The 60,368-nt window shown below is 55.2% G+C and overlaps 2 protein-coding genes and 1 non-coding gene across 9 annotated transcripts; all 3 read right to left on the bottom strand.

Moving 5' to 3' along the window:
• Positions 1-1,140: 1,140 nt before the first annotated feature.
• On the bottom strand, positions 1,141-24,902 carry KIAA0513 (KIAA0513 ortholog). 6 transcript variants are annotated; one of them, XM_038148302.1, is made up of 13 exons: positions 24,750-24,902; positions 10,950-11,430; positions 10,217-10,316; positions 9,738-9,811; positions 9,555-9,625; positions 8,870-9,077; positions 8,436-8,476; positions 7,934-8,012; positions 7,397-7,474; positions 5,847-5,876; positions 3,496-3,576; positions 3,143-3,237; positions 1,141-3,034 (listed from the first exon to the last, which is right to left on the bottom strand). In XM_038148302.1, exons 2-13 carry the CDS (start codon positions 11,285-11,287, stop codon positions 2,985-2,987), a joined length of 1,245 nt encoding a protein of 414 aa, XP_038004230.1. In that variant the 5' UTR covers positions 11,288-11,430; positions 24,750-24,902; the 3' UTR covers positions 1,141-2,984. The 6 variants fall into 6 exon arrangements, with proteins under 6 accessions (XP_038004230.1, XP_038004235.1, XP_038004231.1 ...); XM_038148307.1 differs by having other exon boundaries at positions 10,950-11,433; positions 24,752-24,895; XM_038148303.1 differs by lacking the exon at positions 24,750-24,902 and adding an exon at positions 23,862-24,622.
• Positions 24,903-28,479: 3,577 nt separating this feature from the next.
• On the bottom strand, positions 28,480-54,158 carry FBXO31 (F-box protein 31). Of its 2 annotated transcripts, XM_038148078.1 has the most exons (10): positions 53,737-54,158; positions 46,262-46,333; positions 44,399-44,485; positions 40,261-40,337; positions 38,731-38,898; positions 37,997-38,071; positions 36,549-36,658; positions 35,736-35,889; positions 34,816-35,180; positions 28,480-33,583 (listed from the first exon to the last, which is right to left on the bottom strand). In XM_038148078.1, exons 1-10 carry the CDS (start codon positions 54,113-54,115, stop codon positions 33,361-33,363), a joined length of 1,710 nt encoding a protein of 569 aa, XP_038004006.1. In that variant the 5' UTR covers positions 54,116-54,158; the 3' UTR covers positions 28,480-33,360. The 2 variants fall into 2 exon arrangements, with proteins under 2 accessions (XP_038004006.1, XP_038004007.1); XM_038148079.1 differs by lacking the exon at positions 44,399-44,485 and having other exon boundaries at positions 53,737-54,157.
• A 406-nt stretch (positions 54,159-54,564) lies between these two features.
• Positions 54,565-54,637, bottom strand: TRNAM-CAU. The gene has a single exon. It is a non-coding gene; the product is annotated as a tRNA-Met (tRNA).
• Positions 54,638-60,368: the final 5,731 nt, after the last annotated feature.

Raw genomic sequence — 60,368 nt, forward strand, 5'->3', positions numbered from 1 at the left:
CTTGGCACTTCCCAAGCAGGACAAGGATTCTGTCCCTTGGCATCTCCCAAGCAGGACAAGGATTCTCTCCCTTGGCACTTCCCAAGCAGGACAAGGATTCTGTCCCTTGGCACTTCCCAAGCAGGACAAGGATTCTGTCCCTTGGCATCTCCCAAGCAGGACAAGGATTCTCTCCCTTGGCACTTCCCAAGCAGGACAGGGATTCTGTCCCTTGGCACTTCCCAGAGCTCAGGAGATCTCCCAGCTCCAGGCTAACTGGTCATGGATCTCACATCCTCCCAAGGCTGGGATGAAGCAGCCCCAAATCTCATCCCCGCTTCCTAAACTGCCCCTGCAGCCTCACAAAACAATTCTAAGCACCCAGCCAGCAAAACCGGGAAAAGGGAGGTGCCAGGGGGCACCTGGAGCTGGGCAAACACCTCAGGAACAAGCCCCTCCCTTCCTATCCACACAAACTTATCAGGCACAGCCGGGTGATAAGGAATTCAGCAGGTGGAGGGAACAAAATTGATCCCAGGCTCCTTGTTTTCCACACCCAGTGAAAACACCCAAGCTTTGGGGCTGGTGGGTTTCCCTCCTGCACAGGGGGGGTATTTCAATAAAAACAAGGAGCAGGGAAAGCTCCTTCCTCAGAGAAACGGGGCTACCAAGAGAGGTGTTGGGCTAGCAAGAGAGCAACCAGCCCTGCAGGACAAGGAACAGGCTCAGCTTGGCCACACGGAGACCTGAGGGGACGTGGACTCTGAATCCTGGGTGGAATATGACATTCCCAGCCTGCTAACCTAAGGGAACATCCTTTCTTTTAATAAGATAATACCGAGTAATTGATTTTTAAACACACTGAAATCAAATGTCCCGAGGCCAGAGCAGGATCCCAGCTCTGCCATCAGCTCCGAGGCCACTGGCAGAGATGGAAAGCACAAGGGAAAAGAAAATAGAAATGAAATCTCCTTCAAGTGCCTCTCTGGCTCCGGGGCAAACGTGAACATCTCTGTAAAAGGTACAACAATTTTTCTCTATTAAAAAATAGATTATCAAAAGGGAGAAGCTGGCGGAGGCACCAGGGACTGCTGAGGTCGAACAGGCAGCGTGGAGAAAATCCATCTGCTTAAAAAACACAACAACAATTGAGCAAAATTATTCATTTCTAAGATAATTTATTCCAATCTCTCTCTCTCACATCTCATCCTCCACACAGGCCCAGTCGAGGAGGGTTTATGGCTATTTTTTATTGGATTTTAATTGTTTTTATAGAAAAATACACATGCAAATAATATATATACTTCAGCGCTGAACATTTCTTTTCATGTTGGAAAAAATAATAATATTAATATTCATAATAATAAAGAAATGAAGGAGGATTTGGGAAAGACCTGAGTGGAGACAGAGACAGGGAAGGGCACGGGGATGGGATGCTCCAGGATGCTGCTCATGGTGCAGCACATTTTATCCAGCAGGAAGGGGTTTATTGGGATGAGGGACCAACATCAGCCCCTGACCCCAACAAAAACCCTTTTCCAGTGACTCTGCCCAGGTCTGGGAATGGCCAAGGAAAAATTGGTGCTGGATTTGTCCTTCCTACAAGACCCAGCATGGATCCCATCCCCAGCAGCAAGGGAAGCCCAGCTTAGGTAAAAGCATCTCTTTGATGCTTGGAAATGACACCAGAAGCCGAGAGCTACATGGGAAAATTACCCTTTTATGCTATTTGCTATGGGATAGAGCTGGCAGCGCAGGGAAGATGGATTGATTGAAACCTGGACTCGTGTTGCAGGATGATGTTTTTGGGGTGAAGCTCTTGGATCCTTGGCTGTGCAGGGCTGGGGGTGTCTGCCCCTGTGGGCTGCTCCTTGCAGAGGGGAGCAGCGATGTCCCCGTGTCCCCAGCAATGTCCTCGTGTCCCCAGAGGTGTCCCCGTGTCCCCAGCCTCTCTGCAAACACCAAGGTCCAAGGGATAAAACAGATCTGCTGCCCCTGGAGCAGAGCAGGGGGTGTCCTTTGGACGGGGCTGTTTCAGGTTTGATGGATGAGCAGCTGGAGCAAAGGAAGGGGCAGGGAGGAGCAGCCCGGGGAAGGAGAACATTAATCTACTGCCACAGGATGCCAGGAGGCTTTGGGAAATGTCACAATCCAGCAGCAACCCGACACTGACACGGCAGCAGGGAGAGGGATGAGGTTTTGTCATCTCCTCCCAAGCCAAGCAGAGCTCCTCTGCCTCTGCCTGCAATCCTGCCCAAGGCCATGGCTTTTTTCCTACTGATCCAGGCTAATGAAATGGAGCAGACTGCTGTCCCTTTGCCCAGAGCTACAAACCCACACAGGCAGCACCGTGAAGGTTTCCCAAGGGAAGGGTTTCCCTCCGGCTCCCGGGGAGGGCGGCAGCAGCGCTCTGCCAGCCCCACCTCTGCCCCCAGCAAGGCCCCACCCTGCCCACGTCCCCAGGCAGTGGTGACACCCTGGGGACACCACAGAACCTGACTGAATGGTGGCTGGGCGCAGCCCCAGCTCCTGGCTGTGGTCCTTGCCATCACCTCCTGCATCGCTGGTGCAGCTCCAGCCTCAGCGAGGGGACCCCAGCGGGGAAAGGCAGCCTTGGATCCCTCTGGATTTACCACCAGAGACCTCATCACGGGGGGTGCTGCAGACGCAGCACCTGGGGGCTGCACCGCCACGCTCTTCCTGCTCTCCCCTTGTGTTTTGTTTCGCTTTTGAACCAACCAAATCCACTTTTGGGGCTGTCTACTCCGACAAGAGAGGCGGGAGGGTCTGGCGAGGGCGGGGGCTGTTTGGCTCCTATGTCTACAGGCTGCCCTGGGGCAGCTCTAGAGTTCGATGGACGATCATGCAGGTTTTATTGCAGCTCGTGTGTGTGGTTTGGTTTGTAGGTAGCCCAGCTGCAGTCTCAGGTAGCCCCGGAGGTGGGCTCCTGTCCCCTCCCCACCTGGCCGGCCGCTGTCTCTCCGGTGCCGCGTGCCAGCCAGCGGCTACTCCGTGGCCATCTGCTCGATGTGGTCACTGAGCAGCTTGTATTGCTCTGAAAGGAGAGAGAGAAGGGCTCAGGGAGGCTGCTGAACCCTCCCATCCACGCTCCATCCCCCCAGAATCCCGGAAAGGGGCTGCACACCCCCGGGCTCTCCCCTACCTTCGTCCAAGTTGCCGATGGTCGCCTGCTTCTTCAGGAAGTCACTGCAGAGCTTCTTGTTGAGGCCAAACGCCAGCATGTTGTGGATGAAGGTGCTGAGGGAGGACAGAGAGGCTCTGGGTGAGAGAGTGGCCAGGCTGCCCCTTCTTGCCCCCACCTCCCTCTCCCTCTCCACCGCCCCTCGCAGCGGGCACTGGGATGGCGCTCAGCTCCGTCCCTTTGGGTGTGCAACAGAGGGGCAGGAGCAGGTCCCAGGGAGAAGCGTCAAGGATCCTCTGCACCACAAGGGATGTCCCCAGTGAGGGAACAGCGGGGAGGCGTCCCCAGGGGGGCAGCCCCCGTGCCCTGCTCACCCCAGCTGCCCGAAGGTGATGTTCTCGTTGAAGCGCAGGCTGTCGTCGCGCTCCTCCTGCGTCATGTGGCACCACTTCTCCCTGCAAGCAACAAGCCCGTCTGGCACCACTGTCACCTCTGTCACCTCTCAGGACCCCCTGCCTGCTTCCTCCCACCCCGGGCCACGTTGCTGGAGGACAGGAAGGCACCGAGAGCCCCTGGGTGTGGTGCTGGGCGTTGGATGAGCTCACAACATGGATGCATCTGCAGAGCTCTTGCCCTGGAGCAAAGCAAGAGATGCCCCAGGAAAAAAAAACCTTATCCAACCTTGGCTTTGCCTGGAAAGGCCCAGATTAAGAGCTAAAATTAGCATCGATCCCTCCAGCACAGAGCTCACCTTCAGTGCCACCGTGGGCACGAGGAGGAAGCAGGGGATGGCCATCCAGCAGGGCTCTGCCGAAGCCCCCCAGCCTGGGAGGGTGACAGGGGGACACCAGGCAGCTGTCCCTCATCTGCAGCAAGGCTCCGACTCCCCATATTCCCAGCAAGGTGCTCCCCAAACATGCCTCCCCCTCGGACAGGGTGGGAGCTCCCACACCCCTCCCCACGGGCCAAAATGCCATCAGTGCCCCAAGGGTGCCCCGGCTCCACTCCGGCTCCCTGCGGCTGCAGCAGCACCTTCAGGGGTCGAGGGGTTTAAGCTCTGGGTGTTTGCAACCAGCTCTAGGCAGGGGCAGAGTCCCCACCCCGGGAATAAAGGCTGTGCCACAGGGATGCCACTCGGGGTGGTGGCAGCAGGGCTCGGTGCATGCATGCCAGGGAAACTGCAGCTCCAGGGTGAAGCCAGCCCCTTCCCCAGAACCAGGTGAGGCTACAGCCGAGGATAAGAGGAGGAGAAGCGAGGAAAAACAGGGATAGGCAGAAGAAAAATGGAGGAGAAGGAAGAGGAGAACACCAGGAGAAGAACAGACACTTGGAGCTGGCCAGAATACCAAGCAGGAGGGGGGAGCTGTGCTGGGGGTAGAGGGGATGTCACCCGAAATTCAGTGAGGCTGGCTCAGCCCCAGCGTGGCTGGAAGTGGTGCTCAGCCAGGCTGACCCCACAAAGGGAGCCAGTCCCCACTAATCACCCCAACCCGAATGAGCCAAGCTGCTGAGCCGAGCCTGCAGCCACCAGCTCACCGTTTACAGGGCTCTGGAAATGCACACAACGTGTTTTATTTTTTAGTAAAAGGTGTAATTTCTCTCAGATAAAGCTTAGGATGGCAAATAAAACCCACAGCCAAATGTAGAGGCTGAAAGGAGAGGGGAAGAGTCGAATTAAGGGGCTTTGAAATCTGGAAGCAAAACTTCACAGACCCCACTGGCTCACTTACAAACATGCCTCTTGTGTAACTCTTTTTTTTTTTTCCTGTCTTTTTATGTTTTGGAGGGAGGAAGAAGGGAGAAAAAACATTATCAAAGTGCCACCAAAAAAAAATCTGGCCGTGTTTCTGGAGAGTAACACGCCTGGGAAGGGAGAAAACCCACATGTGGCTCCACTCAAAGCCTTTGATCTTCACCAGCAGGACAGGCACTGGGGTAAGGAACCCCCTGGGCTGTGGGGTTGTATTTTGGGATATCCAGGGAAGCCTTGCTGTGCCTGGAAGTGCTGAGAACTCTCCAAAAACTCTTTCCTTTTCCAGCAGCAGCAGCAGCAGCAGCGTTTCCCCCCAGGCAGCAAACCCCAGCAGTGATATTTACACCATCCCTCAGCCAGGACCTTCCTCAGCCACACAGAAAATTCACTGCCAGGCTTCCAAAATTCCTCATCCTCTTGCTCATGCCATCACCTGGAGGGATTTGCCCCCAGACCCCGCACTCCAAGAGAGCAGTGACTGTTCCCAGCTCCAGGGAAACACTCCCAATTGTGACATGCAGCCCCCCCACTCGCAATTTTAATTTTCTTGAGGGATGGCAGCAGAAAAGTGCTTTAAAAATGGAAAAGAGCCAGCTTTTCCAGCTGGCAAAGGATCCCCAGCACCTCTAAGTGGCAGCAGAAGCCAGGAGCAAGCAGGAAGGACAGGAGAGGGGGATGCTTTCTACACAAAGAGACTCAGTTCATGCCCAAAACCTGCCCAGAGGGATGTTCCCAGCGAAATATCACAGCTTGAAACCATTCAGGCTCCTTTGTGAGAACCACATGAAAGAGGAGCCAATCTAAACCCCGCAGGCCCTTTGGGAGGGTGATGCTCAACCTCCCGCAGCTGCTCCTCCTCTGTGGGGCCTCGCAGAGCCCCCCAAAACACATCCCCCCCGTCCCCAGGGCAGGGTCTGGACCTGAAGGGAGCACCAGCCTGTGGACGCTAAGGAAGGACAGGGACAGACACACCTCTTCTCCTCTTCCTCCCCAGTGTTCCCTCTGGAGCGGCGGCAGAAACGGGGCCCACAAATGTGGAGCGTGAAAAGGTCATGCAAGACAGAGGGGTGGAGGGGAACGGAGAGAGGAAGAGATGGAAGAAGGTTGTTAGAGGCAGAGAGAGAGGAAAGAGAGAGAAAAAGAGGAGTTTAGTTCTGATCCCTTCCCCCCTTCCCCTGCCCTCCCCACCCAGAGGAGGAAAAACCTCCCCAGGTCTCGCAAAGGACAAAGCCCGGCCACCCCAGAGATGTCCTGGTCACCCCATCGCAGAGGTGGCCTCAGCCCCATCCTCGTGGATCTTCTGGGCATCTGCCACGGCCAAGGACAGACCTGGAATTCCAAACCCAACCCCAATCCCTGCAGGGATTTCAGTCCTCGGCCCAGCATCCCAGCTCACTGTAAGGATTCTGCATCCTCTCCAGAGGACTCGGGGGGGTCACCACCACCTCCCACCCCCCTGAGACACTCAGGATTCTCCAGGCTGCAGCTCCCAAAGCTCCTCTGTCAGCCAGGCTTGCTCCTGCAGCCGAGGCAGGCTCGGCCATCAGATTAATTGGGAGAGGCACCGGGAGCAGGGAGCAGCTGCCGGTGGCGTCTGTCCTTGGGAGGCACTTGCTGCTGCTAATTTGGGGCTTAATCAGAGCAAATGCAGTTATGGTTACACTGCTGCTCTAGAGGCTCCTCCGGGGCTTGCTTGGGAAAAAGAAAAAAGGAAAGCAATAAAGGGGAAAACAGGGATTGATCCAGAGCTGAGCCTGGCACAGCGTCGCCGGCTGCGAGCCAGGGCTGCGGCGGCTCAGCTCGGGGTTTGGGGGGACACAGAGGGGCTGGCTGCTCCAAAGGGCTGTCAGCGCTCTGGAATGGGGAAAAGGGGTGGCTCCAGGGCTCCAAGGAGAGCTCAGAGCCTCACAGACAGCGGGAGGGGCCGGCTGGGAGTGGGAAACTGCTGCCAGGAGAGGAGGGAGAGGCTGGAGCCCTCACACAGCTCCGGGGTGCAGCAAGAGATGGGCACAAGCTTGGTGAGCGTTTCACCCACTTCTGCATCCCCGACATGAGCAGCCCCTTCCCTGGAAGGTTTATCCCAATTTTTGGGGCTGGCAGTGCCACCATTCCCAGCTTCTCTCCTTGCTGGCTGCAGGTTCTCCCTCCTGGGCACAGCTGGGACATCCCCTCCATCCACTACACCTCCCTGGCGGCTGCACCGAGCACCTCCCACACCTGCTGGCAAGCTCAGCACCAGCAGCCTGAGCCCTGGCTGGGATTTCTGGGCACGTCTCTAGGGTCTGGTCCCCCCCAAAAATGCTGCACAACAAGCAGGAAACCCTTCCTGCTGCCAGAGCCCTGCCAGGCTGCGGGTCTCAGCAGCACACCCCCACAGTGCCCAGCGCTCGCGGCAGGATTCCTGTGGGGATGGAAAGCAGAGCATCTCCCCAGGGCTGGACAAGCTCGGGGCTGTTGGGAGGAGCTCCCCGGGGGGCTGGAGGGGACACAGAGTCTGCTTTTCCCACAGGGACGTGTCCTACCTGGTGGTGGGGGACCTCTTCCTGCGCTCGCAGTGCACGGCGTCGAAGAAGGCGGCGTTCCAGAAGCGGAGGTTGTGCCTGCAGGGAGGGAAGGAGGGAGGGAATGTTGGCAATGGCCAACTGGGATTTTATAATTAGGAACCACAGAGTGCCCACAGCAGCTGGGGCTGCCCCTGGATCCTTGGAAGTGTCCAAGGATCTCTGGAAGTGCCCAAGGCCAGGTTGGATGGAGCTTGGATCAACCTGGGACAGTGGAAGGTGTCCCTGACATGGCAGGGGTGGGATGGGGTGGGATTTAAGCTCTGTCCCAACCCAAACCCTTCCAGGATTCTACAATCTCACCCAGCCTGTCCCTGAGTCCTCCCAAGAGTCAGGGTGGGCCAAGCAAACCTGGCAGATTTCTGGACCAGCCCTTTGGTGGCTGGTCCTGCAGAGCCAAGGCCGGCTCTGTTGGGGACACTTGTGACCATCTGGGGACATGTGGCCAGCAGGACAAACCCCTCCCCACGCAGGAGCCAGCTCGCCCCGGGGCTTTACCAGATCGGCTGCTGCTTGAGGTGCATGTACAGGTAGATCTTCTCCCCTTTCTTCTCCTCCTCTGGGCTCTGCAGGGACACTGTGGGGACACACAGTCACACACCGGCACTTGGGGGACTCCCAGCTTCCCACCCACGTGTGGATCTTGTGCCCCCTCCCAGTTTGGTGGCTGAGCAGCCGGGATGGATTGCAAACCAAACACCTCCACAGCAAGGGGAGGAGGAGCTCTGAGTGCCCTTGGAGGGCAGGGCTCAGCCCTGATGAAGGCAGGGATGTCCCAGGAGGATCCTGGAGCACTGCTCTGGGAGCACACACAGGTGCCCAGGGGCAGTGGGTGCCAAAACCTCTGCAGCCTGTCACACTGAGGAAAAGACCCTCACAGGACAAGAGTTGTGATAGGAATTTCAAACCCAGCCCCAAGGAATTCCAGCGTTTCCAACCCTCTCTCCTTCCCCAGGGGTGCCTTGGCCGTGCCTGTTTCACCAGTGCTGGCTGCACTCACCGGTCTTCTTCAGCTTCTCCTTCGGTTTGTCTTCACCGTCTCTGTGGCACAAGAAATCAATGTCAGCTCTGAAAATCCTGTCCCCCCAACAGCCCACGGCCCCCTGGCAGAGGGAACCTCATTTGAGAGGCCCCCTGACCCCATGCCACCATCCCCAGGGCCAGAAAGGTGACAAAGAGAGGGTGACATCCCTCCCTCGGACCCAGTACAGAGATAATGCAGAACAAGCCCGGAACACATAACTCCATGGCTGTCTCAGTTTTGAGACAAATCAGGAGGAATTAGGACAATGACCACGGGAAACAGGACTCCCAGACCACGAGGTGACAGTGACTAAAGCATGGCACCAGGCTCTCGTGGCCACGCCAGCCGCACACCCCTGGCTCGGCCGTGACACGGTGCCTGCCCAGCCCCCCCGAGGCAGCGGTACCCACTCGCTCTTTTTGGGGGCAGGACCCTTCAGTTTGGTCTCCAGGCCCCCGAAGAAGCCCTTGACATTCTCCGTCTTGGCCGAGGTGTTTTTCAGCAGCCTCTCTGCGATGTCCTTCTTCTCGGCCAGCCAGGTGTTCGCTGACTTCAGGTACGAGTCGATGCTGCCCGTGGGCTTCTCCTTGGCCTCCAAGGGCAGGGCCTGAGGTTTCCCTGGGGAAAAGGTGCCAGGAGCTCAGCGGGCCCACGGCCCTGAGTGCTGCCAGCTGCTGGGGACCTGCATCCAGCTCCACCATGCCCCACCAGGAGATGGAAACACCCCAGATCCCATCCCAGTTCCTGGAGGTTTTTGTTTTTATCCTCCCCGCTCCCATTTTGGATAGAAAATCCACCCCGCTGTGGAGGAGCAGCCATTGCACACCAAACAATTCACCAAGGTGCTTCTGGGCTGGGGTCTTCACATCCCACCCCCAGGGGCTGTGTGACAACCTGGGGGTTGTCACACACAAATATTCCTGGCTGGAAGCAAGGACAAAGCAGCATCACCACCCCAGCGAGGAGTTCTGCCAGGTTTGCGTGGATTTTGGGCTCTTTTCCGCCTGGGGCGCCCCTCCAACACCTTTCCCATGCACAGGACACATTTCACACCAGCCCCCAGCAGCAGCAGAGCCTCCCCAGGGGCTCCCTTACCTATGTAGTAATAGGTGAAACACATGGTCATGAGGTTCTTGGCAGGGCTGAAGTCGTCCATCTGGTGACACCTGGCACAGAGGGAGGGCTCAGTGAGGACACCCGGTGATGGGAGCCCAACAGAGCTCTGCCCTCAGGGCCTTTTGGGGGTTCCCAAAGCCCCAGGGTGCCCCCGGGACTTACTCGAAGAGCACGAGGGCGAAGGACTGCATCAGGCGGTAGAAGGTCTGCTCCGAGACACACTTGGAGTTGCAGCGCTGCAGGGACAGAGCCCAGGGCTCAGCCCAGCAGCAGGAACAGCCCCAGCCCCCCAGGACCCCCCACCACGGGCAGGGAGAACAGCACTCATGGCTGGGACTCCCCTCAGAGCACGGTGCCTGTCTGGGTTTGGTTTTTTTTTTAGGGAACAGGATGTGTCTGAGTGCTGGTGGGATTTAGTTTTAAATAGAACGAGTGGATTCTCTCCCACGTTGCACCAAGGGTGTGTTTATTTAACTGCTCCAAATGCATTTATTCGCCCCTGTATCTCCCTCTGCTGTGGTTACCTCACTTTCCTCGAGTTCCTGCCTTCCAAAAATACTTCTCTGGGATATGATTAAACCCCCCTGGCCCGAGGCTGTTCCAAAGCAGGATCCCTGCTGCCTCCCCAGCACCCCCCTTACCTGGGCGCTCACGTATCTCGCAAACCACTCCCTGCCCTTCCCGTTCTCGCTGCTGCAGAGCTCCCCAAACCTGGCCTTCTCCTCTTGGTCCAAATCCTCTCTGCAACAGGGGAAAAATTAAAAAACATCATTAAAGCCGAGGACGTGACCCGCACCCCCCTTTGGCATCAGCATCCTGGTGCAGGCACTGGAGGAAGGCAGAGGAAGAGGAGGAGAGGAGCATCCATTTTGTCATCCCTAGTCTTGTGCTGCTCTGTTCTCCCTCCCTGGCAGGAGGGAAACCAAAGGCAGAGGGAGAAGGGAAGAGCCAAGGACAGTGTGAGCAGAAACTGAGCTCCAGAGACAGGCAGGGAGCCCCAGAGCAAAACCAAGCCCCGTTGCTGCTCCTCACGCTCCATTTGCTGCATCCAGCCTGACACGGAGCCACGGAGGGAGCTGGGGGATGCAGGGCTGGGGGCACACAGCCAGGGGCTGCCACAGGGTCCCTGGGCACGTGTGAGCCGCTGGCATTTCCCTGGGCATCAGTGGGGAGAGGAGATGGGGACAGCGAGCCCCTGGCACGGGAACGGGGACGGAGAGGAAGGGAGGGGAGCTGCGGGTGGAAGATGTGGCCAGGAGAGGAGTGCAAGGCAAAAGCCACATCCCCCTCAGCGTCAAGGACAAACTGCTGCTCCTGGGAAAGCAGCCAGATCCAAGCCCATCCCGTGGGATGTCCCTGGCCCTGCTCGCTCACCCCCCGGTGAAGATCTTCTCCACGTAGCTCCGCATGAACTCCCGGCGCTCGGCCGCGGCCTCGTCCCGCGCCGACTCCGTGCTCTGGCTGGAGGAGAAGGACTCGTTGGAGGAGGAGCGGCGGTAGCCACCCCAGTGCTGCGGGGAGTCCCCCATGTCATTCTCGCTGTCTGCTGACTCGGTGGCATCGCTCTCCTCCGCGGCCACCTCCCCTGTGTCCCCGGGGTGGCCGCTGTCGCTGGGGGCAGCGGGAGGAGCAGGCTCTGAGGGGTCACAGGCGGGCGTTTCGCTGTCAAAGTCAATGAGGTTCCCTACAGGCACGTCCAGGGGGGCCTCCATGGCTCTGCCAGGGGATGTGGCAGTGCTGGGGACACTCGCTCCTCGTCCTTTTGTCCCTCACTGGGGCGTTGAGGCCATGGCTGGCAGGATGCTGGCTAAGGCAGGCAGGACCTCCTGGGGGGGCTCGGGCTACCACAGGACATCTGAAAGACACAAGGAGGACAAAAGTGAGGACAGGACCCCGGGGAACTGTGGCTGCGTTCAAGGGGTACCAGGATGAGGGAAGAGACAAAAATTTTGACTCTATTTTTCAGAGGGCTGATTTATTATTTTATGATATATGTTATATTAAAGATGCAGTGTTGAAAGAATAGAGAGAAAGGATTTATCAGAAGGCTCGAAAGAGAATAGAAAGGAATGAATAACAAAAACCCGTGACTCTCAGAGAGTCGACACAGCTGGACCATGGTTGGTCATGAAGTAGAAATAATTCATGTGAGACTAATCAAAGATGCACCTGTTGGTAAACAACTTCTAGTCCACACTCCACAGCCATCAGATATTTATTGTTTGCGTTTCCTTTCCGAGGCTTCTCAGCTAGAATAAGAGAAAAATCCTGGCAAAGGATTTTCATAAAAATATTGTGGTAACAGGGAACCACCGCCGTGGAGCTTGGGCAAGGCCACCACCCACGATGTCCCCGGGATGTCTGTCAGCAGTGAGGGACAGACAGAGCTGGCTCCTCTCCAGCAGCCACGTGAATCAGCAGTCCCACGGAACGCTCACATGCTGTCGGCACCACTCGAGAGGGTTTTCCATCCTTCAGCCCAGAAAAGGGACAACCGCAGCCTCAGCTCCATATGTCACATTTGGGATGTGACATCTCGTGGCCTGACGGGCAAAACTGGGCTGGCAGGAGCCAGCAGCTGGCAGGACACTGGTGACTCTCCAGGGCAGCCCTGACATCCTCCTGCCCCTGGCCTCTCTCTGCTCACGGGTCTGTCTGACCCCGTTTGGAAATGGGATCATCTCCGGGAGCATCCCGGAGTTTAACACCCATTGACTGGGCTGGGAATGGAAAGGGAATGCTGGACACCACAGGAACTGGAATGGGATGAGGATGCAGAGCTCTGGACTGTAGTTACGGGGTTTTGGCACCCCAAATTGCAAAGGGCCTGCAAAGGAGGTACAGGGAGCACAGGGATGGGGAGGGACTGGGGTGCTCCAGTGCGTGCCCATCCTGGACAGTGCTGCAGCAAAAGAGGCAAAGACAGGGCCGCCCTGAAGCTGCCCCTGTGTCAGAGAGTCACTGGTGTACTCACTGGGGGTGTTTCTGCCCCAGCAGGTGTCTGCAATCCAGCACACACTGCAGCATCGGGCACAGGTGGGACAGCAGCAGGGACAGCAGCACAGGTGACAGTGACAAACCCAGGGCAGCACGACAGCAACACTGACACAGCCCCCCCTGCCTTCCAGGGAACTGATCCCAGGACACAGGCAACCGCCCCAGAGCAAAAATCCCCCAAAGGACCGATGTGCAGCTCATCAGACAAACAGGAGATGAAGCTGAAACCCAATCTGACGTGTTTCACCAAGCGCAGCACAGTGGGAAAACAAGCCCTGGGCTGCAGGAGCAGCTGCTCTTCAGCAGCATCCCCCTCCTCCTCCTCTCCTCCAGGGACCCTCTGGGGCACGGGACAGCGAGAGAAACACAGCTCCTTGAGTGGCTGGGACACTGTCCCCCAGGGACAGCAGGGACAGAGAGCAAAGTCACCTCGGGTGGCAGAACCCATGCAGCCCCTCTGCTGGCAGCCTTCTGTCCCAGCTTCCCCCACACGGAGCACAGCTAAAGCTGGCTCCCAGGAGCTGCAGGGACACTGCTGAGCTCCAGGAGCTCGGGAGAGTTCGGCTCCTGGGACCGGAGCAGCCCAAGGCTGCAGCACAGCAGGGACTGGCAGTGCTCCCACGGGGATCCAGCCAGCTGCAGCCTGGCTCCGTGCCCCTGGCAGCGTGACCCATCCCAAACCACCTCTCCGGCTGCAGGGACCTGCATCCACCCATCCCTCCATCCCTCCCTGCCTCTGCCCCCAGCCCTTCCCACTCCCACAGCAGCTGCGAAGCCCCTTTGGCACTGATGGAGAGAAGGCTCCAGGGAGTCCTCAGAGCCCCTTCCAGTACCTAAAGGGGCTCCAGGAGAGCTGGAGAGGGACTTTGGATGAAGGCATGGAGTGACAGGACACAGGGAATGGCTTCCCACTGCTGGAGGACAGGGTTAGATGGGACATTGGGAAGGAATTCTTCCCCATGATGGTGGTGAGGCCCAGGCACATGGGAAGGAGGTCTTGGAGTTCAGCTCAGGAGCCCCAGGAGGGCATCCTGCTCACGGGGGGATGGAAAAGATTTAATCCCTCACTGACCAGCTCACGGTAAAGCCCTGCCCTTGAGTGAAGGCCACCAAAGGTGTCCCAAGGTGTCAGCAGCTGCTGGCAGTGCCCAGGCTCCCCCAAAGGTCCTCAGCACAGAGCCCAGAAGAGCTTCAAACCCAAAACCAGCTGCAAAACCAGCCCTGTCCCCACTCCCCAACCTCTTCATTGCTCCAGCAGGACAAATCCAGGGAAGGAGTAGCCAAAATACCAAATGAGAGCCTCAGGTCCCACAGTTGGCACCATCCACTCATGGACCCAGCACAGCTGCACATCCCACCAGTGCCCAGGCACAGCCCAGGGGGGTCCTGTGCCTGGCTGGGTCAAGTCTGACAGGAAATGAGGGTTCTGGGATAAAAAGGGAATTTTAGGCTGCTTGGGAGCCTTGATACAACATCACGAGCTTCAGCATCATCCTGAAATTCAGCAGTGCTGACTTTGACCATGAAGCTCATCCAGACAAGTGGAGACAGCAGCACAGGAATAGAATCCATGAATGTGCTGAAGCCACGCGTGGGAATGCCACAGGAAGCCCATGGTGCCCTGAAACTGTGGAAAATGCCCGGTTTCACCAAAAAGAAACGCTGGGGTAGATGTGAATGATTCACCTACAGCTGCACACGTGTGCAAGCAGCTTTTATCCATGACCTGCCCTTGAATCCAGCATTCCTGGTTGGATTTCCCAGCATCCCTAAGCCCTGCAGAGTTTCCCCTCGGGGCTTTTTCCAGGTGCTGAGGTCAGGTTTGCTGCAGGGCTCAGCGATTCACACCTGGGAAGGGTGTGATTCCATTGTGAATCCAATGGAAATCCCACTGGGGAGCAGGATTTGGCCAAGCTGGGTCCCAGCTCTCCTCTCTCTCCAGCCCAATGCGCTGCTCCCAGCCTGTCCCCAGAGCTGGATGACAAACTGAGATAATCCCTGTTATCAGCTCTGGCCGTGGGTGACATCCCACACGGTGACACCGCTCCAACCCACACTCACTGCATCCTGCACGGAGACAGTGCTCCAGCCTGCAGCTGTCAGGGATGACTAAAAACCGTAATTAAAGCCAAGAAACCTCTGGCTGCCTCCTCGTGGCCTCATCCCTGCAGTCTGGCACCCAGACACGGAGGGCAGGAGCTCTGAGAGCCCCTGGGGGCACTCAGCTTTGGGAAAGGGGAAAAGCCACAACCCACGTTCCTGCAGGACTCGTCTTGGCAGCCCGGAGGGGACAACTCTGCTCCTTTGGACAGAGCCAGAGCTCTGCAGAGAGCCCTGGCACTGAGCCCATGCCAAGGGCTGCCTGCAGCCCGCTGCCGTGCGGGGGCGAGGGATGCTCACCTGGGCAGCACCTGGCGCTGGCCAGGGCAGGGTTTGTGCCCCGTGCTGCAGCACAGGCGACCCCAACATATCCCACGCCTCTCCGCCAGCTGTGCCAGGGCACAGATCCTTCCCAGCCTGCAGGAAAGGGGTCAGAGTGCTGATGCCCTGCAGAGGAGGCAGCCCCGATGCGGGGGGGACACGCCGGGAGGAATTTCTGGGACACGCACAGGGTGCCACCGCTGCTCAGGGGCTGGCAAAGCGCCGCTGCTCGGCGCTGGCGCCTCTCCACGCTGCGGCCCTCCCTGGAAATCCTCCCTTGTCCCATCCACAAGCCCCGGCACGGGTCTGACGCGGGAGTGCCACCCGCTCCCGCTGCTGGCACTGCCCGGGGACACCGCGCGGCCACCCCTGTGTGCCACGCTTGTGCCACCGCGGGCGCGGAGCCAGCCCGGCCGGGCTCTGCAGGGGCACCCTGGGCACGGCTGAGTGCCTGCCAAGGAAAACTCCCTGTGCCGTGCGGGAACAGCCTGTTTCCTCCGGGAACTGGTCAGTCTTGTTCCCCGTGTCCCTCCCGCGGGGAGAACACGCCGGCAGCGGGGTCACGGCTCCAGCAGACCCGCCGAGTGCCAGGTCCCCAAACGCGCCCTAAATCCGGAGGTACCGCGCTTATCCCCCCCGTCCCGAGCACCCCGCTGAATGCAAACACACCAACCTCCCGGTTTAAACACACCCTGGCACTTTGGAGAGCCGAAATTCCCCCTGGCTGGGCTCGCCGGTCCCCGCCGCAGATCCGCTCCGCTCCCTGGGCACGGATACCCGGGGAGGCTCCGGCTGTGCCCTGGCCAAGGCGCAGCCCTGCCGCAGCCCTGCGATTCCCTAAAAGAATTCCCTGGGTGCCAGGGGGGTGCCTGAGAGCGGTGCCCGGCTGGGCTGGCACAGGCGGGGCACAGACCGCACACACTCGCTGCGGGGCAGAGCCAGCGCCCGGCCCATCCCGAGCCGCCACCGGGATCCCAATCGCTGACGGGGCAGGATTTTTGGCATGTGATACGTGTAGGTCTAGAGGATTTATCCCCCAGCATCACCTCCCCTCCCTGCCCCGGTGCTGGGGCGCTGCTGCCTTCCAGGCGGATCCCTCCCCTTCCCAAGCCCGGCTTGAGCTCTCACGGGGCACTCACAAATCCTTCACCCAGCCCTTGAACCGGAGCCATTTCCCGGGAATCCGAAGCCCGGCGAGCTCCCAGCTTGCCCTGCTTCCCTTCCCGGAGAGCCTTTTCCTTTTCCCCCGCTGCCATCAGACACCAGATGGCAGCTCCCGGTCCGCCTGGGCTTGCGGGGAGAATTAAATGTCTCTCGAATAGAGCTGCGCTGCGTAAGCCGGGCTTTTGTGCGAGCAGCGGTGTCTCCTTTCACACTTCCCAGCGGCACAGCTCCCGCACCCCCCCTGGGCCACGGCCGCATCCCCGGCGAGCCCCGAAACGGGGCTTGCTTATTCTGCAATTCCCGTTTTCACCCGGCAAAAGCACACGAGGGAGGGGTTCCCTGCCCCGACCACCCTCAGCCGCCCATTCCCAGGGGAAATGCTGCTTCCAGCCCCCGCGGGGGGGTCTCCGGGATGCGGCCGGGGGTCTCCGGGATGCGGCCGGTGCTGCGAACGGAGCCCGGGGCCAGCGGGAGCGCACGGGGACCCTTCCCGGGGAGGATGGCCGCATCCCCCGGGATGTGCTGAGCCCCAAAACCAGCTGGGAAAAAAAAGCGGGGTGTCCCCTCCCGGCGGGATATGGGGACAGAGGACGGATTAAACCGCAGCCAAGCGCAGGCCTGTCCCCAGGCGGGGTCACCGCGCCATCCTCATCCTCATCCTCCCTCCTCCCTCGCCTTTTACCTCGCAGCGCCTCGGCTCGCCGCTGCCCCGGCAGCATCCGGCCCGGGGGTGGCCGGCAGGCCGGGGAACGAGCGATGGAGGCGACGTGGGGACGCTGCTGTCCCTCCTTCCTTCCTCCCTCCTTCCTCCCTCCCTCTCTCCGTGCGGAGCTCCGGCGCTCCCGGTGCCCACGCGCGGCTGCGCGCACAGCGCCGGGCAAAAAAGCTCCCGGTGCCACCCGGCCACGCCGGGGCGGCTCCCCAGAGCCCTCCCCGCGACACGCAGCCGGCGTTTGGGATTCCCACCCTCCCCCAAAAGCAGCCCCTGCGCGCCCCAGGTTGGGAAATATTAAGAAAAATTCGGTGGGATCGCCATCAGAGGGGAGCTCTCCAGCCTAAGCAGCTGCGGGGGGAAATACCCAAAATATCGATCAAGTGATGTGGGGTCCCCATCAAAAGGGGGACGAAATCATCTTAAGTCTCTGCACGTGCAGTTAGGCAGAATATCAAGGAAAGTAAGGTGGGGTTTCCATCCACGAGGGATTTTTCCAGCCCAAAACAGCCCATCTGTGCACCCTGATACCTGGGACACCCAGCAAAATTATGCAAGAGTCACATCAAAGAGGGATTCTCCAGTCCCAAGCAGCCCAAGTCCCACCACATGCAGACATCCCAAATACTAGCCAGCATGAGGTGGGGTTCCCAGAAAAGGGGGATTTTCCAGCCCACAGCCTCTCCGAGCCCCTGTGCACCCTGACAGCTGGGACACGCAGCAGAATTAGGAATGATTCACATCAAAGACAAATTCTCCAGCCCAAACCAGCCTAAGTCCTGGCACATGCAGATATCCCAAATATTGATTAAAATATGATGGGGTCCCCATTAAAGAGAGATTTTCCAGCCCAAACCAGCCTAAGTCCTGGCACATGCAGACATCACAAATATTAACCAGAATAAGGTGGGGTTCCCAGAAAAGGGGGATTCTCCAGCCCAAAACTCTTTGTCCAAGCCCCTCTGCACCTTGACATCTGGAACAGTTAACAAAACTCACCAGGATCCCCATCAAAGGGGGATTTCCAGCCCTTTTCCTCACCTTCAGCTGGTTTTCAGGCCTCCCCAGCACTCAGCCCCCTGAGGATTGTGAATTATCTGCTCTGCTCCTCCCCAGGTGAGCCACTCCGGGGGAAGAAGTGTCAGGTGAGAGTAGAGGTGGGAAAGCCCCAGTGGGGAGGAGGAACTGGGTGGGAGCAGCACAGAACAAGGGCAGAGTCTGGGGGAATTGCTGCCCACCCGCAGGGCAGTGCTGGGATCTGGCTGGAGGAAAACTGGAGGAAAACTGGAGAAAAAAACCAAAAACCTGCAGGGGTTTGACGGCAAGAGATGGGAAGCAGGGCAAGGCTGAGCCCCCTGGGAGGGGGGATGTCCCACAAGGGGGTGTCACATGCCTGGGGGGGCAATTTTGGGGTGCTCTCAACATAGGGGAGTCTCTGACACAAAGAGAAGCAAACGAGTTTGGAGAGGAGGCCACCAAGGCCACCTTGCCAGCCTGTGCCAGGGCACCTCAGCCCTCCTAAAAGGACCCAGGCACTGCCTGGGTTAACCCAGGGGGGTCTCCCCGAGGATTTGGGGGAGCAGAGGAGGCTGGAAACCCCCATATCAGCACAGGATCCCCGCTCCTGCTCGTCCTCCCCACCCCAGCATCACCCCGAGCAGAGCCCTTTGCTGCGCATCAGAGCATCCCCCAGGGACAGGGGGACAGCAGCTGCTGCCCCAGCACGCCCTGCAGGACCTGCAGCCCCACTCTGGCGCTCAGGAAGAGCAAAAAGCAGTCACATCCACATCCCCCCTGCCCTGGAGCTGCGTGATCCCGGGGAAGCACTGCTGGGGTGGGAAATGCAGCATCCCTGGCACAGCCCGGCCAAAGCTGAGCTCTGCTGCTCAAGGGCACCCCCGGGAAAGAGCCCAAAGCCTCAGCTGCGTGGTTTTCAGCGCTCTGGAGGCAGGAGTGAGGCAGGGTGAGTCACTCCTGCCACGGAGAGCTCAAACGATGGCAATTAGTGTGAAATTGCTCATTGTCCCCTCCATCCCCAGCCGGGCACGCTGCACGCCCGTCACCATCAGCCCGGGGAGGGAGCAGCTCGCCTGTGACACAGCCCTTGAGCTCAGCAGCAGCCCAGGAGCATCCCTAATTGACTGTCTGCCCGGGCTGATTGTTATAATTAAGGCAAGACTTCAGGAATTGCGAGCGACACGGCCAAACCAGCCCCAGCTCTGACACGACACCGTGGGGAGGGTTCTGGTGCCTCCCCCTCGCCCGCTCCTGTTGGTTGGGTTTCCACCTGGATGTCTGGTCTTTGTTTGGTCGGTTTTATCTGTTTATTCTGCTCTTGACCCTGCGTTTGGGGCATGGAAATGCTGGGGGTTCACACGTCCCTGGCACCTGGAGATGTTCCAGGCCAGGCTGGACAGGGCTTGGAGCAGCCTGGGGCAGGGGAAGGTGCTGCTGCCCATGGCAGGGGGTGGAATGGGGTGAGCTTTAAGGTCCCTTCCAACCTAAACCTAAAATTCCATGGTTCTGTGAAGTTTTGAGCCTCCTCCACCTCAGCTCAGCCCTGCCTGGGGATTCTTCACCTTAGCAAGGAGAGGAGAGCCCCAGGGAGAGGGGAGAGCATCCATCCCCTGCCTGCCTGGAGCAGCCAAGGAGCAGAACCCAGGCTCGGGTCGGGTTATTCACCCTCCAGCACCCTCAGGAGACACCCAAGACTTCCCAAGTGGAAATCTTCCCATGGTGGTGCCCCCCAAAAACACCCTCCTGGCAGAGTGCCCCCTCTCCCAGCTCCATGTCCAGCCCAGAACCATCTCCCACTGCCCCCCTGGCACCTCCACACCACCCTGCTGGGCACATTCCAGGGGTGCCCACAGCCCCCTGGCACCTCCACACCACCCTGCTCCCTCCTGGCACATTCCAAGGGCACCCACAGCCCCCCTGGCACCTCCACACCGCCCTGCTGGGCACATTCCAGGGGTGTCCACAGCCCCCTGGCACCTCCACACCGCCCTGCTGGGCACATTCCAGGGGTGTCCACAGCCCCCTGGCACCTCCACACCACCCTGCTCCCTCCTGGCACATTCCAGGGGTGTCCACAGCCCCCTGGCACCTCCACACTGCCCTGCTCCCTCCTGGGCACATTCCAGGGGTGCCCACATCCCCCCTGGCAGTGGGGCTGCAGATGCAGCGCTGGCACAGGGACAGCTGCTGGTGACGTGGGTGTCCCTCCCCGTGTTCCCGTTCTGCAGACAAAGGCTCTGGGGGTGGCTGTGGCTGTCACACACCAGAGGTGCCCTGTTTCCCCTCTGCCAGCCCGTCCTGCACAGCCACGCTCACGCCTGCCAGCAGCAGGGGGGAGGCACAGAGCAGGGTGGGTGCTGAGCACAGGGTGACACCCCCACCAGAGACAGGGTGACACCCCCACCAGGGTGACACCCCCATCAGCACAGCGGTGACATCCCCATGAGGGTGACACACCCATCAGGGACAGGGTGATGTCCCCATAAGGGACAGGGTGACATCCCCATAAGGGTGACACCCCCATCAGCACAGGGTGACACCCCCACCAGGGTGACACACCCATCAGGGACAGGGTGACACCCCCACCGGGGTGACACCCCCATCAGCACGGCGGTGACATCCCCATGAGGGTGACACACACATCAGGGACAGGGTGATGTCCCCATCAAGGACAGGGTGACTTCCCCATCAGGGACAGGGTGATGTCCCCATCTGCACAGGGTGACACCCCCATCAGGGACAGGGTGATGTCCCCATCAGGGACAGGGTGACACCCCCATCCACGCAGGGGAAGCAAATTTGGTGGCAGTTGCTGAAACATTGGGTAATTTTCAGCCTCACAGCCCTGAGCAGCAGGGCCAGGCACAAGGGCCAGGGGAGGAGCTCTGGTGGCAGAAGGATCCCAGAATGTCCTGAGCTGGAAATGACCCCCAGGGATCATCCAGTCCCTGCGGCCCTGCCCAGACACCCCAACAATCCCAAACCCTCCTGGAGCTGTGGCAGCCCCGGGGCTGTGCCCGTTCCCTGGGGAGCCTGGGCAGCACCAGCACCCTCTGAGAGGAAGAACCTTTCCCTGAGATCCACCCTGAACCTGCCCTGGCCCAGCTCCGTGTCACTCAGGTCCTGTCCCTGTCACCACAGGGGTGTCAGAGCTGCCACTCCAGTTCCACTGGGATGTCAAATCCTGCTGTGAGGACTGAGATAACAGCTCTGATGAAAACCCCCAAAACTCTGATGAAAACCCCAAAGCTCTGATAAAATCCCCAAAGCTCTGAAGAAAACCCAAAAACTCTGATAAAAACCCCAAAGCTCTGATAAAACCCCAAAGCTCTGATAAAATCCCAAAGATCTGATAAAACCCCAAAGCTCTGATAAAACCCCAAAGCTCTGATAAAACCCTAAAACTCTGATGAAAACCCCAAAGATCTGATAAAAACCCCAAAGCTCTGATAAAAACCCCAAAGCTCTGATGAAAACCCCAAAGCTCTGATGAAAACCCCAAAGCCCAGCCCTGTACCACCACAGGGCCAGGCTGACCCCGTGCCAACAGAGGGGCAGCTCCTCCGGGCAGGGCTGTGCCACCAGAGCCAAAGCACCTGGACAGGGACAGGGACAACGAGAGGCTTCAACACTTACACCAGCATGAGTTGATTTGCATTCAAAAGACCCCCCGTAGGAAACCACCCCAACCCCAAAAAACCTCACCCTCCACCATCTCACGGCTCAAAGATGTGGCTCAGCCTCCCGAGGCGAGGACGGTGCCGGGTTCCTGGTGCTGGTCCCAGCTCCTGGCTGCTCCCCGGGCCCCCCAACCCAGCACCCACCAGCAGCGCAACGCAACCCAGCGTTGCCACACCACGGATGGTTGTGACACAGCTGCTGAAAACCTCAATAAGCCGCTCTTCCACACTGACCCTCTGCAAATCCCTCCTAATCCAATCTTGTTTGTGGCATTAAGCCGGACCCTCCCATACTGAGCACCCCCGTTTGCTCAACAGTTGGGAAAATCCCGGTCTTTTCTCAGTCCTGCCTGAAGATCGGGTGTAGAAGTCACCAGAGCTCCCTTCTCCTCGTGTGTGGAGGTGTTTGGGGACAGGGCTGCCCCTGCGCTCCCAGCTCCACATCCCCTGTGTGTCACACGGGCAGGGAAAACCTCCCTCCGTGCCAGCGTGACACAGGAATTCTCCTTTGCTGGGCTCTTGTGGTTCAAAACAGAGATTTCCCCACCTTATCCCAGCACAAGGGAAGAGCTGGAGGAGATAAACCCTGCTCTGGCCCCCAGCTTCCCCCGTAAATCCCAGCTGGCATCCAGGTTGGGAAACCAGCCCCAAACCACGTTCGTTTGGTGCGGTATTCCCACAGAAGGTGCCAGAGCCACGTTCCCCACCCCAGCTCGGGGCTGGGAATGCCCTGCCCTTGCCGAGGCCACCCCACGGATGGATCCCACAGAGCTGTGGGTTTGCCCCAGGCTGTCCCAGCCCCACGCCTCCGTGGTGCTGATTCCTTCAGGGAGGAGAAAACCCTGCCCGTGTGTCCCCGGGGCCCTCTGGGCCAGCAAACATCTGCCACCACACGCGTGGCACGGCAGAGCAGCTCGGGCAGCCAGCGGGATGGAAGTGTGACAATTACCCTCAGTCTCCCTGGAACCTGCAGGAAAGTCGTGACACACAGAAGGAAATCTGTTTTATCTTTCCTAAAAGGAGAGCTGAACACATTTATAAAAGGGGAACACAGGTGGAGAGGCTGGCACAGGCTGGAGAAGAGGGAACGGGGCTCCTTTCCCTTTGCTTCCCCTCCCGATAAGCCTGGATCTTGTTTGGATCTCGGATCCCCAGGGATCTGCACCCACCAGCTCTGCCTGCAAATCCCCACGGAGCTGGGGAGAGCCCCAGGGGGATCCAGCCCACCCTCCCTGCTGCAGCCCGGCCCCGATATTCCCTCCCTGCAGCTCAGCCTGCTCCCGGGGAACCCCAAAATCCCCTTTTTACCTCCGGCCCCGGGAGCTGCTCCTTCCAGAGGCGCCGGCGATGCCCGGCCCGGGGCGGGCACGGCCTGGCGGGACAGGGACAGCGACAGTGACACTCCCGCCGGCCTGTTCCGCCGTGCAATGATTAATTCCAGCTCCGGGTGACAGAGTGAAAGCCAAACAAGGCGAGGCGGGGATGCGCCCGCTGCTTTTCCCTGTCCCCGGGTGCCGCCCGCCGACGGCAGCTCCCGGCGGCTCCGGCGGGACTGGAAAGACCTGTTGGTGCTCCTGCCAGGGCCACCGGGCACGGCACACGCACGAGAGGTGTGGCAGAGGCCAGCAGGGCTGCTGTCACCTCCTCCGGGGCCGTCACCCACCCCCTGAGCCTGGCGAAGGGCTGGGGACACCTCAGTGCCAGCAGGATGCACCCCACAGCCCAAAGAGGAACCCAAAGCTGTTCCACCCCCTGTGGGGCTGGGTCTGCCCAGGGAATGAACACATTTCATCCGTCCTTGAGCCAGGCTGGGCCTGGAAGCTCCTGACCCGTGGCTGGGACCCTGGAATGCTGGAGGAGCAACCCCAGGAATCGCCCATCCCAAATCCAGAACCGCTGGGATGCCCTGAGCTGCTGCCAGCGCCCGTCTCCCACTGCAGCACCAACAGCACAGCCAGGGGGAGAAAACAGGGGCAAAAAGCGGGGAAAACGCAGCTTTGCTCCTCCCTGACATTTAAAAGCCTTTATTGTCCTCCGAGCAGCAGTTTCTTGGCAGCACGGCTGGTTTCCCTCCGGGCTGGAAAAGCTTTGGAGCCTGGCAGCTGCCCCAGCCCCTCACCCTGCACCACAAACCCCAAAAGGTTCCGAACCAGGAGGAAAAGCTGTGGGATGCCGGGGTCGGGGTGGCCCTTCCGGAGCTCCCTGGGATCCCTGCAGCATTCCCAGGCTGCTGGGGGCGCACAGAAGATTCCAGGGACGCAGCAGAGCATCGGAGCCAGCGGATGAGGCACTTACCGGGCACGGGGGAGAGGCGCTGACAACTCGCAGGAGGCGAAAGGAGGAGTTAATGGTGCTGCAATTCCCACTGCCTCCATCGCCAGGGAAGGAAAACGCATCCGAGCAGCCTCGCTCGGATGCACAAAGTAATTTGTTTCGGATTTAATGTCATCCTGCTTCCTGGAGATGGGCCGGAGCTGGGAAAAGCCTCTGCTTGTGCCGGCAGTGCCCCGGGGAAGGTGGAAGGGAAGGAGGGGATTCGAGGAGTTTAATGTGGAGCTGAGCAGGGCTGCTGCTGCAAGAGGCTGAGACCACCCGAGTGAGACATCACCCCCAGCAGCTGCTGGCTAAAAAACACCCAAAATCGGCTTCACATGGAATATCCATGTTTTGGGAAGGGTCTCAGCGAGGTTTTCTCCTGCCCACCAAACTCTGCGCACGAAAAGCAGCATCACCATGCCCTGCAGGGGTCAGTGGCATCCCCTCACCCAAAAACGGGACTTTGGGGGCAGGACAGCAGCGGGAGGGGGAAGCCCAGTTTTCTCTGGGATTTAGCCTTCTCTTGGAGCCCTGAGCCTGGCAGGAGGAGGTCAGGATTTTCCCCAGCCTGATGTGTTTCCTCTTGTTTGTGCAGGCGTTTCCTGCTCCCGGAAAAGCCCGGAGGGAGCAGCCCGGATGGGCACTCACATCCCCGACTTCCCCAGCCTCCAAAACACCTCTAATTCAGGAATCAGCTCCCCTCAGCTCACCCTCCCTAAACCCTGCAGAGCTCCCCTGCCCCTCCTGCTTCTGGCTTTTGATCCAAGAGCACGGCAGGGCCCTGAGCCCTGCCAGGGTTGGGAATTCCAGTCCAATCTCCAGGTGCTGCTGCTGCTGCAAGAGAGAGAAAAGCAATCAAATACAGACCTGGGGGGGTCCCACAGCAGCGAAATCGCTGGGTTTTTCCTGCAGGGCTGGAACAAGGAAGAGATAAACCACGTTTGCTCCAGAGCGCAGGCAAACAACTGCTTATCACCACGTTGGCAGCCTCAAGGCTATTGCAGGGTGTCAGGAAAAGTGTAATTCCTCTCCTCTCCCGGGAAAGGTTCTATTTTTGGCCCCTCCGTCACAGGGAGCTGCTGCCTGCACCCGCCTGGGGCTGGGAGAGCAGCCAGCCCTGCAGAGCCCCTTCCCTCCCCCTGCCACGCTCCCGGGGAAGGGATGGACTCGGGGGAAACTGAGGCAGCTGCAGGGTCACCCTGGCCTGGCTCCCAGAGAAAGCTGCAGGGAGAGCTCAGAGCCTCTTGCAGGGCCTGGAGGGGCTCCAGGAGAGCTGGAGAGGGACTGGGGACAAGGCCTGGAGGGACAGGACACAGGGAATGGCTCCCAGTGCCGGAGGGCAGGGATGGATGGGAGATTGGGAATTAGGAATTGTTCCCTGGGAGGGTGGGCAGGCCCTGGTTTTGTTTGCCCCATCCCTGGAAGTGTCCCCAGGACAGGGCTTGGAGCCCCCTGGGACAGTGGGAGGTGTCCCTGCCATGGCAGGGGTGGAATGGGATCAGCTTTAAGGTCCCTCCCAACCCAAACCATTCCGGGATTCTGTGATAACCCAAAGCTCAGCTGTGAGGGGCAGAGCCAGACTTTGTGCAGGGTTTTCCAGTGACATTGGTCATTTTCAGGCTGGAAAATGATGAATCCCTGGTGTGGGGGGAGAGAAAAAGCCACGGCTGGGCTGACCCAGTGCTGGTGACAGCCCTGTGTGGTGGTGAGACACCACCAGCTCCTTCTGCCAACACATTTGTGACACTCCCTGCGCCACAATTCCCTTGGCCAAAGAGGACAGGCCCATCCCTCTCTCCCTGGCTCCACTCCCCAGCCCTCCCCAGCTCGCCTCGGTGAGCTCCAGCCCTCCCCTGCAACGCCCAAACCCAAACAGCCAACGCATGGAAAAAGCCCATTTCGGATGATTCCCCTCTGCCCAAGTGTGAGATCGCTAATTGAGGGTAAAATTCCATCCAGGGTCCTGAAAATAGCCCAACAAATGAGCTCAGCTCTTTGCTGGTTGACTCAGCTAATCCTTCAGCTGCCGCCAGACAGCTTTGATTGTATCTTCTCTCCTTGGGCTCCCTTTAATGCCAAGGCCGAGCCGTGGCAGCTGCAGCAGCTCCCTGCAATTCATAATCTGCCTTTATTCCTGGCTGCACCGCTGAACGGAGGTCGGCTCCCGCTCCTGGCTTGATTTATGAATATGGATTTTGTTGGTTAAGCCATTAGGAGCGGTGATGGAGCAATTCCTGGTACATCCTGCACTGCCGAGTGCCTCATTTGCAGCCCGCCCCGCAGAACGCTCCCCCTGCAACGCTCTTCACGCAGGGAAGATTATATTAGAGCTTTGTGTGTAATGCTGTAATTCCACCTCGCCTCCCTGAGCCCTCTCCAGCGGGAAACAACCCCGCCGCAGGCAGGGGAGCGCCGGGGAAAGGAGGGAACTCGAGCCCAGCGGGAGGAGCTGAGACCCCGCCCCAAAAGGCTTAAGGGAAAGTGTCAAATCCACTGCCAGCCCAGCGGGGACCCTGCTCCAGCTGCTTGTGGTGCTGCCCCGGTGCCTCCATCCATCCACCCATCCCTCCATCCATCCATCCATCATCCATCCATGCCTCCATCCATCATCCATCCATCCATCCATTCCTCCACCCATCCATCCATCCATCCCTTCCTCCACTCATCCATCCACCCATCTCTCCATCATCCATCCACCCATCTCTCCATCATCCATCCATCCATCCATCCATCCATCCATCCATCCATCCATCCACCTACCCATTCACCTATCCTTCCATCCATCCGTCATCCATCCTTCCCTCCATCCATCCCTCCATCCATCATCCACCCATCCCTCTATCCATCCATCCATCCCAGGGGATGCTCCAGCCGGAATAACCGGCCTGAGGGGGGGCTCATCCTGCTCTCCCCCCCGGGAGCAGCACGGCCCTGCGGGGCAGAGCCCCCACCCGGCTGGGCGGCCAAGCATCGCTCCCGGGGAATCCCAAACCGGCCAGATCCCTGTCCCAAGGCGGCATTCCCGGTGCCTGCCGGGTCAGCACGTCCCATGTCCGTGTAGATGCCGATCCCAATCCCACGCGTGTCCGTGTCCATGTCCGTGTCGATGCGGATCCCAATCCCACGCGTGTCCGTGTCTGTGTGGATGCGGATCCCAATCCCACGTGTGTCCGTGTCCATGTCCATGTCCATGTCCGTGTCCATGTCTGTGTCCATGCCGTTCCCAATCCCACGCGTGTCCGTGTCCCTGTCCGTGTCCGTGCCGATCCCAATCCCACAGTGGCCGTGTCCGGTCTCCAGGCGCCCCCTGGCGGACACGGCGCGGCTCAGCCTCGCCCGGCAGCGGCTGCTCGGGGACAATCCCAGGGGATTGATGGATCCACGGGACTGATCCCTCGGGATTGAATTCCAAGGGACTGAACCCCATGGATTGAACCCCACGGGACTGATCCCACGGGACTGATCCCTCGGGATTGAATTCCAAGGGACTGAACCCCATGGATTGAACCCCACGGGACTGATCCCACGGGACTGATCCCTCGGGATTGAATTCCAAGGGACTGAACCCCATGGATTGAACCCCACGGGATTGATCCCACGGGACTGAATCCCAAGGGACTGAACCCAACAGAACTGAATCCCAAGGGATCAAACCCCATGGGATTGACCCCACAGGACTGAACCCCAGGGGCCTGAATCCCTCGGGATTGAACCCCACAGGGGCTCTGGAGGGACGAGGTGACATTAAACCAGGAGCCAGGAGCGGAGCCCATCACCCACAGAGGTTAAGGACGGCTGGGTCATGGCACGGGCAAGGATTAGGAGCTCATGCCTGAACCTGGGCAGCGCAGAGCTCCACGGCCAGGGTTTGTTCTCAGAAACAATCAGCTGCCGAGGAACTCACCAGCAAAACCGGGCTGCAAAACTCAAAGCACGGCATTCCCTCCAGGAAAGGCAGGACAGGCAACACGGGGCTAGCACAGCACCTGCAGCAGGAGGAGGAAAAGCTCCCGGGGGGCAGCTGAGCTCATGCCACAAGTTCTCCCATTTCCACAGAATCCCTTGGAAGAGCAGCGCAGAGCTGGAGTGGGTGTGAATTTGAAGTGTAGGAAACACAGACTGACCCCACAGAGAAGGGGCTGACACCATCGCCTCCCCCTCCTCATCCCCTGGGCTGGTTTGGTGCCAGCTGATCCCTTTCAGACCAAGTGGAAGGAAGAACGGGGGAAAAAAAATATCCAGGATTACCTCAGGCTTCCTTTCAGACAGAGAAGGCTGGGTCTGGGAGGGCAGGAGGCTTGGCCAGGGCTCAGGGTGCCACTCCTGCCAGCCCGAATGTGCTGAGCCAGGCACCACGGGCACCCCAGGAGGAGAGGACAGAAAACAGGGACAAGGCAAGAACTGGGATTTCACAGCATGAGGCGTGGCATGCGTGTCACATCTTCAGGAAATCAGAACTGCTCACCCAGCACCCAAACAAGGGAGAATGATTTCCTGTCCCACGCTGGAAGACAGGCAGCTGCTCGTCAGGAGGGTGGAACTGGCCCAACATTTGTCTTTGGGACAAAGGGGGGGAAAAAAAGGAAGCAAACAGAACTGAGTTCACAAAACTTTGCTTTTTATTATTTGAAACTGGAAAAGGCTCCTTGGGTAACAATGATCAGGTGTAAAAGTAACACACAGAGCTCGCTCAGCTTTCCAAAACCTGCAGTGAAGTAGGCCAGGTGTTGATTTTATACATCCCATTCCTCTCAAAGCCACCAAGAAAAGAACAGGCAAACCCCCAGCCCTTGGGCAGGTGAGGTGGTTAAAATGCAATTTATCATGTTCCGCATGGATATTTGTGGTGGTGGATGTCCAATGGCTTCCCCCCACTGCCCTCTGTACAAAGCAGGGATTTATGCTTCACCTTCATTTTTAATACTTTTATAGAGACCTATCCACACTCAAAACCTACAGGAAATGCCCAGATGAACCCATCAGAGTCATGTTAAAGTGGTGAGTGCAAAATACACAAGGGAAGGGGGAAGGGGGAGTAATCAATGACAAAACAAAAGTGCAGATTGCTTTAATTAAGCTAATGAACACAGTCGAGCCAAGTGCTCTTTGCCTCAAAAGTTCCAAGGATTGCAATCCAAACAAAAACCAGAACCACACAATTTTAGTTCAGCACACGAAGCGGCCAAAGGCCAGTGGCACTCACAGTCTGGTACCTCTCTCTTCCACTGCACATCCCAAATAATTCAGTGTCCCACTGCTAAGGGCAGCAGGAGCCTTTGGAGGCTGAACAGCACAGAGGGTCGGTGGCCACGTGAGCAGCCAGCTACAAGACAGAGTTAACACGTTATCATTCCCTAAACTAGCAACTTGAGCCTAAACAACCCATTTCCACACGACACCCAACACTCCCATCGAGTTCCACTAGGTTTAAATTAATTAAAAAAGCAAGGAAAAGTCATCCTTGTTGAAAAGTAAACACGGAGCCAGCTGCGGTTTGGGCTTTTCCTGGGAGCTGACACCTCCAGGCACGTTTGCATGGAATTCCCTTTTTCCCAGCACACGTTTCCTCACTCAGGAGCTGCCCTCCCATGGCTGCTGTCCCACCCCACTCCACAGCGCAGCTGACACCCAAATTCACAAACAATTCCATCCTTTTCCCCCCTCCTCGGTAAAACCCAGCCTGACAAATCCCTGTGCAGGGCAGCGAGTCCCCCACGGCCAGCAGGCTGAGCACAGCACATTCACAGCTCTCAGAGCAGGCAAACAAAGTGGAGCTTGGATGTTCCCGTTTCCCAGCTGGCCAAATCCATGCGTTCTGACAAGACAGGGAGCAGGATGGAGGAGCAGAACCATCCTCAGCACATGAACCAGACACTTGTCCCCAAGCTGTCCCCGAGCCAGAATTCAGCCCCAGGTCTTGCAGTGGCCACTGGGGCTCTGCAACCTCCCTGCAAAGGCTTTGTTTAATCCAAAAGGCTCCTGCCAAGAGTATTCCTACCCCTGACAAGTTGTTTTCCATCCTCGCCAGCACTTTCCACCCATCTGGGCTGAAGAAATCCAGCCAATTGTCCCCAGGATTTCCTGCGGAGCCACAGGGACGAGGAGCCGTCGGCAGCAGAGATTTATCACCATCTGCAGGGCCCCAGCACACATTATCCCTGTCAACAGCTCTCACAAAGATCCCCAGGGCTGCAAAACTGGGATTTGGGCGAGCAGAGGGGAATGCAGGGCTGGTACAGCCTGTACCAAGCACAGCAAAGCCCTGTCAGCACAGCTTCCCACCAGGAAAGGCAGCACGGGGAAAGCAGGAGCATCCCCCCACCATGGGGGATCACATCCAAACTGCCTGCTCCAGAATCTGCCTCCCCTTTCCCAATGGGGGATCACATCCAAACTGCCTGCTCCTGAATCTGTGTCCCCTTTCCCAATGGGGGATCACATCCAAACTTCCTGCTCCTGAATCTGTGTCCCCTTTCCCAATGGGGGATCACATCCAAACTGCCTGCTCCTGAATCTGTGTCCCCTTTCCCAATGGGGGATCACATCCAAACTGCCTGCTCCTAAATCTGCCTCCCCTTTCCCAATGGGGGATCACATCCAAACTGCCTGCTCCAGAATCTGCCTCCCCTTTCCCAACAGTTCCAGAGCTGGGAGTTTTAACTCCATCTTATCCTGCCTTGCTCTGGAAGCAGTGACAGGGCCGTGCACAAAGGAACAGGCACAGGAGCATCCCAGCATTCCCAAATCCATCTGCACTGCATGCTTTCCTCAGCTTTCCTCACCCTCACCAAAGCAGAAGGAATTTTCTTCTGAAATGCCACAAAAGCCTGCCAGGCTTGGAGCAGCAGAAGGTGAGAAAAGGCATCAGAGGAATATTAATACAAAATTTGCCACTTCCTTTGCTCCAGACAGAATGAAGCCAGGGGGTACCAGCAGTTTTCCCTTTAATCAGGAACTATCCTGACATTTTGAGGCCAGCCAGGTGAGTTATAAATAAAAAGATGCCACTACAGGGGCAAGGCAGAGCTGGGAAAATTCCCACAGGGCATCAGCCACCACCAAAGCCCTTCTCTCCAGCCAGCCAAGCAGGTTTGGCCATCAGGAGACCCTTGGCACTGCCACTGGAAAGGTTCAGAAGGGACAGGCAGCCTGGAGAAGAGCAGATGCACAACCAACAGCAAACAGGTGACACCTCGCCCAGGTGACAAAGGACAAAGGCTCCAGACAGGTCAGTATCTGGGAGAGGCACTCAAGCCTCAGGTACTTGCAGGGCAATCAATGCAATCTGGATTTTAATCTCCATTTTAAAAAAAATTAATTGTAATTTAAAAGCCAAAAGCAAAAATTATCGAGTCAGTTGTGTAAAATTTTAGGATTTTTTTTTGGTGGGGATATTGAAGTGGGGAGGAATCTGCAAGCAGAGCTACAGATGCAGCTGAAGAAGAGCTGGTTTTAGGGGCAGGCAATGGGAACAGCTGCCCAAGGGGACATCCCCATCCCTTTGGGCTGTTAGAACACAAGGAAGAACTGCAGCAGCCTAACAGCAAATTCCAGCATAAACAGGCCACTGAGATCCCAAATAAAGTCCCAATCACAGAATCATTCAGATTGGAAAAGATCTCTGAGATCGAATCCAACCATTAACCCAGCACTGAACATCTTCAGCTGCCCCAGAAACCTGCACCAACCTGGGAAGCTCTGGCTGCAGAGCAGGCAGGAGCCCTGCACAGAGCTCAGCAGCTGCAGCACAGGGCTGAGATGCCCAATTCCAGCTCCAGGTCCCCCCTCTGCCCACTCAAGGCACAGAGAGGAGCCTCTCCCTCTCTCCCAGCCCTGTGAGATCCCAGCTGGTTCCTCCCTCTGCAGGAAAACCTCCACAACCACCCTGCCCTTCCCAGCTTATTCTCCAGGCCTGTAGCTGCTCCTCACCCCCAACACTGAGGCTTGCCCCTCCTCTCCAAGCTGCAGGAAACAAAGCAAAAAGTGCCCTAAAGCACCTTCAGATTCCCAGAGGCCTGGAGAAATCCATCCAGAGAGACAGGAATTAATCCTGTGAGTGACATGAGCTGCTGCTTGTGTTCTCTGCTGGAGCCTGGCTTCTCACACAGCTGAGGGAACACAGGAGAGGCAGAAATGGCAAGAAGCCCTTGTGAGAGTGAGAATAAAAGCTGCTCACAGGCACTGGAACCAGGCAGGGACTGAAACGTCTCCACAGAAGGGGCCTGAAACCTCCCAGCACAGCTCCAGACACATTTACAGACCTAAAACTGCAGAGCTGTAACAGCAGGGGTTAGACACTGATCTGGGGGAAGAGAAGGGACCTGGAGTTTGTCACCACAGCCAGAGGGCAGCTGCAACAAAGGCCTGAGTTAGTGCTGATGGTTTCCAGCACAACCCACAGCCTGGAGATGAGCACTGGCCAGGATTTCCCTGCAGAGCACAGCCTGAAGGGAATCTGCTCCCTTGCCTGCAGCACACAATTCCCACCGGAGCTCAGATCCGCCACAAAACCATCTGGGATCAAACAAGTGCAACCAGAAAGGGAAAGAAGGGCTCTGTGAGTGGGGGAGCAGCACCCACCACTCCAGGAGACACAAGCCACACAGTACAAGGACAACCCCTTGTCACTCTGGACTCTGAAGGGCAACCTGAACAGGAATGGCAGCCCAGGGGTCACACACAGCACCAGTGACATGTGGCACCTTCTGCTGCCCAGCTGGAGCCTACTGGGCTCCTCTCACAGCTGCTGGGTTTCTTTTGGCTCCTTCCTGTGCCTTTTCAGACCCACTCTGCAAGAGAAAACCTTTCAGGTACAAACCAGTCTGAACACATCAGAGCTTTTGCAGTTTACACCCATCTCCAGTCCCACACCTTCCACCTGCTAGAAAAAAAATAATCTCTGGTCTCAGGGAGACACCCAGACCTGGAGCTCCAGGGACAGCAAATCCATCAAGCTCCAGAAGCCAGGACAAAGCTGCACACACTCATCTGCAGTGGGGATCCTGCCCTGGCTGAGGGAATTCTCCAGAGGAAACCCCACACTGCAATCAGCAAGGATGCAGGTACCCCACCAGCCTCTCCTGGCAATGCTGCACCCACAGAAAGGTTCAGGAGAGGAGGATGTGCTTTGTCACTGCCTGTTCCTCTGCCCAGCTCTGCCCAGAAGTTGGTTTTGTCCCAATACATTCCCTTTTTTTGCACTAAGGAAGGTCTGCTCCCTCCTCTGCAGGATCCTTCAGCTCTCCAAAGCACAGCCTGGGAAACAAGGACTGCTGGGAAGCAGCGTGGAGCAGCACAGAGGAAAGGGCAGTCAGGGATGTCTGACGTGGGATGTGTGTACATTTGGGGTAAAAAGGCTTTATTCAAAGTGCATGCTTCTATCCAGAGGTACCGAGAGCGAGGACTCCCCGCCCTAGCCTGGCTGGGGAGCGCAGCAGCCTCGGCCACCCCGAGCCCTGTCCTTCACCACAAACACCCATCAAGTAGCCAGGGACTGAATGTTCTTGAGCATCTCATCAAAGGCCTCCCGGGAAGGCGCTTGGGCGTTCTGGAAGGAGACCTTGATGCGGCTGTAGAGGCTGAAGGATTTCAGCTCCAGCCAGATGAAGCCGAAGCGGTCGTCGTCGAACAGGACGAACACCCCCGGCGTCCTCTCGGGGCTGGTGAAGCCGTGGCCAGCAATGAGGCCTGTCCCGTAAAAACTGCCAGGGGATGAGGACAAAACAGGTGTGAGAACAGCCAGGATCACCCAGTGTTTGGTTAAAAATCAGCACAAAACTCTGGTGAAGCCCCTCTGACAGAGCAGCGAGATTTACACGCGGTTTTTGTATTAGGACAAGGAACTCCCTGTATTTGCAGCTTCCTGCTTTGGGTTATCCTAATCAGGACCTGCACACCAAAGATGGATTTTTCAGCAGTTCAGCCCTCAAACCCATCTGAGATTAACTTGAGCAACTCAAGGATCAGCACGAGCTCAATGCTCCAGGAAAGCAAAGGCGTGCTGAGAGCGCAACCAGAGAGGCAAAACCTAAGGGAAGGGAGAGAAAAAATCTAAAAAGCAGAAAAATCTACCAGGACCTGAGGAGGAATAAAGGTCAGTCAAAGCTCTGAGCAAGCAGCAGGTGGAGCAGGGCTTTATCCAAACACAACTGAGCTGTGACAGCAGGAGCCTTCTGGGATTAACCAGCTCTGGGTAGGTTTTTCCATGAGCACAGATGTTTGGCTGAAGGTCACCTGTCTAAGCCTCAGCTTTTGGGCTCTTTTTCCACACTTCATTTAGTGTGCTGCCTCACCAACTCCAGCTCCCATTCAGCACAGCTCTCTGCATGCCTGCACCTCCTGCCCGGGGTGCTCAGCACCTGCCAGAGCTGCCCCAAGGCACCAGAGGCCAGGGAAAGGTGGGAGAGAGCACTGTGCTCCCAACAGCCAAGGAACATGAATGACACACATGGGAATGGGAAGCAGCTTCAAGAGTTCTAAATATATGAGCTGAGCAGCTCTGGGACATAAAACACACACAGAAAAAAAGGGGGGGTGTGTGGAATTCAGGAGAGGTGCCAGCTTCTGAAGTAAATCTAGCAAGGACGTGGGATGGCAGATGACAGCGTGGTGAGAGAGGGAACAAACCAAAGTGTGGGAAATTGGGCAGCAGAGGCAGGAACCAGAGACAGTGCATTCCACATCCCCGGAAATGTTCAATGCCAGGCTGGACAGGGATTGCAGCAACCTGGTCTAGTGGAAGCCCCGTGGCAGGGCTGGAACAAGATGGGATTTTAGGTCCCTTTCAAACCAAACCGTTCTGGGATTCTGTGAAATCTGAGCCCAAGGGGCTGGGAGATCCACAGGCAGGTAAAGAGCACACAAATACAGGGGACACACCTCAAAGATTTCCCCTTCCCTTTCCAAATTGAATCAGCCATAAAAGCAGAGTTACCAGACTCGGCAGGTGCGGGGATAATCCTCATTCCTCGATATCACTCCCATGGGCAGCACGAAGGGCTGGGAAGCTGGGGCCTTGTCCTGGGTCGTTCCCTCTGCCCCAGCTGCAGTCTCTTCCCCCTCAGCACCTTCTCCTCCCAGGGGGCTGGCAGGCTGGGAGGCAGCCTGCTGGGAATGCTCCTCCTCCTCCTCCTGCTGCTGCTCCCGCTCCTGCTCCTCCCGCCGGACCTGCTCCTGCACCTCCAGCACGATGCGGGACAGCTCGCTGAAGTCACGCAGGTTCTCGATGTCAGGCAGCTGCAGGGGATGTGCCAGGTCTATCTCCACAGTCTGCTGTCCAGCTGGGATGTTGGGATCTCCCTGGGGACAGGAAGGAACAGCACAGCTGCAGACACCAGGTGCTACAGAGCCACCACCTGAACGTGCCAATAGTTCACCCTGTTCTACAATCACCAAGCTGCAATTAAAAAAAACCCTGCTTGAACTTTTTTTGCCATCTCTGCTTTCCCCTTCCCAGAACCAGAACTTTAAATCAAAAGCTGTACTTGCAAGGGTGAAAGAAAGTCAAAGCTGCAGCTGCAGAATCCCTCCCTGCAGGGAGGAAAGGAGCTCCCCTGTCTGACTTCAGTCAAGAGCTGCCAACATTTGGTACCTGCTCCTCACACACACAGAGGGGATCTCCAGTGACCCGCTACCAGCTGCTCACAGAATACAGCTGGAAGGGAAAGAAAAGGAAATGGGAGCCAGGAGCAACTTTGCAGAGCAGGTCCTGGTCACTCTGTGTGTGCTGAGATTCACCCAGTGCCACCAATCCCCACGGGGAACAGGGCTTGGGCTGCCAGCTCCCAGGCAGAAACCTGCACATCCACTGAGAACACTTCCACACGCACCTGAGAGCCAGGAAAATGCACTCACAGTGATCTTAGTGCCCTTGGCTTTCTTCCCATGGAAGCTGAGCATGACAATCTCCAGGCCGTGGCTGCCGTAGGTGCCTTTGAAGAGGCCAGGCTGGATGAGGTCCTCGGGGCTGCTGGGGGGGAGGTAGATGCGCCGGTACGTCAGGCAGTTGCTGTGCAAGAGAAAAACACCACAGAAGTCAAGGAAAAAACCCCTCCCCAGCAGCACTGTGTTTTATTCTGCTCCTCCAGCAGCTTGGGGATGTTGTCAAGACAGGCAGGATCTGTGTTTGCAGCAAGATCAGGATTTGCTTCAGAGCTCTGCAAGCACTTCCTCCCTCCCTGCGCTGCTCTCCCCACCATCCTCGTGAGCACAGCAGGAGATTCCTGCAGCAAGGAAACTTCCTCAGCCCTTGAGATTCCCAGAGAACCTGAGAGTGGAGCATATTTAAACATCTGCTACAGTGAGGTGGCTGCTAACAGAAGCTTGGAGAGCTGGTTAAAATCCCCAGTTTCTCAGGGACTCTCTAATTCCTGCACTACAGAGCACACTGGCTAATATGGATAATAACCAGACACTCCTTGGGATCACAGGCATTTGCTCTGTCTTCAAATTAAACAGAGTTAAATGACTCAAAAGCACCTTACTGTGCATAGTTACTGTGTAGAACTTGGAATCCTGTTCCTACTGCTGTCGTTCCACCTCATCTCCCTGTACAGCTGGGAAGCACTGCAGAGACACAACACTGCTCTGGCTGTGAAAGCCCATGGAAAACCCCATCTTGGGGAAAAACGCTCCAGAGCGTGCTTGTGAAGTTACAGCAGCCCTTACTCATATTGGCTGGTGTAGATGAACTTCATCAGGATGAGCTCCTGCATGTGTTCATGGAAAATGTCTTCCAGAGTGCGACCCCACTCCTCCCTCAGCCACGTCCGGAATTCCTGCAGCACGAGGAGAAAAGGGGGAGGATGAGGTCACTTCAGTGGTGTGCCCCAGGATGGCTTCACTGTGTGACTCCGTGACAGCACGCTTCACTGGCAGAGCCACAGACAGGGCACATCCTCTGCCAAGGACAGGGAAACGCGGCCGGATTTGGGAACAAGCACGCGTCGGCTTGGAAATATGCTGAACAAATAGTGATTATGGTGATCACACAATAAACAGGCTCCCCCTCAAATAAATCCCAGGTAGAAGCATAAATCTCCTCAGAATAAAGGCGTGAGCGTGGCCTGCCACTGCAAAGTAGCTCATCTACTCTTTCTCTCCCAGTAACTCATTTGTGTGCCCACAAGCTGACTCCTGTGCCCTGTCCTGACATGCTCAACATAAAAGAAAAAAAGCTTTTGAAAAGCACTGAGGGTTTAGGAGGTTAAATCCTGCTGATTTAATACTGATGCATCTAAATCCAAAAGGTGCTTTGAAAGCATCTCCTGAAGTACCCCAACTGCAGCTCTGACAAGTTAATACCCTGCCATGAGTTGGTGTGATAGCAGCTTACAGTGAGATAGCAGCCTGCCAAGTGATATTCCAAACCTGCCTCCTTTATCTTCCCAAGCCAGATCCTCCAATTTCCATAAAGCCACGCACACTTAACGTGGTGCTTTGAAAGTATTAAAGCATTTCTCATCTGCTCCAGCACCAGAAAACACTTAACTAAACCTTTCACCCAGCTGTTTCCCATTAGCAGGCAGGCATTTTACAGCATTCCTCAGAAAGCAGCTGAAATATCAGATTTGTCACGTGGAACCAGCTGGAAGCAAACAGCAGTACCTGGCACAGGTATTCATCCTGCCATTTATACTTGCATTTAAACACAGCTTTTTCACTCAGGAATCTGCCTTGCTGGGCAGAGCTGACACGCACAGGAGAAACAACCAAATGAAGCTTTTAATCCCTCGAGCAAGGCAAGCAGTGGGAAGGTGCCTCGCTGACCAGCCGGTCTCCAAGTGCAGCTGCTGCTTGCTGTGTTTGAAAGATCTTAATTATACAGCCAGCAACGCCACTGAGATCAGAGCTTGGAGTGCTGCTGATGGCCAAGATGTGCTGCTGACCCTCCCTTGACAGGTCTGCTACCAAAACAGGAGGAAGGTCAAAGAGCTGGGGCTCAAAGGGCAGCCTGACACAGAAAACTGCCTGAAACGGGGAATGAGCCAAAAGCCCCCAGCCTGGGGGATCACAGATGCCCAATCACACAGAAATCAGAAAGGCAGCAGCTGAGAGCTGATCTCAGGAAGGGGACACACAAAGAGGCTCAGCGAGAGCCCTGGCAGAGCACTCACCTCCTGCCTGCCCCCTGACATCCGGTGGTGATCTGTCTGGTTGCACTTGGTGGAGAACTCGTCCTTCTTGACAATCTGCAGTTGCCAGGGAGGAGAATTGAACAGGTTACACAGCTGCTGAGAGATGCTTGGGATGATGCAGCTAAGACTGCTCCCAGTAAACGCTTTACAAAACAAACATTGCTGGATTCACTACAACAGAGAAATCATTCACTGCTACCCAGTGCAACAGCTACAGAACAGAGAAATAAAAGCAATAAAACCTCAATGCACTCTAATGAAAATCATAGTTTTAAGCTGCTTCCCTATTTCAGCTTCTTCCTTTAAAGAAAATCTGTCAGAAAGCTTTTCAAAGCATCCAATGGATGCTGCATCACCTTCTCGAGGTCTCACCGTGGAGAGAGCTGCAGAGCAGGTCTGTGTCTGCCTGGGCCCACTCTGCAGCTGCCCAAGGCCAGCTCACACATCCCTTCCCCAGCCTGTGCACACCCTGGTGCTCCCAGCCCAACAGAAAACAGCACAACAGCCTGGCTGTGCCACTGCCAGGGAACAAATTCAGAGCAGGGAACAGCCCACACAACTTGTCAGACACATAATGAGTTGTAAAGCTGTTGCCCACACACAGCAGGGTGGTGAAAGCCATCTCTCTGAAATCAATTTCTCCCAGCTTTCTAATGGATCCATTTCCAGAGCCAAAGTGCACCCACGGTGCTGAGGGAGGCAGAGCAGCTCACCTGGATGTGGCCATTATGAGGTCCCTTGTGGCCATACATGCACTCCACCGTGGCACATTTCCTCTCCATCAGGTGGATCCTGAAGAGGGGCTTGAATCTCATGGGATCATCCACGTGAGGGTCGTGAGGAGGCAGGTACATCCAGCCGATGATGAACAAACCATCCACCTGCAGAGGGACAGGACACAGAGCCCAGGGGATCAGCCTGGCAGCATTCCTTAGGAGTCCGCAGCAACCTCTGAGGCCTCTCGTGGCCCAGGAGCTGCAGAACAGCTTGCTGCATTCCCAAACAGCTTTCCAGCCATTAACCCAGCCCATGTGCACTCCCAGGGTGAGGAGGGTTTCTTTACAAGGCTTCCTGCACCACTGGAAGAAGCTCAGGCCTTTATTGCTGCAAATGACTCGCCTGGAGTGCAGGATCCAGAGGGAAAGACCACACAGCAAGTCAGACTAATTGGTTTGAGAGCTCCTGCTGGCAGGTATTCTGCTTCCCATGACTATTCCTGCTCTTTAGATGAAGAATTATTTGGTTTTATTACTCAGAGAACACTGGGAGCAACTCTCCTCAACTGAGAGGCACAGCCCCCTTCCTGCTCACCTACCAGAATCCTTCCCCTCAGGGCCTGCAGCTCCAGGGGCAGGATATTCTCCAAACAGAGAGATCTGGGACAGAGTCTTTATAATGTCACAGGGGAAGCACTGATGCAGTTGGATGCCCTCTTACGCCAGTTCATGCAACAGAATCTTGCAAAACCCAAAGGCCTCGTGATTTGTTCTGCTTCGAGCTGGCAGCTGGTGAACCCTGGTGCAGAGAACAAGGGCTCCAGGCAAACTCCTGGCTCAGCTCTCACAGTTCAGAGTCAAATGTTGTTCATTAAGTGCTCTCCCAGCAGCACCAGAGCTGCCAGGCTCCACAGATCTTGCACCAGTGCCACTCTACACCTGATGCATGAGGCTCAGGGCTGGGATAAAGGTTTGCCAAGCACACAGCTGCAAAGCCCTTTGCAAAAGGTTCAGCTGCAGGCAAAGAAAATGAAGTAAATTAACAGATTCCTGTGCCAGCCACTGGAATATCAGTGTCAAACTCTAAATCAAGCCTTTCCCTCAAACACTGATCATGTTTTCCACCTGCTCCTGGGGCTGTTTGGTGCGGAGCTGAAATATAAAAATTGTCTGGGGAAAGGTGGTGATGATGAGAATCCCAGAACCATTCAGGCTGGAAAAGAGCTCCAGGACCATCGAGTCCAGCCTGTGAGCAATCTCCACCCACAGCAATGAGTGCCACATCCACTGCAGGGATGGGGATTTCTCCCTGAGCAGCCCCCCCTGTGTTTAACAACCTTCCCTGTGAAAGGTTAGGCATCAGGAAGAATTCTAAGAGGAAGCAGGGAAGAACCACAGAGCACCCTCTGCACCCAAATCCCCCACTCAAGGGGGACTATTCAGTGGTCTGGGAATGGCTGCCAGGTGTGCAAAGTGTAAAAAACCAGCTGTCAGCCCCAAAAGCCCAGGGAGGAGGCCCTGACTCACCACCACGTTGAGCAGTCCCCCGTAGGGCCCGATGTCCGGCTGCCACAAGCCCAGGATGTGGCGGTAGCGGTGCAGCACTGGGGAACAGGGAGACACTCCGTGAGCACATCCAGCCCAGCAACTGGGATTTTGGGAACGAAATCCCTGCTGCCAGGCTGCACGCAGCACCCACAGCTGCATCGTTCACCCAGGAAAAGTGATCGTGTGCAAGCCGAGCCCTCCCCCAAGCTCACACGTATTTGTGCTCTTTATTCCTGGCCCTGTGAAGGGCAGAACCACCTACCTCAGCAGGAATTCCCAAAAAAACTTTTGCAGCACAGTCCCATTGATGCAAATCACACCATATAACCAGAGCTAAAAACAAATAAAAGCATCTGCCCCCTCCAGTTACCGAAAATGCACTCGATGCTTCACACTGCAAAGCAACAAAGAATAGGGAAGGGCAGGAAGGCAGGAAGGCAGAGGGAAATTGGAGGATTTTGAAAGCTTTGTTAGACAAACTTGGCTCCAGAGTTAAGCATCCTTAGAAACAGCCACTGGGAGCACGGGCAAAGCACATGGATCACTGCAGCTTGGGAACCTGGCAGTGTGGCCACATCAGTCATGGCCTTAAAAATTCCACAGAGGCAGCTACACCCCAGCAGTGCCCAAAAGCTGCTTCCAAAACCCACTCAAAATCTACTCTAGCAGTTAAGGCTTCCCTGTTTGCCATCTCAGAGCCAGCTGTCCCTCCAATCCCACCTAAACAGAGGAATAGTTTCAGCAAGCAGGAAAGAAGAGCTTTTACAGAATGATCTTAAACCTCCTGTGGTGAGGAAAGCTTAGAGATGGCACTCACCTCCAGTCCTTACACAGCCATTCCTTCTGTCCATCTAATTCCCCTTTGTCCATCTGGTTTCCTCACACAACCTTCACAAGAAGGCATTACACACTCTGGCACTCTGGGCAGGAACAGCAGCATGCACATTGTTTCCAGGAAGAAGAAATTTCACTGATATTTCACATGTCCATGGCCAACTCAGACGGCCACAGTAACTCACTGCAACCTCTGCATTAATTTAAAAGAAGAATTGTGTTTCAGTGCAGCTGTTCCAGCAGCTTTGTTGCATTGATTACTTCAGACAGCAAGAACTACAGGAGTGGTTTTATTCCACCAAAAGTGAGAACTTCTACGGGAGGTCAGGATGGCAGGGAGGGATGTCCAGAGCTGCTGCCAACTGGCCTGGAGGAGCCTTTTTCCTGGGCAGTAAACAATCTCAGACTGACCTGGTTTCACCCAGGGAACCAAGAGCAGCACAAACAACACTAAGGCAAGCAGGCAAATTCCGTTCCCAGCACAGTAATTACACATTAATTAATGGTATGAGCTGCTCCACCCACCACAATCTGCCTTCTACCCTGTCTGCCACAGAGCTGATAACACCCAGCCTTTTTTAATGTATTATTACTTTTTAGGACAGAAAACTAAGCTATCCCAGGAGGATGAGGATGTCCCTCCTAGCCCAGCTCCTGTTAGGAGCAATTTCAGGAAACAGAGCTGAATTCTGCACACAGGAGGCCAAAAAAAAGCCATCCACTTCCAGAACTTACTGGGGAAAATGCTGGTGCTTGGCCAAAGGCCCAAACAAGTCTCAAAACACAGCTCAGTTTTCAAGCCTGGGCTGTCTCTGAGCTCCAGCAAAACAGCAGCTAATATTAATTGCAGGGAAAACCTGATGAATTCCAGCTCTGGCTCCCCCTGGTAGGAGACAGGATGGATCTGGCAGTTGTTTCCCTTCCTGCTCCTCGAAAGAAAGCAGCACTTGGGTCTTTTCTCCAAGCTTTTCCACTGCCTGTGTTCAGTCCTGGAGAAGCCTCTTGCCTATCCAAATTTCGGAGTCCACATCCTACCAAATGGAGCAAAACCACACCACTGGATGCTCCAGGCCAGCCTCCACCCAGCCTGGATATCCCCCAGGTTCCACAAGCAGCTCTGCACACCCTTCAGATGGGAAGGGGGCTGGAACCCAGCTGGGAATGGGCTTGGGAAAGCAGGGAATGCCAAGCTCCCACTGACAAAAGGCTGCCTGGGGCACGTCCTGACCAGGAAAGACCCAATCCACTGCAATTTCCCTGGATTCCTGGGACACAGGAAGGTCTCCAGAAGCAAAATGAGCTGGAGCAATCAAAGCAGGGCCGTGGTTGGTGACACCTGAGCTGCTGGTGGGAAGAGCTCAGAGTAATCCAGGTGAGCTGCAACCCCTGGGGAAAGTGATCTGAGCTCACCTGGCTGGCCCTGCATGAACAGGAACTAGGGAGGAGTTCCATGGAAAATCCTGACAGCACAGGAGGGGAAAGAGGGGAAATGGGCCATTGCATCTTAAACCACGTGGGCTCAGAACCACAGAATGATTTAGGCTGGAAAAGACCTCTAAGATCACCAAGTCAAATCATCCAAGCTTTTCTCCAAGAGAAAAGGGTGACATCAGAAATTTGGGGCTGCAGCTAAAGAAATAACAACTAAGGAAAGAGCACTAAATGCCATTTAAGTTCGGAGCAAACATCCAGATTCCAAAGGAATCCATCTTGCAGCCTGGATTTGCTTCTCCTTCCCATCCAGCTCCAGAACTGGCATCCCAAGTTGCCAAACCCCAAACTTTGTCCCAGTTCCTGCAGAAGCCCTGCTGCTGGTCTGTCCTGACTCACATTGAAGCCATCACCTCCCCTGCATGGCCCCTGCTGGGTTGCTTCCCTCAGCACAGGGAATTCTGCAGCATCCCCTCACTGATTAATGTGTGTGAAAATCTCCATTCCCAAGCAGCAGTGAGTTAGTAACTGGAGTTTGCCAAACTCTGCAGACCCAAAGGAGCATCAGAGACAGCTCAACACCCCCTCTAAATAAACACCAAATAGTCCTGCCTTCCTTAATTGATGTAAACTCATCAGTCCTTCCCCCTCAATTCCTGCTCAACACTAAACTCCAAGGGTTTAACTATTCCTCCCTCAACACAACACGAGGAGGGGAAAAAAGGTTATCCAAAGTGAGGAAGGCAAATCACAATGTTTAAAACATTAGCAGAACATTTCCTAGAGACAGAGATGGTGCTTAAAAGGATTCAGTGTGCAGGGGGGGATTACTGGGAACACTCAGCATTTTTCACTGGAAAGGGCTGTGGATTCCACTGTGGCTCACTTGAATCACCACAAAGCTCTTTGCCAGTCCACAGCTGCCTTTGGGAGGCCTCACCAGGGCATCTGTTCCTGTTGCAGATTGCAAGGCAAGATGTAATCTATTACCATTGCATGGCAGCTGTCTTTTGTCAAGGGGCAGGTTTCCTTATCCCTTCCACAATCACTCCTCCCTGGGGAGGGGCCATCTGCTGATAAGAGGCCATTGAATGTCACTGCAGGGCTGATAAGAACTGCAGCATCCCATGGGAGATGTGAGCCCAGAGGGAGGAGCCAAGCATTCCCACCTGGATAGAATCTGAGACTCTGGAACACCAGCACGGCTTCTCCACTGGATTCCCAGAGGAACAGCAGCTGCCTCTTCTCCCACTGGATCTTCAGAGGAAGACTCCACCCTTCTACAGGATCCCTGCTCCAGCAGAACCACCCCTGACACTGCAGGAGGGCTGCAGCCACAATTCCAATGGGACTGCTGCCAGCACCCTGACCCACAGGGTGCCAGGCTGTGTTCTGCCTCTGTCAGTGTTGTCTTAGATTACTGCATTGTTTATTTTATCCTTTTATTCTCTTCCCTAGTAAAGAACTGTTGTTTCCTGCTCCCATATTTTTTGCCTTAGTTTAAAATTTATACCAATTCAGAGGGGTGGGGAGGGTTTACATTCTCCATTTCAGGGGAGGCTCCTGCCTTCCTTAGCAGACCCCTGTCTTTCCAAACTGAGACACTTCCTCAAAGAAAGGAGCAATTCCCAACGAGCAGAGTGAGCGCTCCCGTTGTGCGCAAAGAGATCCTCCGAGAAGCACCTCAAAAAAACCCAGCACCCCTCAGTGCCCTGCCACCCCGCAGCTCCCAGCGCTCCTCTGACACGCTCCAGCCACCCCGGGTGGCACGTCCCTGCTGTCCCAGGGGCAGGGCACGGTCCATGCAGCAGCCCGGGCGTGCTGGGTGCAGGCAGCAGCAGCGGGTACGTACGGCAGGTGTAAACATCTCTGTACTCCATGTGCTCGTAGTCGGGCAGGATTTTCATAAAACGCCCCGACTTCACCCGGGGGTTTATACCTGAACAGACAGAGCAGGGTCAGTGCCAGCACACTCTGCTCCACTGGCACCAGCAAACACTCCCATGGATCTGCACCAGCCACGCAGGGAAGTCCAGCTCTCTCCTGACTCTGCTTCCAGTTGTTTCTGGCACCCTCAGGCCCACTGAGCAGGATTTCTCACACAGAACCGTTCCAGGTTCCCACAGACATTATTTACAAATGGCATCCAGTGAACTCCAAGTGGAATCAAAGTCCTTCCTCAGACTCTGCACTGCTGCCTCCAGAAGACCAAGTCACTCCGTGGGCCTTGGATTAGTTCTGCTTTCAGGCTCCTGAGCTCAGGTCCCACTCTCCCCCAGCATTTCTCACAGAAGCACACTCAGGGAATGGAAAAGTCCATACAGTAATCCCAAATTAACTCCTCTGCAATTAAAGAGGTTTATGGGACAGCAGAGAAAACGGGGTGACACCAGCAGCAAACTGCTCCTGGCACAGGGCGAAGTGCAGAATCTGAGCAGAGGAGCTGAGATGGGGCATCCTGAAAGCCAGGAACAGCTGCCAAGCATTCCCACCTCGGAGCTGCCATCCCTGCCTGGGATTGCTGGGGGGTACAAACACAGATCTCACACGGAAGGGCAGGAAAGGCCATCTCAGGGGTGTTCTCACACGTCGAGTGTGACCCTCTGCTAATGGATGCCACGGATTTGAAAACTACTCACGGAAACTTGTGTGTGAGACAGATTTATTGCAGGTTATTGACTAAATAAGCTGATAACACTCTGGAAAGCTGGAAACAGTGGGAATGTTTAGGAAAATATCCCACAGGCTTGTCCTCTCCTCAGCGTCCCTGCCCACAGCCATGGCTGGGAGATACTGGGCTGGAGAGTCACCACTGCCCAGAGCCAGTAAGGCCATTTTTACCCACAATTTGTGCATAAAAAGCACTAAATATCACTTCAGTATCTCTGAACCATGGAAGTTATGCAGTGAAAAGGACTACAGGTCAAGAAGAGGTGTTGTCCCACTTAAAAATGGCAATGAAGAGCTGAGATCTGACCTGGTGTGTGCTGTGTGGCTGCCAGCACACCAAGACAGGGGATTGAATGGGAACTAAGGGAGGCCTCGAGGGTTAATGGGACTCCTTTGGGGACATCTGTGTGCTGGCTCAGCATCACTCAGCCCTCCCAGGCAGGACAACGAGGCAGTTCCATCCCTAGTGTAGGGTAATAGGGAAAGAGAGGTACCAGGTGATGAAATAATTCTCCTGTGGATGCTCAGCAAGTCTATTAAAGATGGGATTAAAGCCCTTCTACCTGTTCTCCTTCCCAGCTTTAAGATCAATGCTTGAGGTCATTGCTGCTTCAGGGTTCTAAAGGGTCCCACACCCACAGACACTCCCAAAACACACAGACAGCTCCTGCCAGGCTCTCTTCCTTCAGGGAATGCTCATCCCTATCCCACTCTCCTACAGCCATTTTCCTTTCCCTGAGCTCAAGGCTTAGAAAAAATACCCGTTAATCCCTTAGCAAGATCTGAAAACAGCAAAACAGGATGAAAAATCCTCAATAAACTTCATTTAAAAATTAGACTCCATCCTCTTTTCCCACCCAAGGACTGGGAGGCACAGAAATCCCAACTCTTGGTATTAAATAAAACTCCAAACATGTCAACTTCCTAACGAAATCCTTGCAAGTCAGTCTGAGCAACTTCTGCCATCAAAGTGTAATAAATATTCATCACTTCTGTGCTCTCAAAATTGGTATTAAGCAAGATTTGGATTGGTTTTATGACTTACGTTTGGCGTAAACATCTCGACAGGACACTCCTGTGATCTCCAGCTTCCTCAGGTTTTCACACACTCCATATTCTGCAACAACACAGCAAAAAAGGGTCAATTCTGGCACAAAATGTTTGGAGCCTTGACATCAACCACCGAGATCTGATTTGAGCTTTGCTGAAGCTGCCAAAGCAGACCAAGAATTTGATTTTTGCTTTAAAAACCGGCTGCGATTCCGCTGCAGATTCCAAGACATCCACAAGCAACGCCTGCAACAAACACACCAGAAGGCACAAACACAGCCAGCAAAGTGCCAGCTGCTCATGTCTCGGCCAGGAGGAGCGTGAAATGTGGGAGACATCCCCAGTTCCAGCTGGGATTGTGTGCCTGCTCCCAGCAAATCACCGCTGTGCGCAGCAATTATCTACTCTCGCTGAGGTACCGACAGGGAAAACTGCTTATTAGGATCCTGAAGGAAAGGTCAGAGGCTCGAAAAAGAATGAAACACAGACATAAACCAGGCCCCAGCATGTACAAATATGGTTACACTGAAAGCAGATCAGATGGAGACAGGGCTGCTGTGCAGTCAGATGCCTTTGATTGCTTCCAGAACCCACCGAAAACAAAGGGAGTTGGAGATCTGGGAGCAGCTTTGAAGCAGAAAATGAGATTCTCTCCTCTCATTTTCAGGAAGTCAACGTCAAACTTCTAAGAAACTTCAAAAAAAAAAAAAAAGAAAAAAAAGTATTAATGTCTCGATGCCAGGAATTCTCGGAAGAGCAGAGGGAGGAAATGAAAGGAGGGAGATCCCAAAAAATCAGCAGTGACAATGCCACCCTGCTGCAGTGACCCTGACAGATCTCAGCACAGGAGAGTGCGCTCCTTGACATCAAAGACACCAACAGCACGGATCAAACAGCAGCTTTCCTCAGCAGCACAAACACCTGCCAGATATTTGACACAAAACTGTATCTCTGCAGCCCCTCATCAAGGCATTAAATACGAAATCTATCCTCGGTGAGCATCCTTGAATCAACAACTGTGGCTGTGAAGCACCACCTAATGCTGGAAAGCTGCTGCAGGAGAGAACCCCGGTTTCAAATCTGAGAAAAGCAGGAGTTTCCCTGAATTAATTCAGCCTCCTCCTGTCTAGAAATGCAAGCACACGATGAGAGAGGTTTACTGGCAGCCTGTCTCCTGGGAATACGCATCCAGCACGCTCTGGCTAAGCAGCACGGGCGAGGGGGGCACAGGGCACAACAAACACACTGCCCTTCACCAAAAAATGCCAAGGGCAGCGGCAGAATTCCTGCTGACCTCTGCAGGCAAAGGCAGAGGAAGCTCTGAGGGCTCTCAGCCCCACGGTGGGCTGGGGAAGCACAATTAGCAGAGCTGAGCTGGCAGGAAGAACGGTCCAGCACAAACAAACCGCTCAGTGCTGGGGCTCTGCCAGCTCCGGGGAGCCTGGCAATGCAGAGCCACCCTGGCACAGCCCTCCAGGCTGCCCAGCAGCCCTCTGCACGTGAGAGAGTGAGGGGTAAACACATGCAGGGGATGTAAACATGTCCAAGGGGGGCAGGGAAGCGTGGAATGTCCCCAGCTGATCGGAAAGTCCTTGGAAAAGGGCAGGAACAGCATGTGCACCTAAACAAAACTCACCTGGCCACAGTCAAGCCTCAGCTTTGGGCTTTTCTATTTTTCACATTCTGTGCTGCTTTAGTGGGTGGGGCTGGGTTCACATCAGGGGATGGTGAGCTCTGTGCACAGAGCAGGGAGACAAAACAATTCCTGCTCCAGCTGGGCACCAAGGACAAATGATCCAAAGCTCAGCCCAGGAGCACAAACAGCGTGGGCTGCAGAGAGAAAAACAAGCAGGGTGGGAGTGCCTGGGCTAAAGCTGGAACGGGACAATGAACTGCAAGGTGCAAATGGAGCAGAACTGAGCCAAGGGAGAGACCCCGGGAGCGCTCGTGCATTTTGGGACCATTTTGGTTCATCTTGGGTTCATTTTGTGTCCATTTTGGTTCATCTTGGGTTCATTTTGGTTCATCTTGGGTTCATTTTGGGACCATTTTGGTTCACCTTGGGTTCATTTTGGGACCATTTTGCTTCCTCTTGGGTGCAGCCCTGGCTGGGCTCTTGTGCTGCCCAAGGTGGATCCATGGAGGAGATCCTTTGAATGAATCCCTGCTTTATTCCTCAGCTCTGTCCAGCCTCTGTTCCAGGCCAGCCTTCCCAAGGCATCACAGGTGAGACGAGCCCTGGGCTCAGGCAGGGCAGGGATTTGTACTGCATGGCAAAGGGAGGAGGATCCTCCCCAAATGGAATCTCCAACAGCACCCAGAGTGACATTCCCTCTTCCCACAGCTTCCCAAAGCTCTCTCCCTAATCCATAAATCCCTCAAGTGTGTGCCATGGGAGATCCACCAGCAGCAGTTACCTCCAAATCACAGGCTGGGAAGGGATTTGATGCCACAGCTTCATGCAAGGGCCCCTGAAAAGCTGCAGTGAAATTTTATAAAAGCCAAACTGTTGTTAAAGTGCTTGTAATTCCAATCTCACCTGGAAAGATTCAAATAAACTCCTTTAAAAAATACAAAAATTGAGGATTTCTATATTACTTCACATTATTCGTCACTAGATATCCAAGAGAGTATTATCAAGAAAAAAAATAATCTCATCCTAATGTGCTTTAAGACTAATTTTATAACGAATTCTTATCCTGTTTTGGTCAGCAGCTACAGAGAGTGCAAATGCCACAGTGATGGCTGAGCTCCATAAGTGCATTACTGCAGCTCTTCTGACCCAGCTGCTCAACCAGCAGGGCCATTTTATGGGAAAAATCAAATCTTTTGGCTCACGGTGCCTAAAAAAACCCCTTCAAATATCAAAAGCAAGAAAGGCCATCTCCTTTTAACCCAGAAGGCAAGAGGGACATAAATTCACAGCAAGTAGGGCTTCAAAATAATGAGAGCAAAATAAATCTAGTAAGTTTTCTTTACAGAGAACTGAAATCCCTTTCCAAGAAAGATCTGAGGGGCTCGAGCTTCCTGGAAAATTCCACTTCAGTGCAATTAAATCTATTTTAAGGAAATGCATCTCAGTGCAATAGCTCACTGAGTAAAGTATTTTTATTTTAAGGAGTTAATAGTCACTGAAATTCACACCCTTGGAAAATGGCTACTTAATCCTGCTTGCAAAGCAAGGATGGAAATTGGCTTTCAGGCTCCCAGTGACCAGCTGGAAAGGCTCCTGGTTTATAAGCAGGGCTGACTTCCCAAACACAGGGACATGCTGCTGTTTCCATGGTCACATGCACGGGATTTTAGGGACTTGGAGAAGCAGTCTCCATTTGGTATGAGCTGCACCAACACTTCTGCAAGTGGCATTTATCCCCTGCCCTGCTCCCAGCACTTCCAGGCCTCCCAGTCCCTGCTCCTCCCCAAAAGAAGCTGGGTCACCTTCACCCTGCAAGGACTAGCCTGGAGTTTAAAAACAAGCAAGGCTCTTCCATCCCAGCTTGGGAGTAGCTCCTGTGCCCACATCAAAACCCAAATTCCTGCTTTTCTGCTGCCTTTCCCAGCATGGCAACCCCAGGGAGCTGCTGCGTGCACGTCCACAGCTCTGAGGAAATGAGGATGTCTGGCAGAGCTTGATCCCCTTCACCAGTACTGAACTTCCACCGTGTCCTGGCTAATCAAATCTTCCCATTATCCCTGGATAAATGCACGTTCACAAGGCTGGACACAGAACAGAGAGGATAAAAACTCACTGGATTGTTCCAGATACCACAAAAACAGGAGATTCTCAGGTTAGCAGCTCTAAAGTACCGGGTGGACAAACTGGAATTGGCTTCTTGTTTCCAAAGGCTGAGCAACCAGATTAAAACACACCCAGTCCTCTCCCAAACACCTCTTCCAGGGGAAGCCTTGGGGCTACCATGGAGGAACAGATCTGATCTGCAATAAATGCAGATTTGTGGAAAGCCTAAAGCAGAGGATGGGCAGCTTCAGCTGTGCAGCCTGCAGCCAGGTCTGAGACTCCCTGAGGGGTGGCGAGAGTGCTGAGCACCTTCCTGAGCAGTGAGGAACAGCCAAGCTCTGCCGAGCTGGAGTCTAGAAGCCAGGAAAGGGCACCAGAGATGAGGAAAAGTCACAAAAGAACACATCACACAATGTTTTCACCTCACACCAAGGGAGGCTGGAGCCTTGTGGCTCATGAAAGCCACCTCCACGAGGGCACAGCTCTGCAAGAAATGGCTCCTGTTGTGGCAGCATTTGTGCATCAAGCTCCTGCACGGATGCCTTGGAGTCTTCTAAGAGCTGAACCCCACCCAAAAGTCTCCTCACTGAGTGTGCAAACCACATTTCCCACCCTTCTTTCCCTCCTCTTGCCACACAAACTTCAGCACCTTGGCTGACATTCTCCAGCAGGCCCAAAAGCTGCTGGAGGTTGCTTTCACAAAGAAAAGCCTTTTCTTCTGAGCTCTAGAACTGGTTATTCTGCATTGCTGCTCTGGTCCCAGGGGCTCTGCTGCACTTGCCCTGCTCTGGTCGAAGATGAAAGAAATGAAAGATTAAAAATGGACTATGAGGTGTTAATCAAGGTAGGTCAGGCCACCAGCCAGGGTGACACGAGCTTCAATTCTGCTCCTGCTGCAGGGATCAGCAATCTCCTATTTATAGAAAACATGGAAGTGACTGCAACCCTCCCCTGCCAAGGAAGCAAACCAGAGACATTGTTTACCCCAAACAGCTGCAATGATAAAAGGACAACAGCTCTGCCAGTGTCACACAACTCCCCCTGCTTCACCCCAGTGCTCCACCAGCAGCAAAAGCCACTCCACTTTCAGGCAGACAAGTCCTCTTGGAATAATCACAGCAAGTTTTCAGACTGATCTACAGCTGGGCTGGCCCAGGGCAAGGCAGAGCAAGACATCAACACTGCAAGGACTGAGGGCTCCATCCAACCTGGGGCACAGCCAGGCTGCTCCTGTCCGAGGGGAAGGCCAAAACAAAGCACTGCAACAGGAGCTTCTCCCAGAGAAGCTGCTCTCTGCTCTGATTATTTCAGGATTCTCTCCTGCCTCTGCACTGCTGCGCGCTCCTAAAAACAGAAGTGGTTTTGCACACGCAGCTGACAGCAAGATGAAGTCTGCCAGTTACTCCTGGAACATCGTGCTGGGCTCGGATGATCCTCGTGGATCCCTTCCAGCTCAGGATAGTCTGTGATTCCATGATCATCAGGAGGCTGCAGAGTGAATAAACCAGCAAGGCACACACGTGCTCCTGTTCTGTTTTTAGGACATCAGCCCCACAACAAGGCTCAGGCAGACACAAACACACACACTTGAACACTGAGCTCCGGTGGGAACTGGCTTTGGAAAAGATCACAAAAAACAATCACATTTTATGTTTGCATTTTCTGGTTGACTATCACACAGTCACCAGTGCGTGGCTGTGCACAAACACAGCACAGAATATCTTAAGCTTTAAATGTGTATTTATCTACCAACACCTGATGGTTACCCATAAAACGATGCCCAGTTTTATCCTCGTGTGTGCAACCATTCAAAGTTACCTCAGCAGAAAATGCAAAGCACCACAAACAGCCTGAGAATCCAGGCTGAGGAACTGCTTGGAAAACCAGAATAAAATCAGTTTCACCGTGGTAGGAGGATTTTGGCCAGGAGCTGCCCCTTATCTGTTCAGCACAGCTTGGGCACCTGCCTTTGGAACAGGATCCTCCTCAGCCACAGCAGCAGCCACCAAAGCATTCTCTGTCACTGCTTGGAAGGGATATGTGGGAAACTGGAGAAATTACAGGCAAAGAGAACCAAAATTTGGTTTATACACCTCTCACCTGGCAGTTAGCTAAGGGTCATAGACAAAAGTGTTGTCTTGATACCTTCCCTTCCTGTCCAGGTTAGTTTTAGCCAGACAAATCCCACTGTTTCCTTCATGTCCTTAAATTTCAGCTGAGCTTTTGAACATTGCTTTATCCATTGGAAAGAAAATCCACAGAGCAGACATGAATTTGAGAAATACATGTAAATCCCCTTCAGACCTAATTCAGTGAGTCTTTTTACAAGCCAACCCAGCCTAGAGTTAAAAGTGACACAGATTTCTATGTACACATTTTGCCAGGATCATAACCTATTAAAAAAATTAATCAGTGAAGTTCTGCAAACCATCGATCAAACACACAAATCTCCATGTCACTAGAGAAGTATAAGGAAAGAATTAGCACCATTTCATTAGCCCGGCTCCTAAAACCAGTGTTAAATTATTGGGACAATGCTGAACTACAAAACAATGCTTTGGTTTACATTTCCAGGTGCAGCTTTTGTGCTGTCCAAAGGTTCTTGGATAGTGCTGATAAGGCACAAATTCATTCCTGCAAGGTTTCGGGCATTCCACCAGATCCCACTGCAGGCAGCCACTGACATTCCCAAATCTCTCATCCCCGTGCCCTCACTGCTATAAAAAACAGAAAGCAAAGAGGAAAGCACACATGACTTCATGTGCTGGCAGCAGGAGCCCCTGGCAGGATGGCAGCGTTTGGAGAGAGGATGAGCACAGCAAGGCAGACCTTGGGAGGTGGGACAGGACTGAAATAACAAACAGAGGACACAGAGCCACAGCGCTGCGAGGAAGAGGATGAGGAGTAAGGAGGAAAAAACACCTCCCAGGCCTTCACATTCCTGCAGAACAGCATCCTGGCAGCAGAACATTCCTGGAAAACGCACACCCGCACCTGGAACCTCTCCACACTGGCGGTGTACTTCCCCAAAGGATGCCCTGACCCAGCTCCCGCTGCATCCCCGCGGCTCCAGGAATCCCAAGGTCCCCCTTTCCTCCCCGGTGCAGGGGCTGAGCATCCCCAGTCCTGGGGATTCCCCCAAGGACATGTTACCTGGAGGCACCATCTTCCATCTCATTCCCTCGGGGGACAACCGCGGCTCGATGCCCTTTGCCTCAAGTCAAGTGCCACCACCAAGGGCCCTTGTCCCAGGGGACCCGAGACTTTTCCCCGCACAGGTGGAGCACGGCAGCCCGCACCCCAAATCTGTGCCTGCCCTGCACTGAAATGCCTGTCCCGCCCCTGCCCTTCCCGTCTGGCATCCCCGGTGTGTCCCTGCATCCCCGGTGCGCCCCTGCATCCCCGGTGCGCCCCTGCATCCCCAGTGCGCCCCTGCATCCCCGGTGTGCCCCTGCACCCCCGGTGAGCTCCTGCACCCCCGGTGAGCTCCTGCATCCCCGGTGTGCCCCTGCACCTCCGGTGTGCTCCTGCATCCCCGGTGCGCTCCTGCATCCCCGGTGCGGTCCTGCATCCCCAGTGCGCCCCTGCATCCCCGGTGCGCTCCTGCATCCCCGGTGCGCCCCTGCATCCCCGGTGCGCCCCTGCATCCCCGGTGCGCTCCGGCACCCCGCGGCCGCTGCCCGCGCTCCCCCGCAGCCCCGGGCCGTGAGGCCCCTCGGGGCGGGCGGTACCTTCGCGGCAGCGCCGCCGCCAGATCGTGTCGGTGCGGAGGATGCGGCGGAAGGTGGTGCAGACCCGGGCCAGGCTGGGCAGGTCGGTACCGGGCAGGGAGCCGAAGATCTGCACCAGGAGCTCCGGGGGCAGCTCCAGCAAGGACAGCGGGGCCCGCCCGGCCGGGCCGGCCTCGATAGAAGGCGGCAGAGGCCGCCCGCCCTCAATGCGTTCTGCGGCTTCATCGTCCTCCGTGACGCCCCCGCCTCCCGCTTCCTCGGGGTCCGTATCGGTGTCGGGCTCGCTGTCGGCGGCGCCGCGGCGTTGCTCCCTGGCGGCGCCGCGCCGGCGGCAGCCGCGGGCGGGCCCCACGCCGCACAGCCGGGCGCACACGGCCATGGCCGCCGCCGCTCTGGCCGCGGGCCCGGGGCGCGCCACCGTGCCCACCGCCGGCCGTGCCCGCCGCCGGCCCCGCCCGCCGCAGCGCCCCGCCAATCAGCGCCGCCCATCCCGCCGTTAGGCCGCGCCTACCGCGCGGCTCCTCCAATCAGCGCCTCCTCATCCGGTCACGTCACGCCCCGCAGGTAGCGGGCCGGTCCCTAACGGACACAACCAGCGAGCGCGCCGCCTAGCGGGCGGAGGGGCCGTGCGCATGGCGGGGCCGGTGCCCGGTGCCCGGTGCCCGGTAACGGGGCGCGCTGCGGGCCGGTCGGGGCTGGGGCCGCATTCGCCGCGTCCCGTCACGCCTCCTGCTCCAATTCCATAAAAAAACAAACGCTCCCTTCACTGGGGAAGTCTGGTTGCGGGAGAGGGGAGGAAAAAAAAAAAAAAAAGGAGGAAACCATCTCTGCCCCGTGTGAGGATCGAACTCACGACCTTCAGATTATGAGACTGACGCGCTACCTACTGCGCTAACGAGGCTCCTCGAGTGGTAAGCCTGCGAGCACAGTTCTTGTTCCTGCTCCTCCGCACCCCGGGCCTTTCACCTGCTCGTGTCTTCGCCACCATCCCCGGCGAGCTGCCTAAGAAACCTCTTTCCTTACAAAAATCTCATTTTCTGCACCGGTTTTGATTGTTTTGTTGTTTTTTTTCCCCATTCCTGCTTTTCTGCCAACCAGGCCTCAGATTTTTTGCAAATGGCTCATCTTTCCGGCAGTGTTCTGCGAGAAACATCTTGGGTTATGTCTTTTTTTTTCTATTTTTTTAAATTTATTTTGGAAATGGCTCCTTTTTATTCCATGTTGTTCTGCAAAACAGCTGCAGAGTCCTTTGGGGTTCTAAAGCATCCTCATCCTGCTGGCCAGGAATAGATTGTGAGGGCTGTGCTGACAACAGGCTCACGAGGAAATCGAGTTGCTTCCACATAATTAACAAAAATTAGAGCCAGCCTCGTTTGCTGTGAAGAGCCGCTGTTCAGCTGGGATTTCTGCAGTGGAATGAGCTCCCTGCTCTCAGAGAGTGCTCAGCACGAAAGGGTCCCCAGTGATGCTGGCTGAAGTGCTGCCCTGAATCCTAATGGAGGGGCCTCACCCTCAGCGAGGGTCCCACGGATGCAGTCGCCATGGCGATCGAGCAACAAATCCCCAAACTGGCAGAAGACGGGAAAACAGAGATTTAATTGATGCAGAAAGTCTGAGAGCATCGCCCACGAGAATCACTGCAGGGAGGCTGCTCTGCAGAGCAAGGAGCTGGCAGAGGATGAAGGAGGAACTCACATTTGGACACTGTAGAATCCCACAATGGTTTGGCTTGGAAGGGATCTTAAAATCATCCCATCCCACCCCCTGCCATGGCAGGGACACCTTCCACTAGCCCAGGCTGCTCCAAACCTCATCCAGCCTGGCCTTGGGCACTGCCAGGGATCCAGGGGCAGCCACAGCTGCTCTGGGCACCTCCCCACCCTCCCAGGGAGCAATTCCTGCCCAATATCCCACCTACTCCTGCCCTCTGGCAGTGGGAAGCCATATCCCTTGTTCTGTCCCTCCATCCCTTGTCCCCAGTCCCTCTCCAGCTCTCCTGGAGCCCTTTTAGGCCCTGCCAAGGGCTCTGAGCTCTCCCTGGAGCCTTCTCCTTTCCCGGTGAGCACCCCCAGCTCTCCCAGCCTGGCTCCAGAGCAGAGTTTTCCCAGCTTTTGGAGCATCTCCCTGGCTCCTCTGCACTCTCTCCAGCAGCTCCACATCCTCCTTATGTTGAGGGCTGCAGGGCTGGGCACAGAGCTCCAGTGGGATTTCATGAGAGCAGACAGAGAAGAGGGGAGAATCACCCTCCAGGTCTGCTCACAGACCTTATGAGTCTCACCAGATGAGATGTTTGAGCTGCCCACTGATTTTGCAAAGGGTCTGATGGGCAGCTATTGTTGTTTGGGTCAGGAAACCCTGATTCCCAAGGATCTGGATATGGGATGATGACACGAGGAGTCCAGGCTGCCTGGCTCACGGTACAAACAACATTGCTCCAGCCCTGGGATGAGTAAATGCTTGGCTTCTCCCAGGCTGAACCGCTGCATTCCACCCCCTGACTGCCCACGGGCAGGATGAGGTGTCATTTTTAGTGCTGTGCTAATCCTTTGGGGCCTCAGTGATGGACAAATGGAGTGCCCACAGTTGTGATTACACTACAAAAAGCTGCTCCAAGCATCCAAACCAAGGCACATGAGCAGTGAGTCATGTAAAGCAAACATCAAAGCTTTGGAAATACGGCCGGAGCTGTTTTCCACCTGTAGGGAATCACGTGGCTTTTCCCACCTTGCATTGTGCTCAGCTGGTACCTAAAGGTTCTGGCACAGCTTTTGAAGGCCTTGTCGTGTCTGCTTGTTTAGGAAGTGATGAGTTCATGGAAGGGACAGGGGAAAGTACCGATGGCAAGGATTTTCGTGTGAATGAAACAAAAGATGTCCTGGGTGACATTGCCTGGAGCAGAACCACGGCAGTCTACAGCACACACATGCTTTCCCCTCTTTTGCTTTTATATTTTATCTGAACTTTATTTTTTCTCCTTTCCCACAGAATGCTCCTGCTGCCTAATCACCCTGCAACCTTCTCTCCTTTCCCTCACCCACCTGGCCCCTGACACCACAGTCTTGGCTCTGTGGGTGCTGAGCCACGTTTCCCATCCACCAGACTTCCCTTGGCCCACTGACCCCCTTTCCAGTCCAAGCCAGCAGAAGGCAGGACTGGCAAGGGCTGTGATGGACAGCCCATCACAAATCCATGCCAATTCCCACGGAGCTCCACTGGCCTGTGCTGATTTCCTGCAGGTGAGGAAGGGCAAAGGGAAAGGCAGTGCCCACCTCCATCCCTCTCTGATGTCAGCCAGAGCCCAGCAAAGCCTGAGGCAAAGCTCCCAGTGCTCCAAGTGACCATGTTTCTCCTTCTAATGGGACAGAGTGAGGGAATCCCAGCCCTTCATCACGTCAGAGAGGAGAAACAATTGCTGTCTGCAATTTCCAGTGCTGTTCTTCTGGAGCAACACACAATAGCTTTGGAGCCCGAGCACATCCAAGGTCCTTGAGGCCCAGAAGGTGGAGAGCTGTTGCACAACAGGAAGGTTATAACTGAACATCACCTTCAGCTTCAGCTATCAAAGTCTAAAATTGCTGCTTTCTCCCCTCTCTCACCAAATCCATTATCTGAATCAGGCAGCTTTGTTTGTGACAGCAGGGACAACAGGAAAAGTGTGTTATCATCATCTCCCATCCTCTGTGGCACTGTCTGAGCACCTTCCTTGGAAAACATTCCAGAGTACTGGCCCGGAGCTCTCCAGCGCTGCTGTCTGAGGCAGGCAGCTCGCAGCCCTTACCACAGGGCTCTTGGAAAAGGATGTGGAGAAAGGGGAAATGTTATTGTTTCATTTCCCCATAGCAATTAAGGAGCTGATGCAGCTCTCGCTGTAGTCAATTAGTCTTCACGCTCACTAAAGGGCTTTGGATGGGTCCCAAAGTTAGTGTCCTCATTTTCTGTAATCCTGGAAGTGTTTATGCCTTCCCAGGCTCTGAGCAGGGATGAGCCAGCTGATGGCACATCCAGCCAATTATAACCAGAACAGCGAGGGGAGAATGATTTATTTTCCATTTGGCAAGAGGGACAGAAAAGTATGGCAAGGCAGGCCGAGACAGATGAACAAACCCTGTCTGCAAGCCCTGCTTGCCACAGAGAGTATTTGCAGCATGTTTTTTTGGCATGAGCCTACACTGAGATTTCTGCTTTGTAATAAAAAACAAAGACTGCTCCTGCCTGCTAAAAAACTGCTCCCATCCTTGGAGGGAGGACACATCAAAGAGAGAATATCCCAATAGAAAGGCTGAAGAGTTTTGCTTTGGTTTTTTTGTAATGTGTATATTTTAAACTGGAAAACAGCTCCTCTTGTCCTGGGTCCATGATTTCCCACTTCCTTGCTTTGTGGACATTGATCTCACCAGATTTTGCAGGATAAACAGCATTGGACAGGCTGGGCTCTTCAGGGAAACCCAGAGCACTGCAGAAAAGCTGCTGATGGCTCAGGGAGTGGTCACATCCTTCTGCTTCAGAGCAGAGCTTCATGCCCTCTCTTTAACTGGCTCCCCACTGCCAGAGGGCAGGGATAGATGGGATATTGGGAAGGAATTGTTCCCTGGGAGGGTGGTGAAGCCCTGGAACAGGTTCCCAGAGAAGCTGTGAGTGCTTCATGCCTGGAAGCGCCCCCTAAACAGGGCTTGGAGCCACCTGGGAGAGTGGAAGGTGTCCCTGCCCCTGGCAGGGGGGTGGCACAGGATGAGCTTTAAGGTCCCTTCCAAGCCAAACCTTTAAGATCACTTCCAACCCCAAACATTCCATGATTCTATGACTTATGGAAGAGGGTCTGATCTTTCTTCAACGTGCTTTCCTTGCTTCCATGAGGAATCAGTCATTCTAAAGTCTGTGAGAGCCTGGGGTCACCCAAGACATCACAGCACTTCTACCACAAGCAGTTCTTGTCCCTCCAGCTTTGGCCCAAGTCCAGCCTGAACAATTTAGTTCTGTTCAGCACCCGGAGCAGCTCAGCTGGCAGAAGGATTCTCCTGCTCTGGAGGGGTCAGGTGTTGGGGGTGCAATTCCTGGCTGCCGCTCCGTGGTTGTGCCACCCCAGGCAGCTCACGGAACCCCTCAACGTCAGCGAGGAGAGTGTTTCCTGAACCACAGGCAACAGTGCTCAGTTAATATTTGAACACGTGGGGGATTGCTTCAATCCTGGGAGTATCAAAAACCAGGGGAAGACCTTGTTACACGCTGTGTTATTCCACGGTTTCCCCGCCCTGCCTCCCGCGCTCGCGCCGTCGCTGCTGCTTGCCAAGATGTTATGGATTTTCTGAGTGAAATCAGTACACAAACACAGCTCACTGCTGCTCACACCAACTGATTCACCGCGTTCCACCAAGCAACAGCTCCCATTTCAGAGCTGATCCTGGAGCCAAGAGCCGCTTGCTGGAACAGCAGGAACAGCAGGAACTGACGTCAGTCATGGTACCCAGCAATGATGTCTTGGGCAATCCTTCTTGCAAGGGGAGTGCAGGGAGCTTTTAGCACAACATTCTACGAAAATGATGTTTTTGTGATGACATTGCACGCATCTGTGTGTTAGCTTGGATTTACCATCCAAAAAAAGCGTGTCTGATAGTCCAGAACATGTGATATTCCAAAAGACAGTGTTGTGCTCCCGGTGAGGGACGGGCTCAGCTGTTGTTAGACCTCAGAGAAAACCCACCCAGGCAAAATGTGCTGTTTTTCTCTAGCTTCACTTCTCTCAAATTACACTTTTCTACCCTCAAAACAGATATTTTGCCATTTTCACCACTTCTTCCTTAAGTTCTCCTAACTCAGAAGGTGAAATTAGAAGTGTGGGAATTTGTTCTTAAGGGTAGCCACCATCTTGAGGCAAATTTAAGATGAAAACTTCCCAGAAGAGTTATTTTAAGTCGCTACAAACAATTCTCTACAGTCAGATTCTGCCTGAAAATCTCCAATAGCAGCTGGGTAATGGCTGCACACTTATAAAGAAACCAAACCCACATTAATCTTGAGCTGAGCTGGATCGATAAGAACAATTTGTGAGCAAAGAACTGAGGGGAGGTATTTTAATTCAGGTTGAAATGCAAGTTATTATCAGCACAGTGTCCTTCCTTTTATTTTATGGGGCTTTTCTCTCCGTGTTCCTGGTGAATTTAATACTGCTGACAGCTGCTGAGCTCCCAGCCCCACACACTGAGTGCTGTCTTCCAGGAAGGGTGCAGCACTGCAGAGGAACAGCTTTGTCTGTTCCTCGGGGGAAAAAAAAAAAAAAAAAAAGCCTTTTCAGTCCTGTTGTACCAGAAAAAATGAGGGGATGATTTATTATTCTGAATGTGAAATACACTCGTTTCATTGTGAGGCAGCTCATGTGGGAAAAAAATTGGAAAAGTGGGAGTTCTTCCCAAGGGAAATGCTGGGAATATCAGCCACGGTTTGGAGTCACTGTTCATACTGGATTTTTAACAAAAAACACCAACCCAACCTTGTGGAAGATAGAACAGTTGGGAGAACCTGTGTTGCCTTTTTTTTTTTTTTTTTTTTTTTTTACTTAGTATTTAGTCTGGTGTATTAGGTGCAGACAGGAGGATCTGAGCTGGAATCCAAACCCAGCCTGTGCTCTAACCTGCTTG

This window comes from Motacilla alba, chromosome 11 (genome assembly GCF_015832195.1).
Source record: "Motacilla alba alba isolate MOTALB_02 chromosome 11, Motacilla_alba_V1.0_pri, whole genome shotgun sequence".
NCBI lineage: Eukaryota > Metazoa > Chordata > Aves > Passeriformes > Motacillidae > Motacilla > Motacilla alba.

Coding starts and splice junctions, on each gene's coding strand:
- KIAA0513 (XM_038148302.1), bottom strand. CDS start 11,287: ATGGAGGCCCCCCTGGACGTGCCTGTAGGGAACCTCATTGACTTTGAC. Junction 7,475..7,933: donor CTCAAGCAGCAGCCGATCTG/GTAAAGCCCCGG, acceptor CCCTCCCTGCAG/GCACAACCTCCGCTTCTGGA. Junction 3,238..3,495: donor ATCACCTTCGGGCAGCTGGG/GTGAGCAGGGCA, acceptor GTCCTCCCTCAG/CACCTTCATCCACAACATGC.
- FBXO31 (XM_038148078.1), bottom strand. CDS start 54,115: ATGGCCGTGTGCGCCCGGCTGTGCGGCGTGGGGCCCGCCCGCGGCTGC. Junction 38,072..38,730: donor CTCATAATGGCCACATCCAG/GTGAGCTGCTCT, acceptor TGGCAACTGCAG/ATTGTCAAGAAGGACGAGTT. Junction 33,584..34,815: donor CCCCGCACCTGCCGAGTCTG/GTAACTCTGCTT, acceptor ATCCCCTGGCAG/TTTTTACGGGACAGGCCTCA.